Below are 72,089 nucleotides of genomic sequence, written 5' to 3'. Positions count from 1 at the left end.
CTCGTACAGACGATTATCGAATATACTAACTCGCGAGGAAGGGTGACCATAAAAAATGAGGTCATAATCAGTTATATTTTTGGTTAATTTTGTCATGGGTCGCAATTCTACAAAAGTTCAATCATTTTGGGTATAGTCATAGAGAGAGTTTCAACTTTATAGCTTTGGGAATTTTTTACTTCTAGGGTATATATGGAGGAGTAAATACATTTTTCTCTTCCGATAGACATCGGGGAAATCGTCCGAGTGAGCATAAATAGTGATTTCAACACCTCAATCTACACGAGAGTGTTTTATAGATAAATATATATTTATTTTTTTTGTTCCCGGGGTGTATCTGGGGAATCAATGTATTTTTCTCATGCGATAGACATCAGGACAGTCGCCTAAGTGAGCATAATTAATGATTTCACCTCAACCTACGGGGATTTTTTTATCTCTTTTTTTGGAAGTCTTGAGTCTAGTTCTCTCTGTTCTCTTGTATAAAAGGGAATGAGACGTCCTTTCTTAAATTGCGGCTTTGGCTTTTAGGGGTTTATTCCAGTTCTTTTACAATAGTCTTCACAAGGGGGTATTCTTATCACTGGTTGGTGGAAAGACTAGGGTTCCCACTATTCTAAGACCCTGTTGGGACAGAACTAAAAATAGTATGTTTCTTTTGTTTATTGTTGAGCTTCTTGAGTTGATTGAGACCAGACATAAATACAGGCTGCCTACGTATCTTCCATACATCCTTGATATGTTATTTTTTGTTTTATTGTTTTGTTTTGGAAGAATTAGGTTTTACATAGTTCTTTCTTGATTGATGCGACGTAGTTGTACAAAACTAGAGGTCGACTAGTCATACTCTTAGACAGGGACTAGCTGTGGACTTTAACATAGTAATACAATACCAAAGGTTGATTAGTCCACTCTAGGCTGGGGACTAATTGGGGAATGTTGACGTAGTACCACAATATTAGAGGTCAATTTGTCCGCTCTAGGCTGGGGACTAACTGTTGGGGGATTGCGACGTAGTAATACAATACTAGAGGTCGATTAGTCCGCTCTAAGTTATGGACTAACTTGTTGTTGAAATTGCGACATAGTAATACACTAGAGGTCAATTAGTCCACTTTAGGCTGGGGGATTAACTCTGGGAATTTGTAATATGGTCCTACAAGACTAGTGGTTGGTGAATGATTTTGTCTTTATCCTGGTAAGGCAAGATTGAAGCCATCGTAATTCTATTAAGGCTGGATTGGAGCTGTGATAATCTTGTTAAGGATAGATTAAAGTAGTGATAATCCTTCTAAGGCTGGATTTTAGCTGTGATAATCCTACTAAGGCTAGACTAGAGTTGTGATAATCCTGCTAAGGCTAGATTAAAGATGTGATAATCCTATTAAGGCTAGATTAGAGACGTGATAATCCTGTTAAGGCTATATTAGAGTTATGATAATCCTGCTAAGGCTAGATTAAAGCCATGATAATCCTGTTAAGGCTAGATTAAAAGTTGTGATAATCCTGTTAAGGCTAAATTAGAGTCGACTAAGGCTAGATTAGAGTTGTGATAATCCTACTAAGGCTATATTAGAGCCATGATAATCTTGCTAAGGCTAGATTAGAGTCGTGATAATACACACTTCGACATTATACATAATATCGTTTGAGTGCGTCTAAATTTCTTAGAGCAATAAACTCTTCACCTTCTACTGTAGATAGTCGAACTACACATCCTAAGATGATTTTCTTGATTAGGAAGGGTCCTTCCCATCTTGGTAGGAACTTGCCCCCAAGGTCTAACATTTCTCGGGTTTGTTTGAGTACCAGGTCACCTTCCTTCATGTTATTGGCTTTTACCTTTATGTTAAAGGTATCGACCATCAGTTTCTGGTAAACCTAAGTTTTGCACAAAGCGTCTAACCGGCGATCTTCCATCAAAGTGAGTTGATAATATTGATATTTCACCCAAACTTCTTTAACAACATGAGATTCTAACAAGACTCTCAATGTAAGAATTTCGATCTCAATATGTTGTACGACGTCCATGTCATATACCAGAGAATAAGGAGTTTCTCTAGTCGATGCTCGAGTTGTCGTACAATATCCTCATAAGGCAAATGACAACTACCCATGCTAGTCCTTATACTGGTGATCTTCTTGATGATCCTAACCACATTCTTGTTTGCCGCTTTGACCGCGTCGTTAGTTTGGGGTCGATAGGGCGATGATTTATGATGTTCAATTTTGAACTCTTTGAGCATGGATAAAACATTACCCTGGAAGAGTCTTCCATTATCCGAGATAATAGCATGAGGTAACATAAAGATGTTTGTTGCTTAGAGAGTAGAAAACCTTGCTCTGATACCACTTGTTGGGATCGGCATCAACAACAACTGGTGGGGTTTCAGTACTGGTTAACGACTATCGACTTCCAATTAGGTTTTTACCCTATTAGAGGTTAAGACTTATTTCTATTCTTATGAAAAATCTTCGCGAGCTTTTAAATCGGATTCAAGTGCGGGATTACACGCTAGTTTATAAGTGTATTGATGCAAACTAAATAAGATAGTAAGAAATGGACATGGAGCTGTTTATAGATGTCGGAGATAAAAACTCTTACGTCACCCCTTTTTCTGTTTCTAGAAGGATTCATTGGAAGACTTTAACTTGTATAGCCTCTACACAAGCTCGGTCAGAAACCCATGACTTAACAATGCCTGTTTTGAACTCCTATATCTCACTCTGTTAAACAAACACCCACTATTCAACTTACAATATTTAATATTCTTAGCAGATATTATAGCAATTTCTCTCTCACCTTATCTTAATGGAAAGTACAGAGTATACTAATTACAACTGGGATAGTGAGAGAGTAATCTTGATTGTAGATGAACAACGTCAAAAGAACCAATGGAGTAATTAAAAAGAGCGAAGCGGCATCATTCTTCTTGATTAAGATCCACTTATATATATGAGTCACAACCGCTTTGCATTCAATGATGGCGTGTTGTAGAGCTCCGCGTGCTGATGTAGTGTAGCTCTACTTGAGTATTGTAGCCACACTTGAGTATCGTAGCCCTACTTGAATAGTGTGTTACTATTGAGCTTCTTAGAAGGTTTGTATAATGATACACAGTAGTTAATGCAATGGTCGAATATGAATATTGACATGTGGCATTATTCCGTTAATTATTGTGTGCTGATGTGGTAGAGTGTCGTTTATCAGGCGATGAACAAGGAAGATGAATGGGCGTTGCTTCAGTCTTCTATTGAAGCTTAGACGTCCGTTAGCGCTTCTATCTTCTTCTAAAGTCTAGACGTCTATTAGCGCTTCTTCAGACCAGATCGTCTGTTGAAGGCTAGACATCTGCTAGCGCTTCTTAAGACTAAAGAGTTTGTTGAAGCCTAGACGTCTGCTAGTGCTTCTTTAGACCAGAGCGTTTGTTGAAGCCTAGACGTCTATTAGCGCTTCTTTAGACCAGAGCGTCTGTTGAAGCCTAAACGTCTACTAGTGCTTCTTCAGACTAGAGCATCTATTGAAGCCTGGACGTCTGCTAGCGCTTCTTCATACTAGAGCGTCTATTGAAGCCTAGATGTCTTCTAGCTTCTTTAGCTTTGCTTTTGTCAGCTTGTCAAACAGTTGTCTCATGAGATTTCCCTGTGCAAAGTCAAGTACACAACTTAGTTTTATTCATAAATGCATCCTTAAAGCTTTATGTGAACACATCATTAAAATCATGTTGTATTGATTAAACTATTTCTTATTCACCTAAGTTCATTTTAATTAATTTACACGTTTTTCCTTAATTAATTTATTTATTCTTCTTTTCTTAGTTAATTTATTCTAACAAACTTCTATAAAAAGAGTACCACTACTCTGAAGAAACTTTTGATGCCATCATCTCCAGCATGAGCATCAACTTTCTGGCTTGGGCCGAACTAAAGATCAAAGATGGAGAAATCCCGATAGAAATAGGAGCATCCATTATCACGATGACCATCCTACTCGCTCACTACTTCATCAGGCCAGCAAACGACAATCATTCTTCAAGGATAATCGAGGTAGCCCATCAGTTGCGAAAAGGAAACAAAGATCCTTCTAGTATTGTATTGGCATAAACGCTCATGGGTTTGAACAGCTCTTATCGATCTCTCACCATGAGTAAGAGGGGATGTCCCCCATCCTCTACATCTGGTTGCTTGACAAGCTCAAGCGTCTACCACCAATTCTATCTAGTAACACTCTATCCCCCTTTGTTCAATACAAAAGGATGATGGACGCTCTCCATGAAATCTCGATACTAGATGATAATGAAACCTGGGACATCCTTCCCCGGTACCCCATAAATAAGATAACCTTCATGATGAACGACAAGGCACTTGTCCTACTCCTGGGTTTAGAATGGATCACTTACTACTATACCCATGAACTGTTCAAACAGTTTGGCCATAGCCATGTCGAACCTGATGTTGCAACCGAAAGTCATAAAACCCGAAGGCTCCACGCAGAGTACCTTGGCCAGTGGCATGATGCCTTTTAGCTTAATAACATGAAAATACGAAGGAAATATCAGGATCTTATCACCAACCAATATTAGAGAGCTCACCAAGCTGAAGTAGAGGAGAATGCTCATATCGAACTAGACTATGTCTGGACTTAGGAAATTTTAGCTTTCATCTAGGACTTTTTCCCATTTACACTCTTTTGTAAAATATCAATAAGAGAGTCTTTGTGTAACAAATGTTGCGAGTATGTTTATATACAGCTCTATGTTTGTCTATTTGATCATGAATAAGATCCTTGCTTTCTTAGATTCATGTCTCGCATTTTGCATTTGTATTGTACTACATTTACGAAAGCTTCATCTATCTTTATCTTCATAATAGTGTGCCAGTCACTTTTGTATAAGTACGGCCCCACGAAAAAGAGATCCAAGAACTGGACGTTTTATGCACCAAACAATGGCCGAAAGAACTCCAAAGAACGATCAGGATACAATATCCCCAACTGAGTTTGCTAAGATGAAAGCCACTCTTCAGCAAGTCACTAAACAATTGACGATATTAACGAGCTTGATGACTAAGCATGCGATCCCTGTCCCGGAGCAGCTATTCTTGTCACGATAGTCGCCACCGGCTATACCTATTGTCACTCCGATCAGGATCAATCCTTAGAATCGTCGTGTGAAAGAAGCCTTTCTCTATGAAGAGCCTCCTGAAGATGATAATAGGTTAGCAAGGACTCAACTAGAAGTTGCTAACAACTCCAACGCCTAAGAAGGGGAAAACCCTACGATCATTCCTCCTACGGAATACAAGGTCCAAATGGCTCAATTGAATGCTAACCAGGCCAAGTTCCAAGAGAAGCTCAATCAATTGACCAAAGGAGGCTTAGATGAACACCATGATTGGAAAAACAACATAAAAATTGTCGAACAAGCAATGACCAGGCCAAGGTCCAAATGGCTCAATTGATCAAGTATATAGGCAAGATTGACCCTATTTCTTTCTTCTAGATATATACCATGACTATGACACCTTTATATCTAGGAGAACCAACAATCCTCCATCTGTTTCCCCAATATTTAGATGTTGCGGCCCTACATTGATATCACCAAAAGAAGATAGTTTATCTTCAAACTATCGACGAACTCGCGTCAGCCTGCATAGAACGTTTCAACATGCATCTCAACTTAGAACGGCCAGAGAATAAGCTCAAGAATGTCAAGCAAGGAGAAAATGAGAAATTCACGGTCTTTATCGAAAGGTGTAAAGTTATTGCTGAAGAGATTGATTCTCTACCAAGCTAACAAAGACAAATCGAAATCATTCTGGATAATGTTAACGGCTGATATGTTGTTGAGTTTGTCGTTAAAACATTCCAAAACATGAAGAAGCTCCTCAAAACGGGAAAAAACTCAACGAAGCCTTTGACAAGGAAAGAAAAAAGGGTAAAACCCTGAAGGCCTATGTTGCTCCTCCTCGACTTCAGAGGAAAGATAAAGTCGAAGTTCACCAGGTTACAACTGCCTGGCAGGCCCTAGTTCCTCATAAGCCCGGTCCGAACAAACCGGTATTGACTAAAACAAATGTCCTGACAACATCTAAGATGCCGATATTGAGGGTCCTACGACCTCCCAGAACATTTGATGATTTGGGCATGACTCTAAGTCAAGATTTTACCCTCCTTTAGTAGAGGAATCTCGTCAAACCCTTAGCTTCTCGAGAGGGTGTTGAGTTTCTTACAGGGTTTGAAGGGGCGTGGTGCGCATATCATCAAACGAAGGGTCACTCTACTAATAATTGTAGTGCCCTTAAATATCAGTTTCAAGACCTCATCGATTAGAAAATCATTCCTAAACCCGAAATCGCGAGCAATCTGTTACCCGATCATCAGGTCAACCTGATTTCTATCGACGAAACTGTTAACCCTCTAAAGGTTAATATGGTCAACCCATTGCCCAAAAAGGAGAATCTACGAGCTCCACCTCCTCCGGCAGTACCTCGAGGTTGGCAGGTTATTGACAACCCTACTTCGAGCGCTCCCAAAATAGTGCAATGAGAAGTCTCAGCAACCTGAAGTGGAGCTGAGTTCTAGCCCAGTTTCATGAAAACAACCCTGCGGTTAATCTTCCTGGACCATCTAACAATCCAATAAGGGAAAACGAGCTTAGAGCACTAAACTCCGGTGATAGTCTTCTTGCTCAACTCAAGAAGACTAATGCCAACATTTCCATCTGGGAAATCCTAATGTATTCTATCGAGCACAGGCAGGCTGTTCTGAATGATAGGCAGGCTATTCTGAATGATCTAAGATAGGCCAATATACCATTCAACACGACTCCATAAGAGTTGGTTGGTATCATCTCAGCAACTCCTCAAATCAACATGATTTCGAGGACAATTACCTACTTGCTCTCGATGAACCTCATGTTAAGGCTCTTTACATTTCTGTAAAGATGGATGATAAAGTCATTCATATGACTTTGATCGACAATGGTTCAGAATTGAACATATTTCCTTGGAAGACTCTCCAAGAATTCGGCATTTCTGCTGATAAAGTTCTTCCTTTAGACCTGTGCGGCCGTGACTTTGATAATTCTTGTCGAGAGATTATGGGTAGCTTTCGAACAATGATCTACGTAGTTGATATACCTTTTGAGATAGAGTTCTGCGTAATGAATATGTGACCATCGTACAACCTGATCTTGGGGACAACCATGGTTACATCAGGCTAAGACTCTTGCCTCCACCCTGCATCAGAAAATCCATTTCATGACTAACGGAAAACTAGTCACCATAGAAGATGAAAAATACCTCATAGTCATCGTCGAATCAAATCATTCCACTAACCCAGAGATTGAGTTAAGTGGATTAGACATCTGTTCTATATTTAGGCAAGGTTAGGACTCATCTTCCACTCTTGACTTCATTCCCTACAGCGTGATCTCCATGCGCCTCATGCAGAAAATGTGATATTTCCCAAGAATGGGTCTAGGGCCAAACACTACATGCTTGACTTCTTTCCCCTAGTCTTATTACGACTCAAACAACTTTGGTGTTGGTTATACTCCGAAAGAGGGCGAGAAATCCATGAAAGGTAATATTTTTAAACAATATATACTTATTCCTCCAACCCTAAATGGATAGTTTGTGCGAGAAGGAGAAACCACGTTATGTTTCGATTTTCCTGAACCTTTCTTCAACCAAGTTTTACAAACTCGTTCTCTAAGTTTTGAAATCTTTTTATATTGTTCTTTTGATCCTAATATATCCCTTAATATGATTAGGAAAAGGACTGTTTATTGTCATGAAACCCTGGAAAAGCTTGTCGGAGATCTTTCTTTGACGGACAAGGATGTGGTTGTTGATGAAGACTCTTGTAAGATAAACTCCACAAACCTACCAGCAGCTGATAAAGCTCATGTAATCAACTTAAGTGTTGATAGCAACATCACACCCCTTTTGGACTATTAAATAGTGTCTGATGTTGTAATGAATAAAGAAGTTTGTAATGAAAATCCTGAAAAGATGTCATCTGCTTTTTTTAATAAAGCATCCAATAAAACGTTAGAGTACAGTTTCAAATATATGTCAGATGATAATGATGTTTCATTCCAGTCTGAATTTATTTTCGAAATGAAAAACTTTTTGGAACACAAGGACGAAATCGTTTCTATAGTTGAGATGACAATCGATGTAAACCTTAATACTCATGACGATCCTCAAACGTGAGTGATGAAGAACGTCATGAGATGATCGAATTACTGAAGACCAATAAAGACGTGTTCACCTGGTCTTACAAGGATATGCTCGGAGTGGATCATGCAATCGTTCAACATCAAATTCCTCTTTATCTAGAGGCGAAATCCGTTAAACAAAGGTTAAGACAGATGAAAATCGAGGTTGTTGCCAAGGTTAAAGAAGAAGTCTAGAAGTAGTTGGAAGCAAAATTCCTCGAAACTGTGGACTACCCCCACATGGATAGCCAATGTGGTTCCCGTCTTGAAGAAGGATGGAAGGATGCGCGTGTGTGTAGACTATCGCGATCTGAACAAAGCCAGTCCTAAGGATAGCTTTCCTTTGCCCCACATCGACATTATGGTCGATCATGCTGATGGCAATCAACTCTTGTCTTTAATGGTTGGATTCTCAAGATATAACCAAATCATGGTCGCTGAAGAAGATAAAGAAAAGACTACCTTCATCACGAAGGTAGGCACATTCTGTTTTAGAGCCATGCCATTCGGTCTCAAAAACGCCGAAGCTACTTATCAACGAGTAGTAACGATGATCTTACACGACATGATCCATAAAGAGGTGGAAGTCTACATAGACGACATGATCGAAAAGTCTAAGGATCAAAAGGGCCATATTCCCAACTTAGACAAATTCTTGCAAACAATTCGAAAATATCGGCTTCGGTTGAACCCAAAGAAGTGCGCTTTTGGAGTCACCGCTAGTAAGATGGTAGGATTTCTGATCACCCAACGCGGAATAGAAATCGATCCCTCCAAAATCGAGGCCATTACGTCTTTGTCGGTGCCTCGGAATGAGCGAGAAGTCCGAGGCTTCCTCGGCAAAATCCAGTTCATCGGTCGTTTCATCAGCAAACTAACTCTCACTTGTGATCCTCTCTTCAAACTACTGAAAAATGATCAAAACTTTCAATTGGATGACACTTGTCAACAAGATTTTGATAAGATTAAAGACTATCTAAGGTCACCATCGGTATTCTTTTAATTCTCTATCTCATAGTGACAGATTCAACTATGGGCAGCCTGTTGGCTCAAGAAAATGAGGATAAACTCAAGATTTCCGTCTACTACTTAAGTAAGAGAATGACTGTGTACGAATTGAACTATAAGGGAGTGACATTCACGGTCGAGCCTTCTTTTGAACTCGACTTTCCTGATGACTCCATAATGTCTTTATCTTTAGACACATGAAAGTTAATGTTTAACGGAGCTTCCTCCAAACATGGCTATGGAATTGGAATTCTCTTGATAGATCCCTAGGGAACCTACAATCCCATCTCTATTAAGTTAGAGTATTCTGTAATAAACAATGAGACTAAGTATGAAGCATGTCTCTCAGGTCTCAAAATCGCATACGAAAGAGGAGCAGCTAAATTAGACGTGGTTAGCGACTCTAATTTGGTTATATCCTAGGTTAACAAAATATGGCAAGTATGAAGAGAAAATCTCAAACCCTATCACACTCGCCTACTTCATTTTATCGACAAGTTCGATCACGTGTCTTTTTTACACGCACCTAGAATCCAGAATCGCTTTGTCGATGCCTTGGCTACGCTAGCAGCTATGAACTAAATTCTTGTTTGAATTAAGGTCAAACCTCTAAAGATCCGTCAAAAACATAAATCCAATTTTGAAGTCGGAGTGGTAGCCTCCATTCAAGTGCACACCGAACCATGGTTTGATATTCTTCAAAACTATATTGTGTATGGAGAATATCCGTTCCACTTCCGAGCTAAGGAACGAAAAGCCATGCGCCAGTATTCCACGAACTATGCTCAGATAGATAACAAGTTATACAAACGATCTTTTGATGGTCAAAACATGCTTTGCGTCGATGATCCCGAATCATGACGGATCATAGAGGAAGTACACGTAGGTGTGTGTGGTCCGCTCATGAATGGACTAGCCCTTGCCAAGAAAATACTTTGCCTCAAATATTATTGGCAAAAGATCGAGCAAGAGTGTGTCAGCTATGTGAAAAGTTGTCACTAATGTCAAATCTATGCTAATCTAAAGCATACTCCAGCATCTTTGTTGTACTACATGACATCACCATGACCCTTTTCGACGTGGGGCATTGATGTCAATTGGAAAATTTATTCCCATGCTTCCAATGGACACGAGTTCATACTCGTAGCCATCGACTATTTCACTAAATGGGTTGAGGCAACATCTTATAAGATTCTCAAGTCTACTCAGGTAGCAAAATTCATTTGCGTTAACATCATAGCCAGGTACGGAGTACCTCATGCTATTATCTCGGATAATAGAAGACACTTCCAGGAAAATGTTTAATCCCTTCTCAAAGAATTCAAGATTGAACGTCATAAATCTTCACTCTATCGAACCCAAACTAACGGTGTGGTCGAAGCGGCAAACAAGAATGTGATCAGGATCATCAAGAAGATAACCAGCACGTATAAGAATTGGCATAAAAAGTTGTCATTCGCCTTATGGGGATATCGTACGACTGCTCAAGCATTAAAAGACGAGAATCCATATCCTCGGGTATACGGTATGGACGCCATACAACCCATCGAGATTGAAATCTCCACACTGAGAGTCTTGTTGGAATCTCACGTCATTGAAGAAGATTAGGCAAAAGATCGATACGACCAGTTGACGTTAATGGAAGACCACGGGTTAGACGCGTTATGCAAAACCAAGCTTACTAGAAACGAATGGCTAATACCTTTAATAGAAAGGTCAAACCCAAAAGCCTAAAGGAAGGTGACTTGGTGCTCAAAGTAACCCGTGAACTAATAAACCCTAGGGGCAAGTTCCGACCATAATGGGAAGGTCCTCTCCTCATCAAGAAAATCCTCTATGGAGGTGCAGTTTGCCTTTCGACAGTTGAAGGTGAAGAATTTATTCCTTCGAGCAATGTAGTCGCCCTAAAACGATATTATGTGTAATATCACTTCGCGCAAAATCACGACTCTAATCTAGCCTTAGCAGGATTATTACGGCTTTAATCTAACCTTAGCAGAATTTCCACGGCTCTAATCTAGTTTTAGCAGGATTATCACGGCTCTAATCTAGCCTTAACATGATTATCACGGCTCTAATATAGCCTTAGTAGGATTATCACAACTCTAATCTAGCCTTAGCAGGATTACCACGGCTCTAATCTAGACTTAGCAGGATTATCACGGCTCTAATCTAGCCTTAGTAGGATTATCACGGCCCTAATCTAGCCTTAACAGGATTACAATTACTCTAATCCAGCCTTAGTAGGATTATCATGGCTCTAATATAACCTTAGCAGGATTATCGCGGAATTAATCTAGCCTTAGCAAGATTATCACGACTCTAATCTAGCCTTAGTGGGATTACTTCGGCTCTAATCTAGCCTTAGTAAGATTACAATGGCTCTAATCTAGCCCTAGAAAGATTATCACGACTCTGGTCTAGTCTTACCAGAATTATAACGACTCTGGTCTAGTCTTACCAGAATTAAGACAGGTTTAGTCTTTATGGACTAATCAACCTCAAAATTCTCGAGGATTGGTCCCCAGCCTCTAAAGGACTATTTGAGCCATTGGTCTTGTAGGACCATATTACGATCCTCCAGAGTTAGTCCCCATCAGGAGTGGACTAATCGACCTCTAGCATTGTACAGTTATGTCATGCCTTCCTAGAGCTAGTCCCTAGCCAGGAGTGGACTAACCCAAGCTCTAGTCTTGTAAGGCTATGTAACGATTCTCCAATAGTTAGTCCCCAACTAAGAGTGGACTAATCAACCTCTAGTATTGTATTACTAAGATGGAAATCTCCAGCTAGTCCTCAGCTTCGAGTGGACTAGTTGACTTCTAGTTTTATACAAATATGTCATCATCACCAATGGAGAACTACGTGAGACCTGATTTTTTCAAAGAAAATTAAAGAATATATCAATGACGAATGGAAGATTTCTTTTTAATAATTATAAAAAATTTATAATTTAAGTAAAATATTGATTATTTAATATTATAAAAATATGTATAATTAAATATTTTTTAATTAAAAGAGTAAATAATATAATAGTAACTTTCAAAATAAGTATTATTATATTAGAGTAAGTTCATATTTTTCGCAGATAAATTTATAAATTTAAAACCATTAATTTAAGTCATTCTGGTATTCTTATCGTAATTCTTTACGTTTAAATAATAATATAATAGTAAATAAGTTTTAAATTTGTCCATAATTTAAAATTTATATACATTTTCATCGTGAAATTTAATTCATCTCAATTTTCTATAAACTCAAACCATTAATTAATGTTTCTTCTTCCTCCGGCCAATCCTCTGCTTCCCCCACCCTCTCTCTCTCTCTACATTGTTGGAGCTCCGATCAATAGCGCCCCCAGGGATTTTCAATTTCCATCAATAAACATCGATCTCATTCTTCAACAAAATGCATTTAGTTAGAAGAACAATGAAATTTCCCCACAAAATCACCGAAAATGTTGATTGGAATTCTATTAGGACTCATACAGGCGCCGTCGCCGGCGGCCGCCCTTCGCCCAAGTTCTTGCTCTTTCTTGTTATTCTTGCCTCCTCTATTTATGTCCTCTTTACAATAACCTTCCTTTTCTCTTCTCACCCCTGCCACGATAACCACCCTTTACCCACCGCCGCCGATCGTCACCACGAGTACCATTCCAATGCTACAGACCACCAAGAAAAGACTGAATTAAAGCATATAATGTTTGGTATTGCGGCATCAGCGTCTCTCTGGGAAAAAAGAAAGGAGTATTTAAAGCTATGGTGGCGACCGGAGAAGGAAATGCGGGGATACGTCTGGCTGGATCGAGCCGTCAAGACCTTTCCTAACGATATACTACCCCGGATTCTAATCTCCGGTAACACTTCTGGGTTTCGATACACCAACAAGAAAGGACACAGGTCGGCGATTAGGATATCGAGAATCGTGTCGGAGACTGTGCGGTTGGGGGTGAACGGCGTGCGGTGGTTCGTGATGGGCGATGATGACACGGTGTTTATTACGGATAATCTTGTGAGGGTTTTGTCGAAGTACGATCACGGTGGGTTTTATTACATCGGAAGTTCGTCGGAGAGCCATGTGCAGAACATAGCATTTTCGTACTTGATGGCGTACGGCGGCGGGGGTTTTGCGATTAGTTATCCGTTAGCGGTGGCGATTGAAGAAATGCAGGATAGGTGTATAAAGAGATATCCGAGTCTTTATGGGTCGGATGATCGGATGCAAGCATGTATGGCTGAACTCGGTGTTCCACTCACTAAAGAACTCGGTTTTCACCAGGTACATCTATTTTTAGTTTAGAGTAAAGACATGAATTGGGTGGCGTAGTTACGATTTAAAATATACCCGGGATAAAATGTTTTCATAAATTTACCTTTAGAGAACGACATGAACAGGAATATCGTGTAATGAAATCGGAGACAGAGTTAGGATTTAAAATATATCCGGGATAAAATGTTTTCATAAATTTAACAGGGATAGAAAGATAATAATATCAAGTAAACAAACAAAATATATATAGTTTAATTGTCGCTAATTCTCTTTAGCGACGAAAAACTATCAATAACAACGTTTTTTTCATCGTTATTATCATTTACCTACAAAATATTTTAGACCACTCAAACTAAAGCCCGGGTAGGCTTCTAGATCCTCCCTTAATTGGGTCGAAAATTATGGAATAAGTTGTGTAGTAAAAAATTATGGAATATTATGTTATTGGAATTAAAAAAAAAAATACCCTATATAATTACTCTTATTTTACATTCTAATACAAATAATAATTTTATTTATATGCAAAAAAAAATAATTATATGATTAATCTCTAAATCTTCAAATTTGGTAGTGTGACATATATGGAGACTTGTTTGGTATCTTAGCCGCGCACCCTGTGACTCCATTGGTAACTTTGCATCACCTCGACCTAATCCAGCCAATTTTCCCAAACATGACAAGAGTTCAATCCCTAAAGCATCTTATGCTTCCTATGAAGTTCGATTCAGCAGGCCTTGTTCAACAATCCATTTGTTACGAGGTCGAAAAGAAATGGACAATCACGGTGTCATGGGGATTCGCGGTTCAAGTCTTTCGTGGGTATCTAACACCAAAGGAAGTCGAAATACCTCCTCGTACGTTCTCGAATTGGTACAAAAATACCGATTACAAGGGCTATGCTTTCAACACGAGGCCCATTGCTAGGAATCCGTGTCAGAAAGCGTTTATTTTTTACCTGTCAAAGGCGAAACTAGATTTGTCGACTAATGTAACGGAAACTCAATATATGCATCATCGTGTTACTCAACTTGAATGTAAATGGAAGATGCCCGATCCCGGTTCACTTGAGAAAATTGTGGTTTACAAGAAAACCGATCCACATTTATGGGACAGGGTAAATTAAGTATTTTTGCCACGGTTTTTATTGCAATTATGATTAAATTTCCCATGAACGTTGTTTTTCTTTTTGACACTTTCATTTGTACCATGTTTTTGCAGTCTCCAAGGAGAAATTGTTGTAGGGTTAAGGCGTCCAAGAAGAAAAGCTTGATTTTAGAAGTTAGTGTATGTAAGGAAATGGAGATTAGCGCAATATAATCATTTAGCACCATATGAGATTTTTTTTGTGACCCAATTTTATTCATAAGGATAGAAAGATAAACAATTTTGATGATTGGACAAATGACAAATCAAGTTTATAGTTGACGCCAACATATATTTTATTTGTTTAGTTTGCTAAATGGTCACCGAAATTCTTTGGTTGATTTATGGTTATTAGTTTAGGCTTCATAGATATTAGATAATGTGATTTAGCAATACTACAGTTCCTTGGTTATGCATTTGGAGTTTGAACGTTAATTCTATTTATACATGATTTTTTATAACTAATATTTATGTAGTTGTTTTAATTTTATAAATACAAAAAAAATCTTTATTTTAAGTGTTTAAACAAATAACATTATTATTATATATATATATATATATATATATATATATATATATATATATATATATATATATATATACAGTTTTTCATTACCAATAAAAATTTAGTTGTTTTCTTTTTATAAATGATAAATGTATATTAAAAATAAAATAGAAAAATTTAAGTGTAACGATAAAACATGAAATAAAAATAAAAAACAAACATGTTACCCAATAGGTTATTGAGCTCGTAGGTCCTCGAGAAGAACAATTAACTTCACAGCCGACTTTTCAGAACAAATCTTAGAAAACATCGTAATAATAACATTATAAATGATACGCACCGGACAACTACGATCATTAAAAGTTCGACAATTTTTTTCCAACTAGATAGTCTACCAGAAAATAAATAAAATGATAAATCAAATATGTAGGCATGACATATTAGCCTATCAATCCAAACATTCCAACAACTACCAAAAAATCTCGGGCATCACCTAATAATTCTAGTTATACTCCACAGAAGATTTCATATACTAGTCACCATCGAAAATGTAAAATAAGTGAGTTGTTGATTCAACTTTCTTGTGACACATACAACACCCACTTATCATAATACAATATTTTTTTCATACACATATTATCCATAAGAATTCCGCTATAATAACGTTACATTAAAAGAACGAGATTTTGGATAAAATATTTGACTCTCAAATCTTCTCCCAACAAAAATCATATGAAATCATCTTAGCGAACAAATTGAAAAATGTCCCATATGAAAAATATTAATGTCTTGCTAACACATAACGTATTATTCAGAAGAGGAAATTTGTTTGCGTCATATCAAAAGTACACTCTATTATTTGAAGAACTCTCCTTAATTTTTAATCTCCTATTATATTTAATTCGGTTAGTGTAACCCCCGGGAAATCCCTAGTCCGTAGCTTAGCACGTGTCAGATGACACGTGGCAATATAGGGGATCCGGAGTGTCTCGATGTTCGATGCGTTTCAAACTTGGTATGCGTGCTAGACATTTATTTAAAATAAAACATTATTTTAAAAGATTTTGATAGTACCTGGCTTCTTTTAAAATTAATTATGTATAAATTATTAATTTTATTCAAATTTTAATAATCTGAGGATCAAATGATAATTTGATTAAAGCCCCAATTTAAATTAATCAAACATAATTAATTTAATAAAAGATTATTTATTTGAAAACATAGTCGTCAAATAATTTTAGAAAATCTATAAAAGGTAGGTACATAAACGTAATTTATATTAGAGTTTCATAAGAGGTTCGTATTTTGGTTACGCTCAGGAAAGAGCTTTCATGATATGTCATCCGCGCCCATCGAAGACAATTTTATTTTTTAAAAGATTTATTTATAACATTTATTTCCTTTAATTAGTAGTATGGGGTCCTAAACAATGATAAGTTTAGATTACGTTAATAATTGTATAAAATTATTTAGAAATGCGTACATGCAATTGCGTTTATATAAGATTTAGTATAAACCCTAAAAATAACATAAAAGGTATTATAATTTAAAAATAAATTTCAAACATAGCCTTAGTCAAAATTCTTATTTGAGAAATATCCCAAAAATATTTTAATTCATTTTCTAACCTTTCGGAATTATTTGAAAATGGATTGGGGTTTCAAATTTATAAAAATAATTTTAGATTTTGAAAATTGGAATCAAACAGGCCTTATGATCGGAGTCCTAGGGCTTGGGTCTATTTTTACCGGTATGGGCTCGAATGGGCTCAGTCTAAACCAAGGGTGGTCTAGATCGGGGCTCAGAACACTCGGTCAAGGGACCGGAGGGTTCGTCCCTAGGGTTCGGGAGTCTCAGTCCTGAACTTAGGTTGTTTGGTCCTAAGTTTGGAAGTCTTGGTGTCAGATCTAGCTTCCTCGGTCATGGGACATAGGAGTCTCGATCCCATGTCAGACCTTTCTATCCTAGGTTAGAATCCTCGATCGAATTTCTCGATCCTTGCTCAAGAACACCGGTCTAGGGTATTGGTCTTAGGTCAATTTTCTTGGTCATCGGTCTCAGTCAGGACTGATGATTCTTAGTCCTGCTTCTCGGTCCTCGGTCCTAATTCCCGGTCATTTGGTATGAAGATTACAACTTTGTAACTTTTGATACATATCATGAAAACATGATCGGTAAGTTACAAATAATTCATATAGATGTAGGAATCATAATCCATAATCCTAAACTCGATCAATCGAGCTCTAAGTTGATCAATTTCTCAACCCGATTTCTAGGGCAAAAATTGAGAACTTCTTATTTAGGCCATCTCGTGGCCTAATTCTTGTTCCAACAACTTTCAAATGATGTTTATAGTCGAACACAACCAAAACAAGTAATTAATCAAGCTCTGTAACAATTTTTAAAACTGAAATTCAAACCCATTTTTTTATTTCAGTTGGTTCAAACATGATCGGGATGGATGTAATATAATCTGGAAATCATCTTAACATGTTTACAAACATGTTAAGAAACTATTTGAATAAAAATCCAATCTTAAAGTTCAAGAACATGAAATTCAAAATTTTTAGATTTTCAAATCAAATATGGATTTTTTCTATTTAGGTTGAATTGATAAAATATTTTTCGACATAAAGCTTATAAATCATATAGGGGTTGATTTCAACTAAAGAAAGAAAAAATTGGGCCCTAAATATGATCAACCCGATCAAGCTTGGAAAAATCAAATTTTGAATCCTAACTTGAATTACAGTAGGTCTTGAAGCTTACTAGCGATTGGAAAACACTTTAATGATGTGTATGAAGCTTTCCCAAGCCCTTAGATCGAAGCCTAGATCACCAGAGAAATTTCTCCTAAAAACTAGTCGACGGAGTTCTTTGCAGATCTTCAATCACACTGTAATGTACAGATTTTGTTTGATGATTTGGAAGAAGAAATCCTAAGGACTATTTACACCCGATCTAAATCGGTTTCATAGACGAATTCAACTTCAATTTATCTTCTAAAATTTCTTTTCTTTGTTCTGTTTTGTCTTGGCAGCCTAACTTGAGTATATGTTTTGAATTCAAAGTATAGGGATAATGATGGCAAGGAAGAGACGTGCTCGTGGTTGAAATCTCGAAGGATAAGGATGGAAGATGGCAAAGATAAGGTTTTCTAGAAGGTCGCCGACGTAGATCGCGGGCCTCTGGTGTACGTGAAGGAGATGAACAAAACGACATCATTTGTTTTAATTGGCCTTCCGTCATTCGTTGGGCTAACGGGGTTACCGACCTGTTAGCTGATTCCGTGTGGACCCGGACGCGCTGCTTCTACTACAATAGGGTGCGTGGCTTCTTCTGGGGGGCTGGATGAAAATCCATCGCAGATCTAATGGCTTTGAATACTACTGCAAAATTTATACATAATTTCTACCACACAGAATTATTAGTTTATATTTTTAATAAAAGGATTATTTGAAATCGAATTTTAACCCTTTTTTTGTATTTTTCTTTGCCAAATTAGTCCACAAAAATATTTTTGACAACATAATAAAAATTATGTTTATTTATTTATCTTTAAGTATTGTTGGGTATTTATTTAATTGTTTTAAGACATAAATTATACATAATTTTTGTTTAAAATCATAATTAAATTATTTCAACTCCTTTTTGAGTTTAATTTAGGTAAAATAAATACAATATTTTAACTTCAAATTATTTTTGATTTTTATTTAATTTTCCTAATTACGGTTTAATTATTCCAATAATTATATCTAGTTTATTTTTAAATCTCTCCTTTCAATTATTTTGAATTTAAAAATTCAAAATATTATTTAAATATTATTATAAATTAATAATATTATTATAAATTGGGGTATGTTAAATTTTTATTTTACCTCTTGAATTGAGTTTGAATAAAACAATGTTAGTTTTTGAAAAACGTGACTTCGAGATCTAATTATTTTGAAATTTGAATACCAAATTATAATAAGGTGGAGGATAGAATGTTACTATAGACAATTAGATTAATCATAACAATGATTTATATTTTTTTTAAATAAATTATATATTTTATTGTTTTATTAATTTAATAAAAAAATATTATAATAATTGGGAATGCCTACAATATAAAATTTTAAGTATAATGAATTATAAAATATACAAGAAGAAGAATTATATATTTAAGAAATAAAATAAATTAAAATTGTATGTAAGTTTTTATAATATTTTAATTAATATTATTAAAATTTAAATAATATATTTTCAAAAAAAAAAAAATTATTATTTTATTATTATTAATTAATTAAATACTAATACTATATTTGTAATATATAATTTATAAACAACAATTAAAATAAAGATTTTGTTTTAAAATATAATTAAAATAATTATAATTTAATAAAAATATTATAAGTTTAAAAACAAAATTTATTAAACAAGAAAAATGTTTAGTATTATTAATAATCTTAATTAATTTATGTTTCATTAAAACTTATATATAAGATATTTTCAAATTTTTAATAGACATATTCATTAAATTAATAATATTAAATTTATAAATATTTTAAATTTAAAATAATAATATGTATTAACTAAAAACAAATTACACCAAAAATTAATAAATTAATTATTAAGTTTAATTGTATTTATTATTAATTATTATAGTGAATTTATTATATAATCTATTTAAAATTATACACAGTTAATTTATATAATTTAAAAAAAATAATTTATGATTTTTTAAAATATTTTTAAAAAGTTTGGTGAATATTATATACTTTATTAATTGTATTTTTAAAACTAATTATATTTTTTATTATTTTAATAAAAATATATTATATTAAGTGGGGTTACACCTATTATTATATAATTTATAAATGAATTATTGTATTTATAATTATATATATTTAAAAAATTAATTAAATTTAAATTTTGTGTAGGTTTTTTTAATATTTAAATTAATATTATTTTATTATTATTAATTACTTAAAAATATTGATAATATATATGTATAAACAACAATTAAAATAAAGATTTTATTTTAAATAAAAGTAAAATAATTATATTTTTAATATAAATATTATAATAATTAAAAAACAAATTTATTAAATAAGAAAATTATTTATATAATAAATAATAAACATATTATTTAATTAAAATAATTAAATTTTGAAAGTACAAATATAATAAATTTTTGAAAAGAATATTTAGTATTATTAATTATCTTACTTAATTTATAATTTATAAAAACTAATATATAAAATATTTTCAGTGTTTTAATATAAAAATACAAAAATAATTTCATATTATATATAGAAATACTTTTATTTATTAACTTATAAAAAATTGAAACAAAAATTAATAAATTAATTATTAAGTTTAATTATATTTTATTATTAATTATTTAATTAATTAATTATATAATTATATAATCTATTTCAAATTATACATAGTTAATTTATATAATTTTAAAATAATTTATTATTTTATGATTTAATAATTATTTAAAACATAATATTAGTATATATGAAATTATATAATTTAATTATTAATTATTTTATATTTTAATTAAATAATTTATTATTTTAATTTCTAAATATTTTTACAAAAGTTTTGTGAAAATTATAAACTTTATTAATATTAGTTTTAAAATAAATTATATATTTTATTATTAATTAATAAAAATTATTACATGAATATGAATTCAGATGTTTACAGTTGTGAAATTATTAAGCCAAATATAATAATAAAGATTAACCAAATAAAAAAATTAATAAAATTTCACTCATTTTATAATAATAAAATAAATTTAAATTTCATTTAAGTTTTTTTTATTTTTAAATCAAAATTATTTTAAATATATATAAACTTGTAAATTTAAAATTTAAATAAAAATAATTGAACCAAATTATTATTTTCTATTTTAATTAAATAATTTATTGTTATATAATTATTATTATTAAGTAATTAATTAATTTATATTTATTTGAAAAATCATAATTTGAAATTAAATAATTCATTTAAAATAATTTTAATTTAAATATTAAAAAAACTCATAGAATTAAATTTTACAAGAAAATAATAATAAATTCTATTAATTACTATTAATTAATATTTTATTAATTTTTTAATTGTAGATATCTATTTAATAAAATTATTTTTAATAAAATATATAATTTATGTTATAAAATAATATTGATAAATTTAATAAGTTTTAAAAAAACTTATAAAAAAATATTTATAAACAACATTTATTTATAATTATAATATCAAAAGGAAGTTATATAAATTATAAATTTAATAAAAAGAATTATTAATCTTTTAAAATATTTATAGAATATTATTAAATTCAAATTTATGAAATGTAAATTATATAATTTTTAACTTTAAAATGTTTTAAGAAAAATATTTTTATATAATATAGAAATAATAATTAAAATTTAATACTTCAAAATTTAAAAATAAAATAATTAAAATAAATAATAATGTATTTGTAAACTGCTTTATAAAAAAAAGTTTAGAACAAAATTTGTTTTAAAATAAAAATAAAATATTAATATTTTAATAAACATATTATAATCTAAACTAATTTATAAAATAATATTTATAATAAACAATAAACTTATTATTAATTATTAAATTAGTTAGTTATAGAATATTTAATTGATAAATTTAAAAATTTATAATAAAATTATATTATTAATTTATTTGAAAATAAAATATTATAAGATAAAACTAATAATAATAATAAGATAAACAATTAATTATTATACAAGATTTTTTAGGTGATATATAATTTTCAAACATTATTGTTTGATGAGGTATGTTTTAAAAAAATTATAATTTATTGTAATATAATTTTTCTATAATAATATATAAATTTTGATTTTGAATAAAAATCTACACCATTATAATTTTACCATTATAATTTGAACTTTATAATATATACTTTATTTTCTTACACAACTTTTAAATAAAAAAAATATATAGTTTTGGATTAATTATATTTTAATATTAATTAGTAATAACTAATTAAAAATTAAAATTGAAATCATTAGAAAAAATCATATAATTATTAAGGATTTTTACTTAAAATATATAAAAAAAATTTAAAAATTTAAACCTCATCAAACATATAAAATATGTTAACAATTTTTTGTTGGATATGTTTTTACAAATCATTTCACATGGATATTAGGTACTTTAACTCTTCAAGTACCAAACTAATTTTGATTTTTGTATGAACATTAAAACTTTGGGTTTTTCAAAATACAATACATGATTCACCTTTCTTTGAATGGGTTTTCCAAAGGGGTTACCCATAGAGGCCACCAAACGGAACAGTAAGAGAATCAATATTTTTTTTTTCTGTAAATGCAAATAAGTTTTTAAAAATATAATCCTTTAAGCAATAAAGATGAATTCAAAAACTATTACAAAAATAAATGTGATAAAAAAAGTAGTAAATTATAATATCATTATTGAACTTAATTTGTAGAATTCAAGAACATCCAATATTTCTCTAATAGAGAAATAGGCAGGACCTACCCCTAACCTCAATAAAGGTTATGAAATCATGCTGTAAATATCATCTTTACTTAGCCTAAGTTCATTTGATCTCATGCCAAATCTTCTGCTACCAAATTGGGTGTTCCTTATTCCAGATCAATCAGATTTCACAAAAAAATATTATATTAATAAATCATGTTCGTGTTAAAAAGAATATATCCAAAAGCCGTAAATAATACTAATTCTTTCTGGGTTCAGCTTGACGCAAAGCTCCTTTTGCAATGTAAAAAGAAGTAAATCAAACGCATAAGAGTGAAGATTGCTTCACTTCATTTTAACAATGTAAAACTGAAATATTGATGAATAAATTTCAGGATTATATATACATGTAATTTTCATATAAAACCATTAACATATTTATGTAAATGCATTTATACATTCATGTAAATCATTTAAACATACCCCACCAAAGTAGCCTAGTGATAAAAGTTGGTTTAAGAGATCAAAAAGTTACGAATTCGATTTCATCTATAAGCGCTATGACAGTGGGGTGTCATGCTAGTTTGAACTTCTATGTAAACCTTACCGTTATATATAAATATAAATAATATTATCACAATATAATTAATATAATTTTTACTTATATAGTTAGTTATATATAAATATTAATATAATTAATATTATCAAAATATAATAAAAACACATAGAAATGAAGTTAGCTTCACTAAACTTTTAATATAAAAGGAATGTAAAAGGAAGTGTAGTGAAGCAAGATTCACTCATGTGTGCTTGTTTGACATCATTTTACATTGAAAATAGAAGTGAAGCTAACTTCACTCATGATTTCTCTCTCATCGATTTTTTAAACCTTAACACGAATCTTCTCTGCTATAATCTTCTCGCGAAAATGGCCTTTGTTGGGGGTGGTGTCGAAAATTCTTTGTGGTATTTGGGATGATGTTAATGCATTATTGGATCCCTTGAAGCATGTAGTTACTTGTGGTTGGACATCTGCTATTTCTCCGATACAAATTGTCCGTCAGGTTTTTGTCTTCTTTCTACCGATTCGTTTACAATATAGAACAGATTTCGGTCTATTCGTTTAAATAGCCAAGTACGATTCCGGCTAAGTTACTTTTCTATGTAGTATTTCTTAGCATTGATCTGCACTAGTTGCAGTTGATTTATTTAACATATTACAGTGCCTGGTTTTCATAATCGTTGTTAAAGAACTACGGTAATCGCTGAGTGTTGATTGCTCACCCTACCTTGGTTATGGTATCTTGGATCTTACAGTTTCTTAGGATTGCATATTGTACTCTTAAGCGTGTGTCATCCAAATGACCGGTGCACGCCCGTATGTTTTTTTTAAAGCATTTGAACCTTCATATGAACCCTATTAAAGACTTTCAATTATGCATTTTTTAGAACAGAAAACTATGATACAAGCATTTTAAGTTTGTGTCTGGTTGGAGATGATCTTAGTGGAGGTCATGAATGACTGTGAATTGTACTTACTCAAGAAAATAAATAAACTCTGATTTTAATTTTTTTTTTTTTGTAAATTTGGCAATTTTTTGAAAACATTTAAATTATTTATTGTTGGAAAAATCGAATAATAGCACCTGTTTAGCAATTCAGAAATAAACAAGCTACAACAAGGCCTAACAATTCTTTTTCCCTTTTGTGTAATCAAATAGGCAGCCAAAACAATTGAGCATCAAACAATCAAAAACAGAGAGCAGGACACCAAGATTTTACGTGGAAAACCCAAATTAGGTAAAAACCATGGGACACTTCGGCCACTTAAATCATCCACTATATCAAATGGGTATACAATGTAGTTCAATACAAGCCTAGAGGTAATCTAACAAAAGTTATTAATTGACCTCATCCTAACTTGTCATTCACATACATTATCATCATCACTAAAGATGGCTAACCAAATGGAGAAGAGATAAAGGAAATCAGAAGAAGAACCTGCTGCTGCAATAGAGGAATTGCTGCTTCAATGGAGGAAGAACTGTTGGAAGAGAGAGAAAAAAACCAATCTAAAACTGCTGTGTTTTTTTTTCTTAATTAAATATGCCCTAATGGGCTTTATTAATTTGTTAGGCCCAGCTGCCAAATGAGCTGACCCAACAAATCTCCCCCGTCAGCGCAACTTCGCGGGCTCCAATAAACCCGCTCTCTCCCGACAATCTTCAAACTTGTCCTTAGGCAAGGATTTCGTAAACATATCGGCACCATTCTCACTTGTATGAATCTTCTCCAAGTTCAGCTCTTTTGCCTCAAGCACATCACGTATCCAATGATATCTCACGTCGATGTGTTTGGATCTCGAATGAAAAGCTGAATTCTTTGAGAGATGAATGGCACTTTGACTGTCGCAAAACAAAGTAAACTTCTCTTGCTTTTGGCCCAACTCTTGTAGGAACTTCTTCATCCATAACACCTCTTTACATGCCTCAGTAGCTGCAATATACTCAGCTTCTGTAGTAGACAAAGCAACACACTTTTGTAACATTGACTGCCACGAAACAGCACCGCCTGCAAAGGTAACCAAAAAACCTGATATAGATTTTCTTGAATCAACATCACCCGCCATATCAGAATCTGTAAAGCCTTCCAAAATAGGAGTATCACTTCCGAAGCATAAACGTGCTTTCGAAGAGCCTCGAAGATATCTGAGAATCCACTTAACAGCCAACCAATATTCTTCTCCCGGGTTGGAGAGATACCGACTAACAACACCAACTGCGTGTGCTATGTCCGGTCTTGTACATACCATGGCATACATAAGACTACCAACTGCAGAGGCATAAGGTACATTCTTCATTTCATCTTTCTCTTTCTCACTTGTAGGACATTGTTTAGAACTCAACTTGAAATGACCTGCAAGTGGAACTGAAACCGGTTTTGCATTTTTCATTGCAAACCTCTCAAGTACCTTCTCAATGTACTTCTCCTGTGATAGCCAAAGTGTTCTGTTCTTTCTGTCTCTTGTGATTTCCATGCCTAGGATCTGCTTCACTGAACCCAAATCTTTCATTGCAAAAGACTTGTTCAAATCCCTTTTGAGCTTCTCAATTTTCGCAATATCTTGCCCAACAATCAGCATATCATCAACATAGAGCAGAAGAATAACATAATCATCAACACCGTATCTTTTGATGAAAACACAATGATCAGAAGTAGTCTTACTGTACCCATTTGCTTCCATGAAGGAGTCAAATTTTCTGTACCATTGTCTAGGCGCTTGCTTGAGCCCATACAAGCTTTTCCTCAACCTGCAGACAAGATCTTCTTTACCTTTAACTTTGAAACCCTCAGGTTGTTCCATATAGATCTCTTCCTCCAAGTCACCATGGAGAAATGCAGTCTTCACATCCAGTTGTTCAATTTCCAAATCTTGACTAGCAGCCAATGCTAACACAACTCTGATGGATGACCTCTTCACAACCGGTGAGAAGATCTCTTCAAAATCAATCCCCTTTTTCTGTCCAAAGCCCTTCACAACCAGTCTTGCTTTGTATCGAGGTTGTGAGCTATTCTCTTGGTGCTTCAACTTGAATACCCACTTGTTCTTCAAAGTCTTCTTTCCTTTTGGAAGTTTCACCAAGTCATAAGTCTCGTTCTCTTGCAAGGAATTTATCTCTTCTTGCATTGCCACCGACCACTTGTTCTTGTTTTCATGAGACAATGCTTCTTGATAGGTTTCTGGTTCTCCCCCGTCAGTCAACATCACATACTCATTGGGAGGATACCTACTAGAAGGTTGTCGCTGCCTACTAGATCTTCTAATATACTGATCATCAGGTGGCTCTAGAGAACTATCGTCATCTTGTTCAGCTTCCTCTGTTGGCTCAGCATCAACTAAAGGAGTCTCATCAACCTCAACTTGGGCATTCTCCACATCATTGGGCTGTGATTGTGGTGTACGAATCCTACCATTGTCAGGCAATTCATTCTCTGTAGACTTCGGCTTTTCCTTTTTCTCAAAGTCTTCAATGGTCTGATCTTCAAAGAACACCACATCTCTGCTTCTAATGAGTTTCTTGTTAACCGGATCCCAACATCGGTACCCAAATTCTCCGTGACCATACCCAATAAAGATACACTGTCTCGTCTTGCTATCAAGCTTAGCTCTCTCATCTCGAGGAACATGAACAAACATTTTACAACCAAAAACTCTCAAGTGATCATAAGAGACGTCTTTACCTCTCCAAACTCTTTCTGGAACGTCGCCATCTAAAGGACTTGAGGGTGAAATGTTTATCAGATCAATCGCTGTCTTCATTGCTTCTCCCCAAAAGGATTTTGGCAACTTAGCATGAGACAACATACACAAAATTCTCTCATTAATAGACCTGTTCATCCTCTCTGCAACTCCATTCTGTTGAGGTGTTTTTGGCACAGTCTTCAAAAGCTTGATCCCATGACTTTTACAGTATTCCACAAATGGTCCTCTGTATTCGCCACCATTGTCCGAACGAACACATTTCAACTTCTTCCCAGTTTCTCTCTCCACTTCAGCATGAAACAACTTGAAGTAATCCAATGCTTGATCCTTAGTCTTCAAGCAATAGGCCCACACCTTCCTTGAGCAATCATCGATAAAAGTGATGTAATAATGAGCACCACCTAAAGTCAAGGAATCCATAGAACATATGTCTGTGTGAACCATATCTAGGATATTGGGCTTCCTAGATAGAGAGAAACTTTTGAAGGAAATTCTATGTTGCTTACCAACTAAGCAATCTGTGCATGTCTTCAAATCTGTGGACTTTAAGCCCTGGAGATCGATTGTCTTGGAGAGAACTTGCATGCCATTCTGACTTAAGTGACCAAGTCTCTTATGCCAAATCTGTGCTGAACAATCATTAACTGGATTTGCTTCTCCCCCGTAAGACTTAGTCTCTGTCACATAAAGAGAACCGACCTTCTTTCCTTTAGCTATCACCAAAGATCCCTTAGTGAGTTTCCATTTTCCTTCACCAAAGTAACTATGATAGCCCTCATCATCAAGAATACCAGTAGAGATCAAATTCATCCGAATATCAGGAACATGTCGAACATTCTTCAAAAGTAGCTTGCACGAAGTGTTAGTATCCAAACAGACATCTCCTTTTCCAACAATCTTACACGTAACATGGTTTCCCAACGTCACTGAACCAAACTGTCCACTAGTGTAAGAAGCAAATATATCACAACGATTGGTGACATGATAAGAAGCACCTGAGTCTACCACCCATTGTGTATCTTGAGAAACAAGGTTGATACTATCATTGTCGTAAATAATATCGATGTCGTTACCACCCACATCTGCAACCTTACTACTTCCATCTTGCTTATTCTCCTTTTGTTCCCGCTTCAAAGATCTGCACTGATACTTCTTGTGTCCTGGCTTGCCACAATGATAACATGTAATCTCTTTTCTCGAGCTGGATGTTCCCCGTGACCTGTCTGAACTGCCACTGCGATTCTTTGGAGTTTTACTTTTACTTCTACCCCTTTTCTCAGTCACAAACACCTGACTTGAAGTCGAGAAGCCCTGTTCTTTTCTTCTAGCCTCTTCATTCAGCACGCTCTCTTTCATCATTTTCAAAGTGAGCTTACCTTGTGGAACAGAATTGGTAATTGAAACCACAAGTGTTTCCCAACTATCAGGCAGAGAATTAAATCAAACACATAGCATGAAGCTCATCATCAAATTTCATTCCTATCGCAGGCAACTCATTTAGAATCCCCTGAAAAGCATTTAGATGCTCAGACATAGAAGACCCATCTTGATATTTCAACGAGCAAAGCTTCCTAAATAGAAATGCTCTGTTTTGAGTGTTGTTCTTCTCATACAGTTCACTCAAAATAGTCCACACCTTATAAGCATTAACTTCAGTAGCCACATGCTGATACACACTGTTGTCAACCCATTGCCTGATTTTACCAACTGCCTTTCTGTTCAGCTTCTTCCAATCTCCATCTGCCATAGCCTCTGGTTTGCCTTTATCACCCAAAATAGTGTCTTCATAATCATAATTACACAATAAGTCCTCCATCCGTGACTTCCAGATTGTGTAATTGGTAGCTGTGAGTTTGATCATCGTTCCATTACTGCTCAACGATTCTTCCATTTGAATTATACAAGAATCACCACCAAACGAACTCAGCTCTGATACCACTTGTTGGAAAAATCGAATAATAGCACCTGTTTAGCAATTCAGAAATAAACAAGCTACAACAAGGCCTAACAATTCTTTTTCCCTTTTGTGTAATCAAATAGGCAGCCAAAACAATTGAGCATCAAACAATCAAAAACAGAGAGCAGGACACCAAGATTTTACGTGGAAAACCCAAATTAGGTAAAAACCACGGGACACTTCGGCCACTTAAATCATCCACTATATCAAATGGGTATACAATGTAGTTCAATACAAGCCTAGAGGTAATCTAACAAAAGTTATTAATTGACCTCATCCTAACTTGTCATTCACATACATTATCATCATCACTAAAGATGACTAACCAAATGGAGAAGAGATAAAGGAAATCAGAAGAAGAACCTGCTGCTGCAATAGAGGAATTGCTGCTTCAATGGAGGAAGAACTGTTGGAAGAGAGAGAAAAAAACCAATCTAAAACTGCTGTGTTTTTTTTTTCTTAATTAAATATGCCCTAATGGGCTTTATTAATTTGTTAGGCCCAGCTGCCAAATGAGCTGACCCAACACTTATATTGCTGTAAATATAATTTGAGAATTTGTGGGTCAATGTAGATGTTGATGTCCTGATGACTCATGATGTTTGCGGTCATGATTCTTTTGGGATTTTTAAGAAAGAGTTCGGCTCTATTGTTAAGGTACTTATATTATTGTCATAACAACTCCTTTTGTTTGGAACTCATTTAACTTACAACTATTTATCCTAGATTCTTAAGGCTTTTCAATCTTGTAGGTTTGAGATCGTAAAAAAATTATAGTTATACCTGATCACTACATCTTCACAAACGATAAACGTGCAAATTGTAATATTGACATCTTGAGAGATTATTGTACCTAGAAAACTATTAGGTACTTCTATGACATCAAAGATCTTGGGAATTTTAAGGTAATTGGATAGTTGAAAAGATAAAAATCCATATATTTTGCAGGTCTTTTTTACCCATTGTTCGTTATTTATTATCTCTACAGGCCAATCCTAATTATAAAGGAATATGTCATGTTTTCCTTGTAGAAGGCCGTTGTAGACCTGGAGAGGTGATTCATTTTTTCAGACCATTTCTTTGATCACTAGAAGGTGTGATCTAAGTGATTATAGCAAGGATATTCTACAATACTACATACTCAAGACTGTGGATTTTCTTGGAGGTTATAAATTGGAAAATGCTTTGCTTTCATTTAGGTATTATTAGGCACAAATTCTCATACATATACTACTTGAGTATTTGGCCAGTTTACAACTTGAATAGGTAATACTGATGCAGGTTTTGTGATGGGAACCAGAAAGGTTTTGCTAAAAGTTTGATAATATTTATCTCATTTTTCATACGTCAAATAGTTATAATTTGATAACTACTAATTGATCGTTCACATCTTAATTTCAGGTGCCTCCAAGTTCCAACACTCATATTTGTATTGAATAGTGAAATGCCAGATTATTTGATGGCAAATGATTTGATTTTATAGGTTAATATTGTCCTATCTTTTGATTACCTAATTTTTGTCAATGAAGTTGTAATGGATAACTCATGGATAACTCGTAAATTTGTTTGTTTCTGTTTGTGCAGATTATTGGTGAAATATCTATGACAAGATAAACATTTAAAGCAATGGAATTCGTTGGATCTACAGTTGAAAGTCTAACGGTAAGTTGGTCAAATAATTTTCACGAGATCGAAGTATACAAATTGTGTTCATTGGTAACCTAGTACTTTTTGTTTTTCTTGTTTCTGCCAAGATGGAAGAGAGGATGACCTTATGTAACATGGTTGATGAAGCTGGAGGAAAAAATAGAGTTGTACCTGTTGATTCAACCACACATAAGTAGATTAAGGTTAGTTGTTTTCTATGGATGTTTTCGGTTACTTGCAGAATAAAGTGCTCCTTTGGTGGTATGTTACAACAATTCTGTCAACATATGTAACCCAAAAAGACCCAAGACATTATAAACTTTATTGATTTTGATTGTTGAATTTGGTTTTGGGTTGACTAAGATCTATATACTTTTTACCTTGTCATTTAATCATGATAAGACTTTTGTACCGTATAAAGCAGTTTATAGTGATGATTAGATAATTAAAGTTTACTTGAAACTGTTGTTATGGTTATAAATTTGTTTACCCATTTCCATTTCTGAAAAAATAAATAACAAGAGTAATAAAAAGTGATTTAGTTGTTTGCCTTGAAAAAAGTCAGGTTTAGGGATATTCATTAAGTGAGGAGTCTGGATTAATTTAATTTTGTCTACCAGGACCTTTTACTTGCATGTTTCCTCATTTCATAGTGAACGATCTATTGACTATATTATGTATTTCATCCAGATTTCATTTAGAGTCCAACTTTAACATCTCAAAGTTGGAGCCTTTGGTGGCAAAGGTGCAATGTTTGATTAATGATTAAATTATAAGTGTAATTATATTATATATTTCATTGCAATTTCTAAAATTAAATATCTAAATTTTAATTTTGGATCGTAATTTTAGCCAGAGAATGTAAAGATGTGAAGATTGACTAAGTTTATATTGGATCTTCTACTGGTGGAAAACGTGAGGATTCCCTTACTACAACAAAAGTTTTTCTTGCTTCAATGTGACTTCTATACACCCTTCTTTCTACTATTGCTGTTGTCTTCAATTTTTCTGGGTTGCATTTTTTAAAGCATCCATTTGGAACAAAATTGCTTTTTTTTTGGTGAATTGGAGTTCGAACTTAAATAATCCTTGAAATGGTATAAAATGTATGAATGTGCAGGAGAAGAAGATTAAAGTACCCACTTTTCTTGTTCCTACCATTCAGAAGGTTAGTTAGTACCTTTTATCGCTGAAATAGTGAAATGTATGTGAGAACTCTCTAGTTGATCGATTAAGAGTGATTTTTAGGTCTAGGTGAATTTATACACTATACCGGTTCCTAGATCTGGTGGGAAGACTTGCTCACGGATATTTGAGGAAGATGGTTATGACACACCTGCAAGTCCTGGTTGTGGGGCTTGTTTGGGTGGCCCTAAAGATACTTAATCATGTTTGAATGAGCCAAAGGAAAGTTTTCTTCCTACACTTTGTAAAACTAAACCTATGTATCAACGATACATGTGTTTACTGTTTAGAAGTGGCAGGAATGGGATTTTACTACTACTACAGGTATGCGTATCGACTACAAATATGAATTTTCCAAGTTCGGTGTGGCACAAAGAGGGCCAGATTTATCTGGCTTCTCCCTACACGACCGCATAATCTTCTTTGACTGGTTTCATTACTATCCAAGAGATTTTCTACAATAAAAGCATCATGTTGTTCTTGCTACTGCGAATGATACTTAGTAGTTATTTCAAATAATATTGTCTTAGACCTATCGTTTTTGTTGTGGTATGTGAAGCATGTAGTACTACTTTAGCATTGTTATCATAATAATAAGACTTGTAGACATGTTATATGATCTGTTTTTTAGTATTATATGAAGGTTCAAATGCTTTTATATGAAGGTATAAATGTTTTCACATGAATGTGTTAATAGTTTTATATAAAAATTATATGCATATAAAACAAATGGAATATTCAATTCAACAATCAGTTTAACTAAATATTCAATTCAACATTTTCATTTACAATGTAAATAGAAGTGAAACAAACTTCACTAAAGTGCGTTTGCTTCATTTCTATGTACAATGTACATAAAAATGAATTAAGCTTCACTAAAGTGTGTTTTCTTCTCTTTTATTTACATTGTAAATAGAAATGAAGTAAGCTTCACTGAAGTGTGTTTGCTTCTCTTTTTTTTACATTATAGATAGAAGTGAAACAAGCTTCACTCTAATGCGCTTGCTTCACTTTCATTTACATTGTAAATAGAAGTAAAGAAAACTTCACTCATGTGCGCTCCTCTCACTTTCATTTACATTGTAAATAAAAGTGAAGCAAGCTTCACTCATGTGCGCTTCCTTCACTTTCATTTACATTGTAAATAGAAGTCAAACAAACTTCACTCATGTGTGCACTTCAGTGAAACTGATTGTTGAATTGAGTATTTCATTTGTTTCATATGTCTATAATTTTATTGTAAAATTATATTCATGTAAAATTAATTATAAATTAATGTAAAACCATTTATACCTTCATTAAAATCATAGTAAAGACCTACAATGTTATTTACTGAAGTGCCTAAAAACCATATATACACCTATACTTCTAAATGAAGAATACTTTTACATGTTAATTTCTTTTATTTACGCCTAACTCATGAATAAATGATAGTTTTACTTGATAATTTCTTCAATTTACGCATATACATATAAATAAAAAATAGATTTTCATGATAATTTTCTATTTACGCCTATACTTTTGAATGAAAAATACTTTTACATGATAATTTCTTCTATTTACGCTTATACTGATGAATAAATGATAGTTTTACAAGATTATTTCTTTTATTTACGTCTATATTCATAAATAAATGATAGTTTTAAATGATATCTAGGTGAAGTATGAACTAAGGGATACGAATAAGTTGTTGGAGGCAAAAAAGAATTTTGGTCAGACTCTTTATACTCTAGCGTTGTTGCATCAATCTCCCTAGATGATGAGCTTTCTTACACCTGTTCAGGTGAGGTGATTGTGGTTGATCTGGATAATCTCTTTCATGGGAAGAAGCCTCTAGTGCATTATAATGGCTAAAACAAAAACATAAAAATAGAACAAAAGTACATTGATCATTATAAGAATCATGCCCAAAGTTCAGACAAAGTAACAACTAACAAAACATTACAGACATTTAGATGCAATTCTACTTATCAGTTGTTCCTCAACATCTTCTATCCATGAGATTTTCATTCTCTTAGACTTCATATCAGTAACAATTCCATTTAGATTAATATTATCCACACAAACTTTTAATTATGCAACCTTCATATTATTATCTTCTCTAAATTCACAAGTTCCCTTGACCATGCCAACCTTAGAAATCAGATCACATTCATCAGTCATAACATTGTCATTACTGTCACCGTCAAGATTACCAAGCTTAAAAGAATTCAAGGTTTCTGAACAATCAACATCAGCCATATTAATATCAACATCAGCCATCAACATTAGAAATAAATGGAATATTCAACAGTTTAAAAATGTTATGCTATCATTTTAATTAAAAATATTTTTACACCCATCAAACACTTTTAGACAGTGTACCACATTTAATATAACTAGCATGATTTTCGTGCGATTCAAACGGACAAATATATAAAAAAAATCAAAATTTCTATATAAAAAAATTTAAATCACACTTATTTATATAATATATAAACGGTTGCTATATTAAATAGTTTAAAAATATTTAATCAAATGCAATAAACATAAATTTTCATAAGTTTCATTTTTTTTTATTTACATCTTTACACGTGAATTATAAAAAATTAATAATCATTTAAATTTTATTACATAAATTTTACCATTAAATTGTGTTTGACATTAATTTTATAGTATCATAATTGTTAAGACACTATATATATTAAATATATAAGTTTGAGAAATTTTAATATTGTGTATATATTCTTTCACATTTCCATTTTTATTAATATTAATTTGTGAAGTTATCTAATCTCAAATTTATTATAATTTTTCTTTATAGAAACTTTTTTTATATACAACTAAAATAAAATAATACAAATATGGCCATTTATTCAAAATTTTAGTTTCGTTTTATTAATTTAATTTAAAATTTTCTTTTTTAACGTGAATTATCAAAATATCTTAAATTGGCGAAAATAATATTTGAGGAAAATATGTTTGTATTTTTTTCTCTTTTGTACATAATTATTTCAACTTTTACCTTATCCTCTCAAAAATTTCGAAAATAGTTTATTATACATTAAAAGTTAAAATATTAATTAAAATATATGTGAAATGTCTTTTAAAAAATAATATTGAACCATATTTTTATGTAACACCATAAAACTCTTGTTTTAAAACTACATATATATTTATAATTAAGTGTTATTATATATATAATTTTATTTTGGTTAACCAATAACATTAATTATTATTTTTATTAAAAAAATAATAATATAATTTTATAATATTTTATAAAAAAAACACATATATTTATAATAATATTATAAATTAAATTAATAAACATTTATCAATTATTTAAAACATATCAAAATATAGAGTTAAATATATTTTGTATTATATATATATATATATAATCTATTTATTATATTTTGTATTGTATATATATAAATAATTTAAATATTAATATTATTCATTAAAATAAAATTTTATTTATAATTTTATTATAAGATATCTTATTAGGTTTTGTTATATAAAAAAAATTAATAATAAAAAAAATAAAAATAAAAATTATAAATGCTTATAAGAGAAAGAGAATTATTGGTTCCTCTTGATTTTAAATCCTCGTTTTCTTTTGCTTCCAATTTTTCTTTAAATCAAAATCGAATTTTTTCCTCTAGGTCTCTTTTACGTCGTCGTCATCCTCCTTCGTCGCGTCGTCGTCGCTCACCTCCTCTTCTCATGCTACTTATACCTAAGGAGAAATGAGAGTCAATTTAAGAAAGACATAGACCTAAGGAGAAAGGAGAGACGAATTTGATGAGAAATTCATATAAAATGTGTAAAAATAAAAAATTGTTTTCTTTTCTAAATCTACGGAAATAGAGAATACTCGTCTTTCTCTTGATTTTGAATCCTCGTCTTCATTCGCTTTCCATTTTTTTCAAATCAAGATCGAATATTTTCCTTTATGTCTCTCTTGCGTCGGCGACGCCCTCCTCCGTTGCGTCATCGTCGCCCTTCTCCGTCACGTCAGCGTCGCCCTCCTCCTCTTCTCGTGCTACCTATACCTAAAGAGAAAGGAGTATCGATTTAAGAAAGACATAAACCTAAGGAGAAATGAGAGACGAATGTAACGCGAGAATTTGATTAAAAATTCATATAAAATGTGTAAAAATAAAAAAATTAATTAATTTTAATTTTTTACAAAAACTTTTCAAAATCTACGGAGGTAGAGAATCTTCGGCTTCCTTTTAATTTTGAATACTCGTATTCATTCTCTTCCTATTTTTCTTCAAATCAAGATCGAATATTTTCCTCTCTGGTCTCTCTTCCGTTGTCGACGCCCACCTCATATTCTCGTGTTAATTATACCTAAGGAGAAAAGAGAGAAGATTGTACAGCGAGAATTTGATGAGAAATTCATATAAAATGTGTAAAAATTTGGTAAATATCACCCTAAATTTTTAGTTTTAAACATCATTATATATATTATCTTCGTTCGAGCAATTTGTATATATTACCGTTAACTTTAGTTTTGGTCTTCCCCATCAATCACAAATTCACACACGCATTAATGTAAGGACTCGCATATGTCATCTACCCTTACTTTTGGCCTTGCCCATCAATCACAAATTCACATACGCATTTACTAAGGACTCACACATGCCATCCACATCGACCACAAATTCTCCCACTACGTAGGGACTCACACATGCCATCCACATCGACCAAAAATTCACCCACCCACTCATAATATTTATAAATTCTCATAAATTGAGACTCGAACTCAAATGGGTATCCATTTGATTGGTTAATGTAGACGACAAAGAAATCAAAGCTTATTTGAAGTAGAACTTTAAATTTGGGTTTGAATCTGGATCTTATATATATATATATATATATTGAAATGGAAGCAATTGAAGCCATCAATTTATCAATTTGTAATTGTTACTAACTTATGTTTGTGTTAGTTCAGATTTTAACTTGTGAACCCTCATGAATGATCTTAATTTGTAAATCTTCAGGTTTTTTATCTTAACTTTGTGAAGCTTCATGAGTTTGTTCAGTATGAATTGTGGTAAGATTCATGCATATAAAATGTTTTCAGAAATGCCTGTACATTATAAAAACTTTGGAAATTTGAAGGTTGTAGGAGGTGATAGCGTAGTAGGTTGGGTTTTGGGATGTCTCGGTACAGGCAACGACCTTTCAAGAACTTTCGGTTGGGTAATGCACTTTTCAAATCATCTACCTGTTTTAAGTTTTTAACATCTATACTATCATTTTCTTGAACATTCTTTCAATTTGTCTTAACCAGGGTGGTTCAATTCCTATTAACTAGAAATCCGTAGTCAAGAAGACTCTCGACAATGCCTACATAGGCAAACTCTATCATTTGGACAGGCAAGTCTCTCATATAAACATAGGAAAGAACAATGGATATGAATTTGGTTATAGAAACTTTCCAGCTAACTAATATGATTGCATGTTAAAGCATAAGTAATGATCAAAATGGGGTGGTAGAAGTATGTTCTTCTGCGTTTTCATTTTTTTCGTCTTATTCTGTATAGATAGAAGATATCTATTGGCCAAACATTTAGTCATTCCTCTTATGTTCTTAACAGATTGTTGGAACTCCCAATTACATGTGCCTTGAACTGTTTGCTAATATTCTTTACAGTTGATGTATGTATGAGATTTAGGAAAATGAGAAACCTCTTTGTATCTGTTTTTCCTTGATCAATGGTAAATTTCAGTTTCTGCCATTGCCCTGAGATAGTCTTTGGGCGAACTTCACTAAATCTACTCCATCTGCTTTATTTTTGTAGTTGGCAACTTTCGATCTCAATGCCTGTTGAGAAGCTTGTGAATCCGCCTTATTCTCTTAAGTAAGTTGAAGAATATTCATTAGATCAGATTGATATAATTAGTTCTTCTTCAATGTATGTACAAGAAGTTTGTTATTATCATTGGCTTAGGGGTGATATAATTAGTTCTTCTTCAATGTATGTACAAGAAGTTTGTTATTATCCTTGGATATCTCTTCATGTGGATGTTACATTTGCTGTCAAGGAATTAAAGGTAAAGTTAAAGATAATTGGTTTGTTGAACCATTTGATTGTTAACTCAAAAGAGATTAAGTTTGTCCAGAGTTGGAGATTTTTCTTTTGCTATGTGATTCTTATATGTACATATAAGTACACTATTATTCTTAGAAGTGATTAAGAAACCTAATTTTGTCGATAGATTAATCTTTCCTTCTGTTTGATTATGAAATAGTTTATCAGTTTCCCGGTCAAGGTGATGTACGTGGCTTGATAGTGTCAACAGATGAACGTCTTCTTATTTCATGTAGAATGGACTCAACACAAGGATAAAATCTTAAACAATGTGCTTTGTTTAGCCCCACCTTCTATGTTTTAAATTTGTTCCTCAAAATGTTAAACTCTGGGATGTTCATGTTTCTACTCATAGGATTTCAGATAATTTGTCTAGTAATTTTGTTAAGTAATTTTTTCAAAATATGTTATTATATACTTTACTGAAATGAAATAGCAAGTTCTTTGTTATCTAAGAGATGTATCTTTTTAACTCAGCTTCAGTCGTTTATGTGTGGAAGCATGCATTCTTGTATGTTTATAATAAAAGATAATGAATGCCTTATTTCAATGATGGTTTATATTAGATTAGTATTATTAGGAATAAGTTGTTGATTTGGAGAGATTTTTTAGGTCCGTTAATTACCAATGATATGGTTCACTCTTCGCCAATGCTGGTGCTCAACTTCACATTTGGGACCCCAATAAGTATTAATCTCTCTTCTTTTTTCCTTTCATTGAGTATTTAAATGATGTGGAGTTCGAATTGCCTGCTGTTTTGTGTAACAGTAAACATGTTTAAGTGGGATAAAGACAGTTATATATGTTCAATTAAACCCTGGAGAACCAAATGTTTTGGCAGCATCAAGAAGGTAGGTATTTTTAGATGCATGATTTAAAATGTGTATTGATTGAACCCTTAAGGTTCTTGTCTTTTTGTCCTTGTCTCGGATATATGACTTAAATATTTTTATTGCAAATTAGAATAAATTATATTGCATCAAACTCTTTGGAGCCTATGAACATCACAGTTGTAAAGTTGTAAGTGCAATATTTAGATAGATTTATTTCAACTTGTTAATATTTGTCGGGTGATTAATGATTCATCTTTGTTTATCATATCACTCCATTAATGTTTAATGGTTTTGTTGTTGAGAAGCTTTCCGGCAAGAATAGTGATCATCTCAAACATATTCTTTACATACATGGCCAGAGTTCACTCAATTAACGGGAATCTAATGTTTCTTTATTTGAACATTAAAACATTAATAAAAACTTGTAATATGGTAATTAATATTTATTTATTTGACTATGATATTATTTTATGAGAAAATATTGTTGAGAAAATTTATGTTTCATTTTTATTATTTAAATTGTCAATAATGAATAGGAAATGTTCTTTTAAATGTTTTTTTTATGATTATTTAATTTAAAACAAAAATTAAAAGGTAAAATTGTTAAATATTAAATGGGTTTTGGCGACGTTTAAATTAATGTTACCGACGTTTAAATAAGTGTTGTTATAACTTGCGCCGACCCTACTTATGGCGACGCAAGAATAAGGGTCGGTGATATTTTTGGCGACGTTTTTAAGGGTTGACAGAAGTCTTTTTAAGGGTCGTCAAAAATATTTTTTGTTGTAGTGTTGTAGTGTATGTGACAAATTTTGCGCATTGTTAAATTGTTAACTGTGTTTACGGGCTATATGCTTATCCGTTGTCCCATTTTTTTGAAGAATAATATAAAAATTAATAATTTAAAATAGATTATATTTTATTATTTTATTTAGTGAATTGAGTGATGTGATAAGGAAGATTAGAAGTGAAATGATATTTTTGGATTTCAATTAGTGTGATTAAATAAATGATGAAAGAATAGTTGAGTTTTAAATAAAATCTCTAATAACCAAAGATAAAATTAAACCCTTACAAAGGATATATGACAATAGTTAAAAACCTTAAACTATCTACAACCAACAACATAAATCCGACTCTGGATTAAAATATCAGAAATTCAAAATCCAACCTCAGGATATACCCGCACTTGAGCACATAGATACTCATTATTTTATATTGGATAAACTTTTATAATAATTTTATTAAAACTATTCTTCGTTTATAATGTTTATTATTATTTTCAGTTTGATTTTGCTTATACTGTATATAAGGCTTTGTTCGGATTGGAGTTATTGTAATAATCTAAAGGGAAAAATGAGTAATGATTGGTGATGATTTTAAGTAGATGAGAATATTTTTGATAAAATTACTTCAAAGGTATTGATATATAATAATAAAATAATAAATAGTAATTTAAAATAAATGATATTTTAATATTTTGGATATTGAATTAAGTGATGTTATTGATGAGAGGATGAGTGAAAATATGTTTGAGTGGGTTAGGTTATTTAAATAACCCCAACCGAACAAGGCCTAAGAGTTGTATTTGAGTAATAGTATATTAAAGTAATTTTAATAAATAATGTACTGGTAAAAATAATTATAATTAAAACACATTTTATTTTTATTATTCTGTCTTTTTTTTTTCATTTTTTATCATTTTTTTTTCATTTGTTTTCTTATAATTTTATTTAATCATTTAAGATATATATATATTAATTATATTTATTAAATTATTACATATATAGAATTATTATAATAACATATGTTTATATTTTAATATAAATAAATTATATTATAAATATGCATATATATATATATAATATTTGTAATGTAATATATATTATTCATAGCATTATTATTTTTTATTTCTCTCTAATTTTTTTATATAATTTTATTTAATAAAATATATATTAAATTAATTATTTATATAAAATTATAATAATAATAATAATAAAACATAAATTCAAAAATATAATTTTTTTTCTTTTTCTATTTAAAAAAATACATTTAAAAAGAGTAAAAAATTAGATAAGTCAATTTTTAATAATATGTATGTTCTATCTAAAAATTTTCATAGTTATTATACTTAAATAAATCATATAATACAAGTATATGTAGTCTAAATGAGATTTATTTATTTGTGTTAATATTTTTTTTACTTAATTTGTATTATTATTTAAAATATATAAATACATTATTTATATAAATAATTAATTATAATATTATTAAATAATACATACTCTAACTAACTAAATATAATAAATTATTAAAAATAAATCAAATTTAAAATGTATAGATTTTACCAATTTAAAATTATTAACAGGAAGATTAACAATATTATTATTTTTTGTTCTATGATTGTGAAAAATAATTAATAAATATATTTATAATTTTTTAAAATAATGTATATAAATTTGACAATAAAATAAATAAAATAAATTAAAGTGAAAGTCATTATTATAAATTATATTAATTTTTTACATTAAAAAATAAAGAATAAAAAAACAGTACATACAACAAACTAATATAAGAATTAAATTATTTAATTTTTTATTTACTAATTTAATTATGTTTTTTAGTTTAATTAAATTTTAAAACTATATATTAATAAAATTAATAAATTCATATATTTATTTTTTAATTTAAATATTTTAAATAAATATTAAGTTTACTTTAATCATAAGTTTTGATAAAAGTACAATTATATTATATTCTCATCACTGTCAAATCGTTAACCACAATACAAGAACAAGTGTTCATACTTCTAATCAATTATTAATAAATAAATAATTGAATATTAACAAAAAGTAATGCTTTTACAACTATTATGCTTCTATTATAAGCAAAAACAAACAGATCTATTTTTTTTTTTAAAGTATAAAGCCAAATATTATTGCATGTGAATAGATGCCCGCGCGTCATCATATCCATTAGTCCATTTTCAAATTCTTTACTCTTTGGATCAAAATAAATATTAGTTAACATTTCAATAAATATTATTAAATTTATATTTTTCACTCATTTTGCTTAAAGAAAAATATTTAAGTTTTTTTTCTATGGACCGTGGCAGTCCCAATAGAGTAAATGACATCCCTTAGTATTGTATGACATACAAAAACAAGTAATAATATAAATTACGTAAATTGCAATTGAAGATCAATGAAGATAAAAACATGAATCAAGATCAAATGAAACTATTCAAACTACAAAGTCTGTCCATCTTCTAGATTGAACCTAACAATTCCCAAATTCCCGCCCAAATAATATCTCCCCGTTCAAAAACGAAGAAAAAAAGCAATTATATTCAAAAGAAAAGACGATGATTTTAGCATTTTTCGAGACTCGGGGTCAAGATCCTCATCTGCTGAGGCCTTTGTTGATCAGGTTCACCATTTCGTCTCCAAAAAGCCCTCCTCCACCAAACCTCGAACCCTCTTTGTATATTAGGGCAATCATCGGCTGCATTCAAAAATCGATCGAACCAAGACATAAAGAATTCCTGCTGCCAAGCTAAAGGTAAAGTCAATATAGTATTACTCAAACCATCCTCGATCAAATGTCGGTCGAGACCTTTCGAAGCTCTCCTCATCCATCCAAAATCTTCGTAAAAGGGAACCAACCAAATCCTTAATAGTTTACACCTATCGTCCTTCGAAGCCAACAATTGTCCTTTCCCGATTCCAACGAACAAACGGGCAGTTACCCTGCTGATTTCGAATCTATGAATCGGAGCTACATTCGTATGGAACTCCGCTATTTCAGATTGCGAAATCCAAATCTTTAGGAAATCATCTGCCATCTGTCGATCAATCAAGATTTCCAATATCCAGTGTAAATTATCGGCCTGTCGCGCGATTTTCGCGACTTCTGAGGTTCTCGAAACGTGTTTCCTAAGCGATTGAAGGCAACCTTCGATGGCTGAGTATAGAGATTCCTTTTTCAGATCATTTTGAGATGAATTTTCTCTTAGCATTTTGGATACGAGTCCTTTCATTTCTCTCCTGGCTTTCTCGTCTTTGCCATCAAGAACTACGTGTAGAAGCTTGAGAAGAACTCCTTCGTTGTCGCTTCCACCATCTTCGTCTGCATTGTTACCAACATCGACTGAAACTCTCTTTAGAACTTCAATGGCTCCAACTCCTTCTAGTCTTAGTTCTGATAATAAAGAAGCAACCTTTTCTTCTTCATCTTCAGCCCATGGAGCTGCTTCTAAGTATTCCAAGCATGATAATACTCCAGCATCAAATCCAATTGCAGCTGAAACCTAAATTAAGGGAAAAAAATAAAAAAAATTAACAGTTCCTTACATATTCTGGTGCTTGTTTGATTAGACGTATACATTGTTGCAGTAGCGTGGACAAATAAACTATTGCGAATTAACCAAATCAAACGGGATTGATCGAAAAACAAACAAAACTCAAAGGGATTTAGTTTATTGCATATTAACTTATTTGTATGAATCTACTTTTTAGAGATTTTTTTCAATATATTCCAAAATTTACTTTGGCACATTTGATTCAACTTATTGTAGTAGCTTATAACCGCGAAGAATAAGCTGAATCAAACTATAAATAGTTGAGCGATTAAGTGTATTAAATTATTAATTAGCTTAATCAAACAGGAATCATGTTAGGATGAATAAGCTGAAAAAATTCAAAGGGTCAGTTTGATTCAGCTTATTCGGTTTAGGTGACTAGTTTAATAAAGTAGAGTTTATTTGATAAAGTTTATCTTCAAAGCAATTAATGTGGATAAACAAACTCTAGGCTATCAAATGTTCCACAAACACAAACAAAAACACAAACAGGAATCATCTTTTGATGAATATGCTGAAATTTTTTCTAAGGGTCAGTTTGATTCAGCTTATTCTGATGCGTTTAAAAGCTTAGAGCTTATTTATATCTCCATAGATAGTGTGTATGATTCAGTTCATTGTTAAGTTTATTCCCTAAAATCACTAACCTATCAAAAACACTACATTGATAAGGGAGTAAGATGTAATAAATAAGATGAATCAAACTAATCCTTAGTGCATGTTTGATTTAGCTTATTTTCAACTAATAAGATATGCAATGCCTATGAATAAAGTGCTACATTAATTTAATTTAGATGAATAAGCTCAACAATTAAGTTAGAAAAGAAAAACTCTTAAATAAGCTTAAACAATTAAGTCTATACAAATAAGTTAATGAAACCCTAAACTAATAAGCTAAATCAAACTAACCCTTTAGACTTAGATATGGAAGAATTGTTACCTTGAGGATACCGAGGACTTTGGAAACGTCTTCCCTCATGAGTTTCTTCCTTAAATCTTTACAATACATCAATCTGAGAGTTTCAATGTAGACCTCGACATCATCGCAATCGGAAATCTCAACAACATAAGGATTCGGACTTCTAGGTTGTTGTCTTGACCAACGTTCCGATAGCTTGACTGCGAAAAACCGGCTATGAGCAACTAAGATCTGTCTATGGACATTCATCGAGATAATCAGACCATCTTTCAACCTCAATGTTAGCCTCGTATCACTCGAGGCCTCGTCATTGAACAGATTACCCGGGCTCCGACAATAGAGAAGTTCCGACAAACGTTGTTGCATAAGGGCATGTTTGTCTTGAGCAGAAATTTGTGTTCTTTGGGTATTTATGGCTGCGGCGGTGGCAGGGATCTGAGATCTAGAAAGACAATCAGGTTCATTTGCCATCATTTCGAATAGGGTTGGGCTTGATCGGGTTTTATCGACCGACGGAGGTGGTGACATTGGATTCAGTAGTCCGGCGGTTAGAGCCGAGTTGAATTTGGTAAACGAGGAAGGAAATGCGGATACGGATGAGTCTCCACCACCGTAAGCGGTGGGAGGAAAGTGGGAACTAGAGTCCATTTCTTTGGTTTTGGAAACTGGGCAACACCAGGAGTTATCTGGGGAAACTACGGTGGGAGAATCGAGTTTTCTCGGTTCCCGATTCAAATGAGAATCAGTGGAAACAGAGTCGTCGGTTACTGCGGTCGCGGAAGAGGAAATGGTGGTTTCGCGGAAACGGCGAGGTTTTGGCTTAGTGGGTTGGGTTTGGATTTTGATTTGAGGGACATTAGCTGCCATTAAAGTATAGTAGTGTCTACTAATAGGGCAAATTTTGTGGATGAAATTGTCATTTAGGGCTTTGCTTCATCGATTTAAGAGAGAGAAAGATGAAAATTAAAAAGAATTGGTGGCGATTGGTACGAGACAGAGGTAAGAAAACAGAGATGGGGCCATGCGGTGAAAGAACATAAAAGACATTGAAACAGCAAATATAAACAAATTGTAATAATGGCGAAACACCGCAATTAATGGGTATGAAGAAGATGGAAGTAAGAAGAAGAAGAAAGAAAACTGCCATTGATGCTAATTTTTTGCCCATTCCTCCTATGTTTGAAAAAATGGGTTGATGATTTAATAATATTTAAGTTGTTATCTTACTTCATATTTGATAACAATAGGACAAATTAAATGGGGGAGGTAGATTCTTATATCACAAATATTATATATTAGAAAATATTATTAGTATTTATGACAAAATAAATCAAGCAAACTTAAAATTAATATATTTATTACTTTGTATAGAAATGAGTAAAGTTACATTATTAGTTTTATTTACATATGTAGTAATTTTTTTATTATATTTAATCTACTGGGGTCAAGTATAAAGAAAGTCTGGGTCTAAGATCAAAAATTAAGAATTCTATTTCACTTAAAACGTGTAAAGACGTTAGATTTTCATATGCTAACATTTTATATAAAAAAAAAAACAATTTGGTTATAATATTATTTTAAAATAAAAGTAAAAATAATTTTGTTTGTTTTTAATACCATTCCATTTTTATTCGGTATAAGAGATTTCGTAAAAAAAATAACAATGAAATAATATAAAATTGTATTTTTATATAATATATAGTATAGTATATTAAAAATTGATATTAATAAAAAAATAAATTTAAAATTATTATAAAATATAAATAATTTATTAATATATTAACATATTTATATATTTAATTGTAATTATTAAGGACCTAAGCATAAAAATAATTCATTCTCTATCTCCGATCAAACTAGAGAAAAATAATCTAAATTGGATAATTTGAATTAGAAACCGCGCAACAAATTCAAATTATCATAGGTAGGAAGAAGGATAATGGAGGTAAATAATATGATGATAAAAAAAATTAACTGTTGTGATATTGTCTCACTTAGATATCAAATTATTGAGAATCTTTAATAATATTTTAAATAAAATATAAAAAAATTAGTTAACACATATTTTTAATACAATTATACCGTGAAAAATATTATTTTATTGAATTTATTACTTTATCGATAAAATAATATATTTTATTACTTTACTGAAGTTTTATACAATATTTATGTATACGTTTTAAGGTAAGATATGGAATCAAATTTTATCGACGTCTTGGTGAAAGTGGTTCAGTGATGATGAAGAACATTAAAAATGCATTGTCGGGCATACGATCAAAATTGGATCAATTTCAGTTTAAAAGTATTTATAACATGGATGAAACAGGGTTATTCTATCGACTTGAAGTTATCGTTCACTAGTTACGAAACAACTAAAAGACCATACAAAAAAATAAAGAGAGAAACACTATAGTTGTGTGTTGCAATGTTGATTGTTTTGACAAAGTTTCACTTTGGATCATTGGTAAGTACTCCTAGGTGCTTTAAAACTGTGAATATAAACCATCTTAATTCTGTGTATCGAATTTAACAATAAGTTTGGATGACTGGCTTGCTTTTTCAAGAATTTGTTACATGGTTAATAGCAAAATGAACAACAGAAGGTACTTTTGATTGTTGACAATTGCCTTACCATCCAAAAATAGTTGAAGGCTTGAGAAATACAAAACTTTTCTTTCTACCTTATAACACAACATTTAAGATTCAACCATATGATGCTAAAATTATTCGAGCATTTAAAGTTCACAATGCTATTAGTATTGCTTGGAATATTGATGTGTAAACAACCACAATTGCAGTGTTGAAGTAAAGAGGTTAATGAACCACATTTTACAATTGTATAAGGAGTTATTTATATTTTACTTAGAGTCAATGATGAAATTAATTTTGACGTTAATGGAAAATAGAAACAAACTACTATAAATTCATATTTTAAAAAGAATTGAATTTTGTAACTCATATACAATAATAACAATATATATATATATATATATATATATATATATATATATATATAATTATATAATTATTATAATTTACATATTACTTGAGTCTTAAAGATTTTCTAATTTTTTATTATCTTATAAATTTAGCGAGAATATTTCCTTACAATATTGGCCCAAATTGGAACAACAAAATTTACTACTTAAATGAGGTTATTAGTTTATCGGATATTACTTTAAGAAGGTTTAATCGTATAAAAAACGTGGTTGTATTTTTTTATGTCACACTTTTTAGATATTTTTAAGCGATTCTTAACATTTTTAATAAATGGACCATTTTTTAAAAAAAGAATTACATTTATAATTTTATGTATTTTAATATATTTTATAAAATTTAAACCCAGGTTAATTTATATATTAACTAAACATGTTACATATTCATTCACACTCAAATGAAAAGTGAAATATATAATGAATTTAACTAGATACATTTTTTTTTCTTTTTCTAAAAAACATAAAAATTTGGTCACTCTGATAACAATATAAATTGTATGTCATTCAAATTAAATATTGTTATAAATTATAATCCAACTTAAAATTGAGCTTGTGTAAAACTTAAAATTAAATTATATATATTTTCATATAAAATAAAAGGATATTTATTTCTAAATTAAAATAGAAAGTAGTATAATAAAAAATATACACTAAAGAAATATTTATTTATATAAAATAAAAGATGAATTTAAACTCTAGTAACAATCTTTTGTATATTTTTCCATTTTAAATAATTTATTTATTATAAAAATGAGAGTGTTTAAGTAAAATAAAACTAAACTTAAAAAATAATTAAAATTATTAATTATTATAAATAAGTATAAAAGTCAATTTATAAAATATAATAAATATTAATAATATTATATATAAATATAAAATAAAATAAAAAATAATTAATGAAATATTTATTATATTAATTTATAATATTAGTGTAGTTGTACTTTTTTTATAATTTTTTTTGTTATTATAGTTAAATAATAATAACTAATATTATTGTTTATAGAAAAAAAGTAGTTATATTATTTTTGAAAAAAATATTAATAAATTAAAAAAATTAAAACAAAATAATACATAATGGAGAAAATATTCATTACTATTATAATATAATAATAACATGATTTTAAAACATTTTCTCTTCACATACATATTTCTACTCTTACAAATATACTATTATTTCACGAACATAAATACATTTATTCACTCTATTATTTTTAAAGAGGTAAATAATTCTATTTGGCTAGTTTATTGATCAAAATTCACACTTGAATCGTCACTTTAAACGGTTAAAAAACTGGTTTAGTTGGTTTGATCTATTGACAACTAATATATTTTCATGTATATCAACAAATATAAATATTACGAATAAAATTCGATAATATAATTCATATCTTACTAGTATAAATTCCAAAACACAAATGCATACATCACACAAAGAAATTCTTCACCTTTTTTTTTCTCTTTTGCACAAGGCCGGAGCTATGTTGCGGGCAATGGTAGGCTGTATCCCAGTGTAAAATTTTTAGAATATTCTCTATATATATCTTCAAAATGTAGCTCTTTGTTCAGTTGGATCTCACCTTTTTTTAATTAAAATTAATTCTATTTTAATTTATTTATTATATTTTAAAATATAAATAAAAAATAATTTAATTTATATTTATATAATTTATTTGTGATTAATTCATAATCATATTATTCTAATTTTAAATATAATTTTATTAAAATAATTATTATTAATATTTTATTTTATACCAACACTATTTTTTAATATACCATATTTATTATAATACATTATTTTAAAACTATATTTATATAAAAATTATACATTATTTTTTTATTAATTTCAATATAATTAATAATACAAATTACTTATAAGGGTAAAATATAAAGATTAAAATAATAATAGTCTTTTAAAATTTTTAATTTTAAATTATTTTAAAAATTTTATAAAAAATATAAATTAATATTAATAAATAAGTTAAATCGGTTATATTGATTTGCTTCCGTATTTAAATAAATAATTTAATATATTATTTTTATATACATTAATATTTTATAACTGTAATCTCGAATTTCTATTCTTTTGATAATAAAATAATATGTGTTTACATTTTTATTTGTATTTATATTTATATTTTTTTCTTATATTCTCACAAAACTATGTTGAAAATTTATTAAATTAGATTTTTATATTTTTTTATTTATATAGTTAGTTTTTTTATTATTTAAAACTTAATTAATTTAAATTTTAATGTTTTCTTATCATAATTTTTTTTAAATAGAGTATTTTTGTATTTGATTAAGTTTCGTATATTTATTTTATTTTAGTAAGGATATTCTTAAAACTATCTGATTAATATGTTCGCTTATTACCCGTATTAGTATAATACCTATAATTTTTTCAGCCCATGGTAAAAAATATTTCAGGATTTGTCGTTGCTTTTTCGCATCTTCTCCCTCTTTTGGGTCATTTTCTTTTCTTTTTTATAACATTCATGACTACCTCCAAATCCTTTTTCATCTTACCATTGATGTATCCAACCTCAAGAGCCTTATTCCCATCACTCTTCAGATGGAGAATGTCCCGTAGCTATTATGGGCGACATCGCTAGGCCGTGACCGTAGCAAGAATGGTTCAAGTAGTGGTGGTAGAAGCGACGACAACCGCAACAGTGACCAACAACAACGTCCGAATTCTCAATAGTTGCTCAATCTGTGGGACAATAGTGGGCTCTTCCTTAGTGGATATAGTGGGTCGTCTAACCATGCCTTTACCCATCCAACTCGTGGGACCTCCCCCCAGCAAGAACAACATGGCCTCAGCCCACGACCTCAACAACAAGCTTATTCAACTACTACATATAATCCAACAGATATCGAAACTGTCATGCACACTCTTAATATTACTTATCTGGATGCAAACTAGAACATGGACATAAGTGTCGCATTTCATATGACATCCACGTGAGAAGTAAATGTGGTATAATTGTGTAATGGTCAATCAATTCCAATTCGTGGTTATGATCACGCAAATATAGTCTCTTCATCCTCCATTTTCTCTAAAAATATCCATCATATTCTCATTTTTAAGTTTTTGGATGGACTCAAAATTTAGAGTTAGGGTAGACTTAAAAAAAAATTGAGGTGTGCTTAAAAAAATAAGGAGAAAATTCTGAATAAAACGAGTGAATAAATGTAAGTTTTACCATTTTTTAATAATTAAATAAACAAACAGTGAAATATATTGATTTTTTAAAGAAATTAGCAGGTATAGTCAAATTTGAACCGTAAAAAAATATTATAATTTTATTTTGGGGTGGACTTCATCCCACCCAAACTCTTACATAGCTAGATTTGTCCCTGATCCTCTCTTCCCTTCTATCACCATTAATAAATTTCAACCCTACTATACTCTTTGTGTATTTTTAGGATATCCATCAAATCACCGTAGTTACAAATGATATAATTTATATTCTCGAAAAATCATTATAAGCCGTCATGTAATGTTCAATGAGACCACATTCCCATTTGCTAAATTACACCCTCCTCAAACTTATACATTTAATTTTTTTCCTCAAACTTATACATTTAATTTTTTAATAATTTTACATCACCCTATTTGGTCAATTATTTCTCCAAACTCGTCTGCATCAGAGTCCACTCCCCCCAATATAAGTTGTAGTAGCAGTAGCCTACTGTTCCGTGATAGTACTCGGCCAACATCCATCAACAGTTTTGTCTAGCCCGAGCAAAACTTGTGTTTCTACAATTCTTCCTCCAAACCCAAATTTTCCTCCATCGAGCTTTTCAAATCCACCTCCATGGAATGTTACACGAAAAAAAAAGAGATTTTAAACCTAAAAGGACCTTTAACCTTATGTCCACAGTTTCTAAATCTCCTTTCCCATGTAAACCTGTGTTGGCCCTTCGTGACTCAAATTGAAAAAAAGGCCATGAATGATGAATATGATGCTCTGATTAGAAATAAAATGTGAGAGTTTGTGCCCCGTCCATGTCATACGATAAATTTAGATTTTTTCTCATAAAGGAAATTTTGTTGGATCTTTTTGAGTGGCATAAAGCCTGTTTGGTAGGTGATGAAAAAATTCAGCAAATTGGAATGGATTGTGGTGACACTTTTAGCCCAGTTGTTAAGCCAACTATTATTCACATTATTCATAGTCTTGCTTTATCTAAAGTTTGACTCACTTATAAGCTTGATGTCAAGAATGTAATCTTACATGGTAAGCTTAAGGAGACTTTATACATGCATCAACTTATGGGGTTTCAGAATCCGACTAAATCGAATCATGTTTGTCTGTTAAAGAAATCTTTTTATGGATTTAAACAGGCTCCATGGGCATTGTACAAGTGATTTGCTGATTATATTCATATTATTGAGTTCTCCCACAATATTTCAGATCATTTTCTTTTTGTTTATTAAAAATGTACATCTATGGCTTATATTCTATTGTACGTGAATGATATCAAATTGATTGTGTCTTTAGATGAAATTCATAAAGTTAGTATTACCCTTCTTAGCTTAGAATTTGTTATGAATGACTTGGGCAGACTAAACTATTTTTTGGGTATCGTCGTTACCTATCACGCAGATGGTTTATTTTTGTCATAAAAGAAGTACGTAGTATAGATTGTTGATCGGGCTGGCATGTCTTTCTGTAAACTAGCATTAACTCCTGTTGATACTAAACTAAAGCTTGATGCTACATCTATCACTCTATTTATAGATTCTTCTCTCTATAGGAGCCTTATAGGGCACTTCAATATCTTACTTTCTTGAGACCAGACAACACTTATGTTGTGCAACAAGTGTGTTTATTCATGCATGACCCAAAAGATGCACACATGCATGCATTGAAGCGCATAGTGCGCTACATTCATGATACTCTTGACTATGATCTCCACCTTTATCCATCATATATCTTCACTCTAGTTTAATATACCAATGTTGATTGGGGTGGATGTCCTAATACTAGACGGTCCATTTCGGGTTTTTATGTATTTTTTGGGAATAATTTAATCTCTTGGTTTCCTAAACACTAGGAAACCTTATCCCGTTCTAGTGTAGAGACTGAGTATAGAGGGGTGGCCAATGTGATTTTAAATCCCATTGGTTAATGAACCTCCTAATGAAACTTCACTACCTAATCAAGAATGCAACTTTAGTTTATTGGGATAATGTTAGTGTGGTGTATCTTTCTAGATACCCGATTAAACATCCACGCACTAAACATGATGAGATGTATATTCATTGTGTTCACAAAAATGCGGCTCGAGGACAAGTTGGAGTGTTACATGTCCCATCACATTATCAAATTTCCGACATTTTTACGAGAGGTCTTCTATTTGTATTATTTGAAGATTTTTGGGATAACCTTAGTGTTCGAGGACCTCCCGCTTCAGGGTGTGTGTTAGAATATATTATATTATTAATATAATATAATACATTATAATATATTTCATAGATATATTTGTTATAATATATTTATTAGCATTTTCTAATTAGACAATATTGTATATATAGCTAACTAGTATATTGAGTTATGTGTTGAATAAATCTCTATCACTTTTTACTATTTTAAAGAATATTATTCTATACCTTATATATTTATCCAATCATAGGCCATGCATCTAAATGTAATTCTAACATAAACATGTGTCTAGTTTTGTGTCAATATGTTCCTAAAGCACACGTCTACGTTATTGTCATAAGTTTTAAGCCTGAAATAAAACAAAATTACAACTATTTGTATGCGAGTATCGAAGCTCGAGTAATGGTACATATAAAAAAAATGCTGGATTAAAAAGAAAATAAAATCCAAACAGACCCTTATTCGATTTTTTTTGTTACAAATAATATTTTTGGTGTTTATATATTTGATTTTAGGATTTTTAGAATTAATTAAAAAATTTAAAAACATAAAATGAAATAAATGTAAAAATGGGTGATTATTGAATGAAGGTCTTCTTCAGGCTTCATGTTTCTCATACGATGATGATCCTCAAGCTTCCTTGCATCATGTTGGTCCTCAGGCTTTCTTTCTTGCATGATGAGGTTCTCCTGAGTTTTGTAGGAAAATTTTACACATAGAGGTTCATCTTAAATGACCTAGCATGAAGTTCTAAATGCATTGTTCAATCATTTTAAACATAAACATAGTTCATGTAATTAGGGGTGAAAATGGGTAAAATCAATCCGTTTTCTCCTATCTGTATTAAATCAAAACTTAATTTATCCAATCCGTAATTCAAACCATTTTACTAATTAATACGGATCAGATACGGATTGGATTGAAAATGGTTTGGATAATCCAAATTAAAAAATATTTATATATATCAACTTGAAATTAGTCAGCAATTTTTTTTAAATTCGAATTTTTTATTATTATTAAATTTGAATCTGAAAAAAATAAAAATATCTATCTCAAAGTGATGATAAGTAAAATATATATTATATTGAGATGAAATTTAATTTTAAAAAAATAAAAAAAAAATATATTTTTATTTAGATAGTTTGGATAATCATAATCCAATCCGATTTAATTCAATCCGAACTCAATCCGATCCGATCTCAATCTAATCCGAAATATCCAATCCGAATTAGTATTTAGGATTCGAATTGAATTTCGGATTAATCCACCCAATGCTCACCCCTACATCTAACAAGACTCAAAGGGTAATTACCATAAGTAAAATAAAGCATTAAGAGCAATGATAATCAATAACACCAGTCAAGACTATTCAATTGATATAAAGGTAAACAACTTCAGTAAGTCGAATCATCAAAGCATAATTGATTCAATTTATCGTGCAAATCAAATAATCAACTTCATTGAAGTTAAGCATGTAAGCAAATTTATCACAATCATTGAACTAGAGCCATCAATTAAAAAAAAAATACTTGAACGTTGCAATTCAAACACGATTTCATCAATTCAATTTGATCATCTGACCATAGTAATGACAATCAACTTAACTGAAGAAAGTGTACATTGCAGCAAGTTTGACACCTTAATTTTTTTTATACATGTCACTTATCAAAACTTTAAATCAATCAGGCCAATCTAGATTAGCTAGAACCTGTCTGACACTGTAACACATCTAATAATTTAGAATCAAAATCTAAGCTAAAAATTTTGAAAAATCGAATGATCTTAAGTGAACTTGAAGGAGTGAATAAAAAATATTTATTTTAAATTTTAATATTAAAATAAATAAATATATTATATTATATTATATATTATTAGACTCGAAAAAGTTTGATAAGCTATCGAACAAGTATTATATGAGCTCGAACTCGACGCGAATATTAAACGAACTAGCTCGAGATCGACTCGAACTCGATCAATGTCAAACTCAAGTTGAGTTTTAACCGAGTAGCTCGTGAACAGTTTGTCTCATTTGCATTCCTAATTACCTAATTAGGAATAAACTATCATTATGGAATAGCGCAATGATAGGGTGAAGAGATGGTTTTCCCTTCCCAAGATGTAAACACTTTGAGTGATTGATATGTTGATTCATGTTCAAGACTCCTCAATATTGATCAGAGAAATGATGGATCAAGAAATTAGAAATTGGTGAATTTGAAAAAAAAAATTGGATGAACTTAAAAGGAAAATTATCAATAAAACGATTGAATTTTTCCATTTCTTTTAGAGACAAGTAAATAGTAAATTAAATTTAAAAAAACTAAAATATTAAAGGGTCATGTCACTTTTTTATCGTATTTTTTTGGGTGCACTGAAAACTATGCGTGATTTTAATTTTCAAGTTTAATGGAATTTGCTTTTTTAGAAAGATATTTTTGTGAGAGGAATCAATTTACATGATAAAAAAAATTAAAGTAAAAAGTTATATTTTATAAATGACTCGATAACTTAACATCCTATCAAATTTGGGAGAGATGGTGATATTTAATGGAAAGTCAATCATAGACCTATTTCGATTTTAGCAATCTTACGACTACAGTGTCGCCATCTAATTTTTTAAATTTTATTCAACATTAAAGGTGATTTTAATTCATTAAAAAACCCTTAAATACCTTAAATATAATAATAGTCTCAAATATTTTAACTTAGACAAATTATCACCTTAACTTATTAAAAATTCGAAATCAATTATCTTTCGAATTTTAGTTGCTTAAAAAATAATTGCTCATTTTATAAATATAAACTATGAAATTGAGGATGAAAAAAATGAGGGTCTACAAAGCTCCTCTGAGCTATATAACATAGATCCGTCATTGGATTGAAGAATTGAAAGAAAAAAAAGTAAAACCATATATTAATGATGAAAACAATTATCGCGAGGGAAACAAAACTTTCTAGAGTCCTCGGCCTATGAGTATTACGCCACTGCCACCACCTTTAGAGATAGGGTGCATGGAGACACAAAGAACTTTTTGATAGTCGATTATCGTACTGCCATAATGATGGACATCATTGATGTAATTGAAAGGGTGTCTTTAGATGAGACTAAGATTCATGGTGCCAAGTTAAGTTCCAAACAAGAAGACACGAATGTGGTGGACGACTTTGATCACCATATATAAGTTAGTACACCGATAGAGAAGATTCTAGCGGAGGATTTGAAAAAAAGAGGAAGGAAATCCAAGATAAGAGATGACTTTAGGAATTGAGACTAGGATGGTTCTGAAATCTGAACGAAGGATGTTAGGAGAAAGTTAAAAAGAACATTTCAGTTAATTATGAGCGAGTCTTACCCTGATGACGACGATCGACATAAACTTGTTATTAGATATCTAGTCATTTCTTACTCTCTTTTTTCTACAAAGTTTGTCAATGATTGAATCAAGCTGATTGAAAAGGTCGAGAGGGTCAAGAAAACTTAGACGTTGTTCTCTTTGGGTTTTTTTAAAACCCATACAAAATTAATTTTTTAATTAATAATTTCTCAACAATCATATCACTCCATTTATTAACTAAAATACTAAAATACCCTTTATTTTAAATTATTATTTTTTATTTTATTTATATATATATCAATAATCTTTAAATCTTTTTACCAAAAATAATCCACTTCCTCAAAATCATCTACCATCATTATTTTTTTACAAACCCAAATCCGAAAAAGGCCTTCTTTACAAAGAGAATCTTACATACTTCACCTCCATGGTTATTTATTACACTAATTTTATACATATTATGTATTCAATTTCTTTTTTCCACATAGCCTCACAACCAACTTTTAAAGCATTAAGGAACTTTTGATAAATAGTATTATTTGTGTCAGTTTTCAAATCAAGTCTCGATTTTTGTCACATAATATGTTTGTCTATGTATCCTACTATAGTTGTCTATTGGAAAAAGTTGACATAAATGACCAGAAGACAATGGGTATGGTGTCATGCCATATTTAAAAAAATAAAAAGAAATGTCTGTCTATGTGCTCCTTTTAAATAATTAATTTTGATGGAAGGGTAAAAAGTCATATCTTAAAGCATAATTATACTTGGTTTTCTTTTTTTAAAGGGTATAACGTGAAAAGCAGGGATTTAACCATTGACCTTCATTTAAAAAGTAAATATAAATGTTTTTAATATAATAAATCTACTTTAACTTTTGAGTAATTACCGAAACAAAAAAACCTATGAGAATCATATTAGCCACCACGAAATTAAATTGGTAAGGTGTTGAAAGAGCAACAATTTAGAGATGTAAGAGAAGATAATGATCGATATTCGATAAATAGTAATAATATTTTTTAGAATGGTTAAATTATAATGAAAATGATAATAGTTCTTTAATTAAATCCTGACATAAGAAAAAATAAAATGTCACTTAACATAGGAATAAAAACAAAACACAAACACATCACTAAACAACATATTATCAAACTTGTAGATTCTCGAAAAGGAGATTAATTTCCTGTTCGAATCTATCGATTTTTCGAAACGAATATCAGAAATATAATAATAATAATAATATAAATGATACATATTGAACAACTAACATAATTAAAGTTCGACGATTTCAACCAAAACAATAATTTGAATGGTTACCTAAAAATCAAGATATGCATTTTTTTTTTTGTGTGTGTGGGTGGTGGGGGTGGATAGAGATTCATTCTTAGCTTTCATTTTCTCCATTCCTATGCTTTTTAGCATCAATACGAACCATCGGATTAAGAAGACTTAATTTAAAATAAAGAGACAACAATACCTTTTTGAAGAACTTAAATGTTCAAATTAAAGAGACAACAGTACCTTAAAGCATCAACTGTAATTCACTATAATATTTGTAAATATTTTCTCCTTTAATTCCAAAAAAGATATATATATTTTTAAATATTATATAGTTAGAATATTATATGATCATTTTATCCTAAATAGTCTAAATAACAACTTGATTATACTTTTGTTTAAAAGTAGAATTCAACAACAACAAGGCTAAATCGTTTAAAAAATATATATCTTGAATTGGGCCAGCCTGTAAAATAATATATATTAGACGGGTCTGTAGTTGTACTCCTTTGTCATGTCCAGACCCTCATTCATACATATACTCACTGTTTAAGTTTGAAAGTAATAAAATTTAGGGTTTATAGACTATTTGAATAATCTTGAGAAATAAAAATAATAATAATGGATGATAATTTTAAAGATAATAAGATTTAAATTATATTGATATATATATATATATAAATAAAATAAAAAATATTTTAATATATTGATTAATGAGTTGAGTTATTTGAAAGAAAGAAATAAAATAATGTTTTGTTTTTTTAAGTTATTTAAATAACTCAAAACCTAACCTAGAATGATTAGAGCTTTTTAAAAAAAGAAAGAAAAAAAATGAGAGCTTATTTGATGTAAATTTATTTATTTTTTGAAAAAATATGTGCTCTTTAAACATTTTATATCCATTGTGTGTCAATTTTTTCTTACATAATTTTGTTTTTAATTTAGAAAATTATTTTTTAGGGTAATTCATATAATACATAAAATAACGATTGCATTTTTTTTTAAATATTACGATTTTACATGTGTTTAACGATTCTGATTTTAGGCAAATTCTTAAATTAGTAAAATTATTACGATTTTAATTTATGAGATTAAGATTTTATTATTTATAAATTTATAAATAATTTTGATTTTATATAAATAAAGTTAATTTATATTTATATTTTTTATAGAATTTTTTTTATTATTTATTAAAATAATTGAACGCAATATTTTGATTTTGTAATTATGATTTTATTTAAGTTTAGAATCCTTAGTTTTTCTTTCTAAACTTTTTTTCGTGGAACCAGATAGATGTTTCTGAGTAGAATTAGAATTTAAAGAAAGTTTTTTTTTTAAACTAGAAAATTTGGCCACAGAGACGGGATGAGTGATAAGTGTAAAGTCACACTCTCAAAATAATTATTGGAGGCATATCTCTAATGCGTCTGTTGTTTTGGAGGAATGCTGATTTTTGGTGAGTATGTGGGGTTGTGCAATCCACTTGGTGGACGGACAACCTCAAGTGAGTTTGGGAGGCAAAGCGATGCAAAACAACGTGAGAGGTTGGGAGAGTCGAAGGGTCACAATGGCCATCAATCTTCAATCAACTTTCTTGGAACCCCTAAGAGGGCCTCGCACGCCCTGGTCTGAAGAGGTTATGTGTTGTATTATGAATGTCATTGGTGGTAGAGGAGGGCACTAGAAAGGGGTTCGATTCTCGATTATACTTCGTTTTCACAACCAAAGGAGGGAGATGTCTCTAGTTTGCACACGACTTAAGCATCAAACTTGACCCGGAGTGGTGCAACTATAACCTCATGTGGTTGAAGCTCAAACCTTTGCAAAAGTGGTAGGCATTGGGAGGCGGGCTATTTGGGTAGACTAGACGATGGAGGTTCATGTAAGACCAAGATCTTTTGAATTTTAAATGTTGGAGGTGAGCCCTAAAGTTGTAACTATATCGGAAAAAGAGAACGGGAAAAGAAGAGTGATTGAGGTAAACTTGATCTAATTAAAGCTTTTACGTTGAATTCTTCAGACATCGTCTTAAAACTAAGAGTGTCTTGGACTCAGACTTAATTAGAACATCTTTTGGTATGGCTTCAATTCTCGAAGAATATATGTTGTTTTATGGAATGGATTTAAAACAGCCTTTATCATGCTAATTGATAAACTCACGTAGATATGGATGGTACATGAACTTGATTGTTTGGAATGCCAACGAATATGTGGAATCGTGATTTTTTAGTCAGGTTGGTAATGATCTCAAGGGATTTATTGAGCTTAATGAGAATACCCAATTATTATAGGAGACCGATTATGTTAGAATGATTATGTATCACTCTAATTCACATATTTGTTACCTGAAATCCATTTGTGTTGATAACGGAACACATGGGTATAAGTGATGATATGGCATGAATGTCTTATTGTAATGTCTCCTTTATCGTGAACAAACACATTGAATTTGCTCAAATTGGAGTCATCGACTTTGTTTAGACAAATGAGAGAGTTGATGATAACCTCATTTTACATTGATCAGATTTGTATAACTAGCTTTGCGAATGTTAAAAGACTAGTTGTTGAGATGACAAATTTAGAAATATTTGATATGGGCAAGAGGGATGTTGTGCAAGTTGAGGAGGGATTAAATAAGCCAACAGGTTTTCGTGAGGCTGATATAAAGTATATATCTTCACAATCCTCGGGTTGAAATGCCACTCTAGATGTCAAAAAAGGGGAGTTCTAGGCATGTGATTTCTTGGGACCAAGAAGGCCCCCCTTGTTTTACTTTGTCGAGTTTAATCTAAATGTAACTTCATATGAATCTTCTCTAGTCACGAGATTGTGTAAAATGTTATAGGTGGTGGAGTATCAAAAGATGAAGTCATCAATCCCCATCATATTTCGGATTTGTTGTCCAAACAATAAACGAATGATCAGACAAAAAATGAATATTGGTCACGTTTGAAAGATATAATCCAAACCACTCCTATTATAACCCTTTATCCTGAAATTAAAAATCATGAATTGCTAGTTTTCATTCACGAGGAGTTCGATGAGGAATCGATGGATTCTGAGCCAGATTATGATGTCAATGAGAATATCTTAATAGAATTCTCGATACATTATATGATGTTGAATGAAAATAAATCCCCCCTGAGGGAGGTCATTGAATTACTAAAATTTGGCCCATTGTGTGCGAGATCCCACCCCTTCCATATATTTTCTACCCAAGCTCTTCTTTGTCGAACAACTACCAATGTTGTTAGCTGAAAAACTAAATAATCTATCGTAAGGTTATATACAAGAGGGGAAGTGTGTCTCAAAGCCTCGAAATAATTATTCTGATTAGATTTCATCAATAATTGAAAAAAATATTACTTGGAACGTTTATGGAATCAGTGATGATGTGAAAAAATGCGTCATTAATTTACTATTAGATCTTATATTGTGACATATATTGTTTTAATGAGACTAAAATTCAAAAGATAGATGTGTGGATTATAAAGGATCTATATAATTGGAGGATGTGTGGTTGTGAGACTCTTGAATTTATAGGGGTGTCTCGTGAAATTCTTGTGCCATTAAGAAAAAAATTATATTATGATAATTCATTGTTGTAAGTGTAATAAAGAGGTGCAATCGATGAATCACTTGCTTTTGTATTGTCAATGGTGATTAGTATCTAAATTTTTTTATAAAGTATGATTGAGATTCACTAGGTGATACCCGAGTTTTTAGGTATTACTATGAAATTTGGATTGAAGCGACTAATATGACATAAATACATATTTGAGTTAACATTCTCATTATTTTCTAGTAGACTATTTGTACAGAAGTAATCGTTGCACAGGGGTTGGGTGGGATTCAGTAATAAATCGAAAAAGACGTTTGCCTTTAAGAACCAATATAACTTGACTTTTCCATATTACAAAGTTGTGTTGATCAAGCTTAACAGAGATCGATTGAAGAAATTTAAAAAACAACTAATTTTTGTTTGAATCAGCCATATGATCGAAAAAAGAAAGGAGTAGTCCAAGAGACACTTTGATACCAAGAAAGAAATAAAAGATAGATAGGATATATGTTTTAGCCGTAAATAACTTTTGGTTGTTTTCCTTGATGAGTATGTGGAGTTACATACGTGATTAAAATTCATAATATAATGATTAATAAATATACATTATATTAATCAATGTGACATTTGATATACCCAAGTAAAGTAACTGTAGGTTTATGCTTTGTTTGAGATAAAATTAACTCTAGTGGTTAATTTTTGTTGTTGATACCGATGATAAGTTTTGTTGTTTAACAAGAATAAAATAGCTAGAGAGAGTAAGTTGAATCAAGAAATAAAGCTCGAAGAAATCTGGTGATTCCAAGAGAGAGAGAGCGCTTCAGCTTTATTCACAAAAAATTCATCCGTTATCCTTGGGTAGCTATTTATACTTGAAGTACACCAATTGACAAATCTTCTTTATGGACACGTGTCCTTTTTCCGTTGGATGTACTTACGCTTAGACGTCATCTACTCAATTTCCTTTGACTTTGTGCTGTGCCTGAAATAATAAAATTTCAATTATTAATTTTACACCTGGTGACGTGACAAGCATGAGTACTTACCACTACATCACTTAAGATGTTGATATTTAAGTATATATTTATTTAATTATATATATATATATATATATATATCAAAATCAAGTACGGGTTAATTATCCTAAATTATTAAGACCTTAGTTCAACATAACTCATAGCTAATATTGTCCAGTCAACTTCAATGCCCTATTTTTTTTTGTTGAAAAAGATTGTTTTTGAGCTACCGAAAATATGCCATCAGCTGCTTTCGTACAATGAAGAACTAACTGATGATCGTCTCAAGACATTGCAAGTTGAATTGAAGTTCGATACTCAGGTAGGAATGCATAATATAAATAGATAACCCAGAAAGTTATGCCACTGGTGAAAACAAATACAATTCAGGTCAAATATTACTTATGTGGGTGAATGATAACTTCCCTCGTCTCCATCACTGCACGGTAATGTAGATCGGTTTATTAGATCTTTAGTTCTGATGGGAGGCTCAGTTTTCTATCAGCAAAATATTGTGGTGCTTCTGATGATTAAGAGAGTTTAGGAATAAGGGGATGTGGTTGATGATGTTGCAGGGGTAAGGAAAGTATGTTTGGACCAAAGAGAACAAGTTAGAAACCATGCAATATTAATGTTGCATAGCTTGATTGGAGCAGATGAGATTCCTCTCTATAGGGAGGTATGGTGGATGTGTTTTGATCCGATGATATTTAAATTACTGGAAGATTTGTTAGAAATTGTAGAAAAATCGTCTCCGAAGAATTGCATGGACATGAAAATGTCTCTTTTATTGTTGGTGAAGTTAATATCCAAAGTGTTGGTGTAGTTCCTACCGGAATTTTGGTAATTCAATTCTTTTGCAAATTTGTGGATATGGTTCTTAACTAAATGGAGAGCTCGATGAAGATGAAATTGAGAGGAATGGAGATGGGGGAGAAGTTGCACAAGAATTAGTTCAAGAAGTTCCGAAGAACATTCTTAAGGAAATGAGGTCTAGTGGAATACTTGCTTAACCCCGACCGAAGTCATTAAAGGGTGACAAGAGTGAGGTTGTGGTAATTAACTTGGTTATATATGAAGAAGAAAAATATAATATTGCAAAAGAGTAGTGTTTTCTTATAATGAATTGAAATAGTTGAGGCACATAAAAACAAGTTAAATATAATAACAAAAGTTTTTCTTTTGGTTTGATTTTGTGAGATTACTCTACCTTGAAAATTTTAATAAAAAATATCCACTAAGTTGCATTTTAAGTACATAAAAGTGTATAGGCATCATACAATTGTAAAAGTTTTATAGGATGACTAATTATCTATCAATTATGGGTTAGACTGAGAAAATTTTATTTTGGGAAAAATATTGACCATATTTTATATTTACAATAATCAAATTTGATTGGTAAAAATTTTTCAAGAAAATAAAAAATTAATAATAAAATAAATATTTAATCATATAGCATTATCATTAATTTTAAAATATTTATTTGATAAATAAATATTATTTTTCTAATTAAAATAATATTTTATTAATTTAAATATAATTAATAATAAAAGCTAAATAAAATAAATATTAAAATAATTTATATAAATATAAGGGGGTAAAATAGTATTTCATACTTTTTATTAATTTTTTTTATACCTAACTAAACACAAAATTATAAATCGTATACAATTTATACTTCTTTTATATATCCAACCAAACACATATAACTTTTACTTCCACTATATAACTAGTAATATTTATCATTTTAATAATACAAATTGAAGAATAATTTTAAATAATATGTTAAGATAATTTAAGTGAAAATATGTTTTATCAAAGAGATCAAATATTTTAAATTTGATTTTCACTTAAAAAAAAGTATCGACTAAAATAGATAATTGTATCTACGAGAATCAGGTTAGTTTTCCCACGCATAAAACAAACTCTAAATTTTCAAAATACATCAACATAACCCAATATTGACTAAGATTATTCGGTTAATCAAATAAAAACGTCTTAATTAAAATATTATTTCATAACTATAATAATCATGCTAATTTTTCTCATAAAACAAATTCTATTTTTTTATTTTTAAAATCACATTATCTAATAATGCATGCTCGAGATTATTTGGTTATTCAAAATTTCATCAAATTCCATTTCAAACAAAATGATACATGTCGAATGAGACTACTTTCATGATTTATTTAATATTCTATATAAGAGAGTGTGTTTTCTTTAATTAAGGCTGAGTGGGAATGGTCTCACTTCTCTTGTTTCTCTCTTTCCCAAGAGGTCGTATTCAAGTTGTCTTCTTCACTTCATTGATTTCTTCTCATCTTCCTATGATGCTTTCAAGTGCTTTTACAAGTGAGAAAAACACACGCCAATTATAATATATTGTTCTTTTTCGAAAAGATATATTGGTTCTTTAGTAAAGAAAATAAAAATACCTCAATTTAAACTATTAATAGTTTAATCAACACAAAAACTCCTATCATGCGCGAAATAGTTAATTATTCAACATAATAAAAAATAAAGAGTAAGGAAATCTATCAAACGGTCAAATTCGAACATGTAATTATGGGTGAGGAAATGGTAAAACCAATCCGTTTTTTTCGATTCGTATTAAATCCAAACTTAATTTATTCAATCCGTAATTCAAACCATTTTACTAATTAATACGGATCGGATACGAATTGAATTGAAAATGGTTTGGATAATTCTAACTAAACAATATTTATATATATCAACTTGAAATTAGTCAACAATTTTTTATTTTTATTTTTTTTTAAATTCGAATTTTTTATTATTATTAAATTTGAATCTGAAAAAAAAAATAAAAATAAAAATAAATATCGTTGTCAAAGTGATGTTAAGTAAAATATATATTAATTGAGATGAAATTTAATTTTAAAAAAAATAAATTAAAAAATATATTTTTATTTAGATAGTTTGATAATTTGGATAATCCTAATCCAATCCGATTTCAATCCAATCCGAACTCAATCAGATTCGATCTCAATCCAATCCGAAATATCCAATCCAAATTAGTATTTAGGATTCGAATTGGATTGAATTTCGGATTAATCCACCCAATGCTTATCCCTACATGTAATAAATCGAATCGAACTGAATTGACTGACAAAAATTTGAAGAACTACTAAGTTTAGACGGTCACTAATCAAATCGCTAAATGGATGTATCATAATTAAAATATAATTTACTGTAATTCTAGAGTTAATATTTAAAAATGTTCTCACAAGTTAAGTTTTCTAATCATTATTTGCATATAATATATATTTGGAAAATATAAATAATAATAATAAATTAAATATTTACCCTTTATCTATTAAATGATATATTATTATTATTATGTTGCTATATTTTTTAAATAATTTTATGTCTGAGGTTAATATTTAACAATTTATGACAAAGGAATAAAATTGATCAAACCAATCGAATCAATATTTTTTTTAAATGATTCAATCAAAATGATATAAATGAAAGTTGTTTAAGCTTAACGACAAAGACATTACAAAAATTAAAAGAAAAACATTTTAAAAAAAATCAAGCACAAAATAGTTCACAAATGATCAAACATAAACAACAAATTTTAACGAGCACGGAGATCTTTAAGAAAATCAATGAGTTCTTCAACTGCTTAAACTGATTTACCCAATGAAACTTCCTTGATTATCATAATAATAGAATTATGAGTTAAACGCAGTCGATAACGATCACTAAACGTTTTACAGTTTTTTAAAGCCAAATGGTCCACCAGAAGATAAGCGGGATATGGGCTCAACGACTCAAACCAACTGAACTCATCGTCTCTATCCACACTTCTCAACAACTAACGATGGATTCCGGCATAACTAACTGAATATTAGTCATGTCCCTTAATAAGCTCCAAATCGCAATCACTCCATCATAATCTAAGAGCATGTGATGCGCCGATTCCACTTCTATATGACACATTCTACAACGACTTGCCATAATACACAATTTTTTCATGCACTTATCATCTGTAAAAATCCCTCAATGCATGACACTCCATCCAAAGAACGAGATCTTCGATGAGAATTTAAAGTCCCACATCTTCTCTCATATGAGACTGTAAGGAGCATTCTCCGCAATTATATAGTAACAATGACCAACCTCAAAATTATCAATATATTGCCAACGCAAAATATCACACAAAGGAGGATTCACCTCTTTACGCTCCACCAAGTTCAACACTCAATCATGTGAATCTAACTCTTCAACATTTAGTCTTATTCTATACCTGATTCACATTGCAAAACCATTAGAACTCGCGTCAAACGTGTCAAACGTGTCTTTGACCGAATCAATATTTTAACGGATTGTTAAACTAAACCCACTAAACTAAAACGATATTTTAAAATTTTCTAAACCGATTAAACGAGTTGTAAATTACATTGTAAAACCAGCGAGATTTTTGAATTTTATAGCAAACAATAATTTATATTTTAATAAATAAAGATATACAAATTTTAGGGTATCTATAATATATATATATATATATATATATATATATATTATATAGACCAAATAATTTATCTTTTTTTAAAATAATTCCATTTCATTCAAAGAAAGTCGTTTGAGCTAAACGAGAAAGTTAATAAAAAAAATAGAGCATCAACACAAACAAGACAATAGAAATAAACTTGAACAATCATTACAACAAAGAGAAATAAAGACATCCACAATAAATGACACCAAATATTAACTCTTCAGTCAATATCCACACATTATCCCATTTGAAGATCGTCCTAGAGATCAACGATACACTCCGCTGAAAGAGTTGGTTTGCCATTCTGAATCTTCGTCAAGGTAGTGATAAAAGAACTTGGAAACAATCTCACTGAATTTGTTGTTTAATACTCTTTAATTTCTCTCAATCTAAACAATCCACCAAATAATGACTGACAAAGGAAACCACTTCTTATCAAAATACAACGAGCTACACAAATACACAAATATGTCCAAGCCTCCTAAAAGCTTACAAATGTCTTTGGCATAACCCAAACAACTTTTGAAGAACATCATAATAAATCACAAATAGGTCTCATGTATTAACAATGAAGAAAAAGCTCACAAATGTCTTTGGCATAACCCAAACAACTTTTGAAGAACATCAGTATAAATCACAAATAGGTCTCATATATTAACAATGAAGAAGAATATGTGACGCATTCTCCTCGCACTTTAAACACAAATGACACCGGCTAATTGAAATAATCTCTCTAGTATGAAGTCGAACATCAGTAAGGATGCCCATGTATAGCACACCATCCAAATAACGACATTTTAGATGGTATTCCGACACTCCACAATGAATGTCAATGATAATAAATTCCCGACTTAGTATCTTTTAAGTCATAACATAATTTTAAAAACTTATTTATATAATTTTATCAAAGATTTTTTAAAAAAAACATATGATATAAATGTGCCCCGCATGAATTATTCGAAACTGAACGGGACGTGAATGAGAATGGTAATAAAAAGAATTTCTGAAGTAGAATGAGCGAGATGATAAAGGCATTCCCGCCCTCGGTCAGTCACAATTCCATCTCTATTTAAGAGTAGAATAAATGCTATTTTTTAAAATCTATTTATGTGCACATAATATTTACCTAACTTAACAAATCCATCTCTATTTAAGAGTAGAATAAATGATATTATCAATATTTTAGCTTAATATTAAAGTACCTCTTAATTATTTATGCAAAATAACATTTTATTGCGTCGATAAATCGTTTAGTCTATCTTGTTCACGATGAGCCGATGTTCCTCAGGGTTCTACTTAATCAAATTCAAGATAAATGTTTGAAGGTTGATATTGATGACACTATGGTTTGGAATAATCAAAATTCTTTTAACTATAAAAAATAAACTTAACTCTTATAAAATATGAAAATTAAATAAATATATTAGTGATGTTATATATTTAATTTTGTTTATTAGTGTTCGGGACAGAGAACACAAATATCATTATCGCCCCATCCCTAGTCAAACATTTGAAAAATCTCCCATAACGGGACAATTCAAATCGAAACCGCGGGACAAATTATACACTAATAAAAAAAGCTTATTCCAACCAAATTTCCCGCTGGTGTAAAGGAAAATTTATGTTGAGAAAAAATAACAATTCAAAAGTCGGTAGTCGGTAAGTATCATTGCTAGAGACAACATTACTATTGATAAAGAGAAATGATTGGGAGAGAGAATTTGGTAGAAGGAATTACGTGGCACAATCTGATTTGCTGAAAAAATAATAATTTTTTCTTTTTTCTCTCTCCTCACCCTTTATCTTTTTTCTAGCTAGTGATATAGTGACACCTCATTCCTTCCAAATTTCTTCTTTTATCACTCCTCATTGATAAAATGGGTAAAAGAAATCAATCTATAAGCGGTTATTTTTCACCATCCAAACATCCAAACCGCATGACGAATTATATAATTGTCCTCCTACCCAAAAACAATTAATGAGATATTAAATCATTATTTTTCAATATTACATTCTAAATTTATTTGGCTATTTTATTTCAGATTTCATTTTAATAATATCACTTTGATCACTTTTGAGAATTAAATTAGAGCTAACGTGACATTCTAAATTTATTTGGCTATTTTATTTCAGATTTTATTTTAATAATAATACTTTGATCACTTTTGAGAATGAAATGAGAATTAGCATAACAACCCAAAGATATGACTTTCCGCTTAAATTTAAAGCGCTTTTAAATATAATCGAACTCGTGACATTTTGTATTTTAAGCAAACTCTTATTACTTATTACTTTGTTGGGTAACAATTGGGTAACAATTTGATCACTTTTACTTTTATGTTATCATTATATAAATGTTGTTTTTAATCTTCCAATTTTTCTTATGTATAAAAACATAGAGAGAGAAGAAACATAGTCATGAACAAACTAAAAACTATGTCTTCATCTGATCTCTCCTTCTTCTTCTTCCCTTTCAACTACAATGTTCCTGAAATCAGCCATTCTTCAGCTCTGCTTCTAAACCCAGTAGAGAAAATAGAGAATGTTCCTGATCTGTTATCAATGGAGATGGAAGGATACATTAATGGCGGTCCTGAAATATGTCTAAACGCAGATAAGCTATGGACGGTGCCCAAGACTGATTCTTCATTCCAAACGAGCTTTCATGAAAATGGCGGCTACATTAGAGATTTACAAGTTTGTTTTCTCATAGTATTTTTTTAATTAGATCATTCTCATTTCATGGAAAAGTAACACATTTGAGAGAAATTAACAACTTTATTCACATGATCAGAGTCCTGTTACTAGAGAGAGAATGATGATGATGAAGATGATAGAAGAAGGAAACCTGAAAATTGGAAGATGCAATGCAGAGGAGAGGAAGAAGAAGATACAGAGATACAAAGTCAAGAGGATGCAGAGGAATTTCAACAAGACAATCAAGGTATGAAAATAAAATCTTTTTATTTTTGAAATAAAATTAATAATTTTAATTATATATATTGTATTTTTAATTGTTAAAATGAATGATAATTTTTAAATTAAATATTTTTAAATTTTTAATAAAATTAAAATTTATGCTAAATTCTATTTATATTACATTTTATTTTGAATCATTATTAAAATATTTACTAAATAAATACTTATTAAATAAATAATAATAATAATAATAATAATAATATAGAATGTATATTTTAATTTTTAATCTTATTAAAACTTTAAAAAAAATGCTTAATTAATTTTAATAATTATAAATATAAACATATATAAATTATACTAGTTAATTTTATCAAATATTTAAAATAAAATCATGAAGTTAAAATATTAGGTAGGTTAAAAAAAAGTAAAACTTTTTTATGTAATTGTTTTTTTAGTAGAACTTTAGATCCTTTGTTATGCCTATCCAAGATTCATAAGTAAATATTAATATATTCTTACTAAAGTTATTTTCAAATAATTTTGTTCTAACTTAGTTCTAAAAGAAAAGAACTCAATCTCAAAGATAGATAGTAAATTTTAATTAATGTCTACTATTTTAAATATTGTGTTACTATAAGTAATTTATTTATTTTTGTATAAATTTGAAAGTATGCATGCCGAAAGACGTTAGCAGATAGCAGACCAAGGATACGTGGAAGATTCACTCGAAATGATGAGACTGCAAAAATAATTTCCAACTGTGCACCTCTAATTTGCAATAGGATTAAGGAAGAAGAAGATTTCTTTAAGGTAAACTCACACTCTTTCTCTCATTTTCGTGTTATTAATACGCAAATAAGTTAAAATGATTGTTTTAATCGTGTTGGGCGATATGCACGTAGATTGACGGGATATTTGTGAACGGGTTAGGAGGGGAATTGGGTCCGACCTGGTTTGAATACTGCACTGGGAATGAGGAAACATATTGGATGTAAAATGTGTAATTTCTTTTTTGAAAAGTGAGAAACTTTTCTTCCTTGTCAATAGGTGTAAATGTAGTCTTATAATAATTAATTGTTTGTGCTTGGCAAAAAGAGAAAAAGAAGTATAATAATTGTTTGTTACTTTTGGAACTCCCTCATTGTGTGCTTTCAATGCAAATAAATGTACTATAGACCAGCATAGATTCTTCTACACTAATTAATTAAGGTGATGAATTCATGATTTGATTGAGCCATTAAGACTTATATAATTGAAATGTTTTTTAAGGAATAAGTTAACAGTCTTTTTTATGAATTGAGAATTATGTGATTATGAGAAAATAGATTAAAAAATAATATTTTTTTAAAATTGTTTAAATAAATTAACCCTAACGAAGAACGTAACCTTCTCAACTTATAACAATCTTTGCAATATCAACAAAAACACCATTTCAAAATTAAATGTGCAATTATCCAAGCCAATTCGTCGTAATCTAATCTTGAATCATATTTGAAGAAGAAATCACCAAACTCGGGTTTAGCTATCCTTGCATGACACATTTAAGAGGAAAGAAGAAGCATTATCATGAGACTTTCCATTCGAGTTGTCACTTCTATAATTCAGAACTAGGGCATCATATAGGTTGGTAGTGGGATAAGACCATTGACATAACCATAATTCAAAACAAAAGAATTTCATTGGCTAGCATGTGTATCCTAGGTGTGAAAGACATGACCATCACAATTCATCACTCTTTATTTTTTTGTTAGTCTGAAATAAGATTTGTTATATTACAATAAGTTTTGTGGTGAAATTCATGAAAGTGAAAAAGATTTAGAAGTTAGAAGTTACTTTGGATTCTTGGTTTTGAGGTGACTGATATGACCTGTGGCATCAACAAATTGCAATATTGGTAGAAGTTACAACCGATTTTACTCTTTGACTTGCGTTTGAGGAGAATAATTAAAAATTAAAAGAACGACAAAATGAAAATACCAATCAAGGTGACGCATAGATCCTCATGGAAACTTTGGGATTGACAGATTTAGGTAACACATGTGGGTGCGGAGGATCTTGTGGAGTTTGATGTTTTAAATAACACGATTGACATGACAAGCATTGCCACTTGTTAGCCACCTATGAAGAAGTGGAAGTTGAAGGCCTTTGTGCAACTCATAAGTATTAGTGTGCAAGGTGGAGCCAAGATTTGAAATATACACGGACTAATTTTATCAAAAAATTTATTCGAGCTAGTTTGATAATAATATCGAGTAAACAAACAAAGTTGTTGTCCCTATTACCTTTTAGCGACTGAGAATCATCAATAACGATAGTACTGTACCGTTGTTATTTTCAAATACATACAAAATATTTTAGACTACCCGGGCTACCGCCCGGCCGGGCAGCCTTGTACTTGGATCCGTCCCTGCAGTAGTGTGCATCGAAGGGTAAACAAAACTTTGATGAGGATCTGGATGGCAAGAGAAATTTTTGTCATTGATTCAAACTTTAGAAGACCTCATTCTATATGACTAAGAATGATATAGATACAATAGCAATGAAGCTGACATCATAGATTGAGCGGAAAATACAAAATCAAGAAGAAAAAGAACATAATGAATTGATAATAAGGATATAGCTAGGGGCTGGATTTATTATGGTACAAGACTTGGTCACGATTTTAAATCATCTCAAAAAGTACATTCATCAACAAACTACTAACATAGAAAAAATCAATGAAAATAAAATGTGAGCAAATTAATGACCAACAGGAAAGCATTGAACTTTGCATGGTTGTCAACTATGAATAGAAAAAGACTAGTTAGACGAAGAAAACAGTGAAGCGACTCCTCGTGTTCATCGGTTTTGTCACTTTTTGAGCCCCTCACGGGCTATAAAGTGATGATTTTTATGGTTGTGGGTTTGTTTTCTTAGGTTTTTTTGTGTGATAATAGATGTTATTGATTATGTCATAATTTAACCTTTAAAATGAACAATTTTTTTATAAGGTTTTACGATTATATTTTGATCTTCGAAATTTAATAAATCAAAAAAATGAGTTTTATCTTTTAAAAATAAATAAATAATCAAATATAGAGACAATTAATTTGTTTTCTTCTCCATATTTTCGCAACCATCTAAAGATTGTAACCATTTGAATAAAAAATCATACAAATAATATGATAATTCTATTTCAAGTAAGTCAAGTTAGAGATTAT

General features: G+C 30.7%; 3 protein-coding genes and 1 pseudogene across 3 annotated transcripts; 3 read left to right on the top strand and 1 right to left on the bottom strand.

Annotated features, from left to right (window-relative positions):
- The first annotated feature begins 12,662 nt into the window (after positions 1-12,662).
- LOC124930478 lies at positions 12,663-14,819 on the top strand. The gene is made up of 3 exons (XM_047470817.1): positions 12,663-13,511; positions 14,074-14,616; positions 14,721-14,819. Exons 1-3 carry the CDS (start codon positions 12,663-12,665, stop codon positions 14,817-14,819), a joined length of 1,491 nt encoding a protein of 496 aa, XP_047326773.1.
- A 12,093-nt stretch (positions 14,820-26,912) lies between these two features.
- Positions 26,913-32,137, top strand: LOC124930477 (annotated as a pseudogene).
- A 9,656-nt stretch (positions 32,138-41,793) lies between these two features.
- LOC124932291 (BTB/POZ domain-containing protein At1g63850) lies at positions 41,794-44,880 on the bottom strand. Its single transcript, XM_047472908.1, has 2 exons — positions 43,893-44,880; positions 41,794-42,901 (listed from the first exon to the last, which is right to left on the bottom strand). Exons 1-2 carry the CDS (start codon positions 44,736-44,738, stop codon positions 41,963-41,965), a joined length of 1,785 nt encoding a protein of 594 aa, XP_047328864.1. The 5' UTR covers positions 44,739-44,880; the 3' UTR covers positions 41,794-41,962.
- A 23,594-nt stretch (positions 44,881-68,474) lies between these two features.
- Positions 68,475-69,899, top strand: LOC124928940 (zinc finger protein CONSTANS-LIKE 4-like). The gene is made up of 4 exons (XM_047469193.1): positions 68,475-68,667; positions 68,765-68,914; positions 69,559-69,699; positions 69,792-69,899. The coding sequence occupies exons 1-4, from the start codon at positions 68,533-68,535 to the stop codon at positions 69,882-69,884; spliced, it is 519 nt and encodes a 172-aa protein (XP_047325149.1). The 5' UTR covers positions 68,475-68,532; the 3' UTR covers positions 69,885-69,899.
- Positions 69,900-72,089: the final 2,190 nt, after the last annotated feature.

The sequence above is a fragment of the Impatiens glandulifera genome, chromosome 3 (assembly GCF_907164915.1).
Source record: "Impatiens glandulifera chromosome 3, dImpGla2.1, whole genome shotgun sequence".
Lineage (NCBI taxonomy): Eukaryota > Viridiplantae > Streptophyta > Magnoliopsida > Ericales > Balsaminaceae > Impatiens > Impatiens glandulifera.
This window is presented reverse-complemented; position numbering and strand designations above follow the sequence as displayed.

What these genes read in the sequence shown, in the direction of transcription:
- LOC124930478 (XM_047470817.1), top strand. Translation starts at nt 12,663, where the DNA reads ATGAAATTTCCCCACAAAATCACCGAAAATGTTGATTGGAATTCTATT. An exon ending in AAGAACTCGGTTTTCACCAG is followed by an intron (nt 13,512 to 14,073) that starts GTACATCTATTT and finishes CAAATTTGGTAG; the next exon opens with TGTGACATATATGGAGACTT. An exon ending in ATCCACATTTATGGGACAGG is followed by an intron (nt 14,617 to 14,720) that starts GTAAATTAAGTA and finishes ATGTTTTTGCAG; the next exon opens with TCTCCAAGGAGAAATTGTTG.
- LOC124932291 (XM_047472908.1), bottom strand. Translation starts at nt 44,738, where the DNA reads ATGGCAGCTAATGTCCCTCAAATCAAAATCCAAACCCAACCCACTAAG. An exon ending in AAGTCCTCGGTATCCTCAAG is followed by an intron (nt 42,902 to 43,892) that starts GTAACAATTCTT and finishes CCCTTAATTTAG; the next exon opens with GTTTCAGCTGCAATTGGATT.
- LOC124928940 (XM_047469193.1), top strand. Translation starts at nt 68,533, where the DNA reads ATGGAGATGGAAGGATACATTAATGGCGGTCCTGAAATATGTCTAAAC. An exon ending in GCTACATTAGAGATTTACAA is followed by an intron (nt 68,668 to 68,764) that starts GTTTGTTTTCTC and finishes TCACATGATCAG; the next exon opens with AGTCCTGTTACTAGAGAGAG. An exon ending in ATTTCAACAAGACAATCAAG is followed by an intron (nt 68,915 to 69,558) that starts GTATGAAAATAA and finishes TAAATTTGAAAG; the next exon opens with TATGCATGCCGAAAGACGTT.